The 65669-nt window shown below is 32.9% G+C and overlaps 2 protein-coding genes and 2 long non-coding RNA genes across 6 annotated transcripts in view; 2 read left to right on the top strand and 2 right to left on the bottom strand.

Annotated features, from left to right (window-relative positions):
• Positions 1-2803: 2803 nt before the first annotated feature.
• On the top strand, positions 2804-3481 carry LOC140446593 (uncharacterized). The gene has a single exon (XM_072539161.1). The coding sequence runs from the start codon at positions 2804-2806 to the stop codon at positions 3479-3481; it is 678 nt and encodes a 225-aa protein (XP_072395262.1).
• A 2575-nt stretch (positions 3482-6056) lies between these two features.
• Positions 6057-44564, top strand: LOC140445696 (coiled-coil domain-containing protein 102A). 3 transcript variants are annotated; one of them, XR_011951431.1, is made up of 8 exons: positions 6057-6317; positions 7584-8230; positions 11132-11357; positions 18416-18622; positions 31343-31617; positions 33333-33387; positions 37986-38089; positions 44313-44564. XR_011951431.1 is itself a non-coding variant. In XM_072537955.1 (7 exons), exons 1-7 carry the CDS (start codon positions 6201-6203, stop codon positions 44319-44321), a joined length of 1536 nt encoding a protein of 511 aa, XP_072394056.1. In that variant the 5' UTR covers positions 6057-6200; the 3' UTR covers positions 44322-44564. The 3 variants fall into 3 exon arrangements, 2 of the variants coding, with proteins under 2 accessions (XP_072394056.1, XP_072394055.1); XM_072537955.1 differs by lacking the exon at positions 37986-38089; XM_072537954.1 differs by lacking the exons at positions 33333-33387; positions 37986-38089.
• Positions 44565-46492: 1928 nt separating this feature from the next.
• Positions 46493-50687, bottom strand: LOC140445697 (uncharacterized). Its single transcript, XR_011951432.1, has 2 exons — positions 50547-50687; positions 46493-46828 (listed from the first exon to the last, which is right to left on the bottom strand). It is a non-coding gene; the product is annotated as an uncharacterized lncRNA (long non-coding RNA).
• Positions 50688-61012: 10325 nt separating this feature from the next.
• The window catches only part of LOC140445695 (uncharacterized), a 5924-nt gene continuing 1267 nt past the window's right edge, over positions 61013-65669 (bottom strand). Inside the window, exon 2 of the long non-coding RNA XR_011951430.1 lies at positions 61013-61361. This is a non-coding gene — a long non-coding RNA (uncharacterized lncRNA). The remainder of the gene's footprint in view (positions 61362-65669) is intronic.

The raw sequence follows: 65669 nt of genomic DNA, 5'->3' as shown, positions 1-65669 counted from the left end.
ACCGTAGGAGCAGATTATATTTTACTAAAGTTGCTCCCCCTGCCATTAGTGGAAGTATAGCTAGGGCTGCTCGCCAGTTTATATTCGCTGTTAATTTTTTTCAATTTAAAATAGAGTAAATGTGTTTTTGAGAAGATTAAGAATAATAGAAGTATGAAAGTATTGAGAAAGAACTAAGAACGGGGACAAGGCAGATAATGAAGATTGAAGATGAAAATGGTCATCTTACATCCAACAGAGAGGAAACCCTTAGGATAGTTGAAGACTTCTACAAATTGCTGTACACAAGCCAACACAAAGCAAATAGCTGAAAGATCAAGTACCCGAAATATTAGCACGGAAAAAGGACATTGTCAACCAAGGATCAGAACTACTACCGAAAATCACAATCGACGAAATAAAACTAGCCCTAAGAAAAGCTAAGAATCACAAATCTCCAGGCGAAGATTGTGTAGTTACTGATGCAATCAAAATCGGAGGCACTTTCTACGTAAGAAAATAAAAAACCTTTTTAACATGTGCCTTTTGGACAGTAATATACCCGAAAATGGCACAATGCTGAGGTAATTCTATTGTACAAAAAAGGAAATCCCATGAATTAGAAAATTACAGACCTTTAAGTCTTCTTTGTCACCTATGCAAACTCCTTACAAGAGTAGTAACGAATCACCTTGAGAAAAAACTTGATTTCTACCAGCTAATAGAGCAAGCGGGATTTCGTATTGGATTTGGAACAAGTGATCACCTACAGAGCATTAGAACGGTAATAGGAAAGACTATTGAATACAATCGACCACTCGTTCTGGCTTCTGTAGATTTCCATAAAGCCTTTGACACGGTAGAATTTGACAAAATCCTGGAAGCACTACAAGCATGTCGTATTGACTACCGATATACAAGGTTAATTTACAATACATACAAGAACGCAACTATGTCGGTAAAACTACATAAAAACACGAATCATATCCCAATCGGCAGAGTAGTCCGACAGGGTGATATCTTATCGCCTAAACTCTTTACCGCAGTACTAGAATATGCTTGTAAAAAACTTAACTGGAAAGAGAAAGGCCTGAACATTGACGGTAGAAGATTATTAAATTTGAAATTCGCACAACATAGTTTTGTTCTCGGACAACCTTAAGGAGATATGTACAATGCTACATGAACTTCAGTTGGTGTGTGCCAGTCTAGGTCTTAAAATAAACATCTCCAAAACAAAACTCATGACAAACCTAGTACCTAGAGGAAATATCAATATTGGAAACAACGAAGTAGAGCTGGTGGAAAACTACATATACCTTGGACACGAAATAAAGATCACAAGAGACAACCAAACATGCGGACTATAAAGAAGAATAAACCTAGCATGGGCAGCCTATGAAAAACTTAAAGACATATTTAAAAACGATATACCAATTTCTTTAAAACGTAAAACATTTGACATATGTGTTGCCTGTGATGACCTATGGTGCCGAAACTTTGATATTGACAGCTACAAGTTCTAAAACGCTGCAAATATATCAGAGGAAAATAAAAAGGTCAATGCTGAGTATATCGCTTCGTGACCGAGTTAGAAATGAAGACTTAAGACGAAGAACAGGAGTTACCGATGTAATTTCCCGAATTGCCACACTGAAATCACACTGATACGTCGCCTGAATCAGTGATGAAAGATGAACGAAGATATTGCTTGAGTGGAGGCTGAGGTTAGACAAAAGAAGTAGAGGAAGAACTCCTACTCGTTGGACTGACGATCTCAAGAAAATGTCAAGAAATTGGATGAAAGATAGAGCACAATGGACACAAATGAGGGAGGCCCATGTCCAACAGTGGACGCAAAGGGCTGGATGAGGATGAAAAGTTTTTTATTGAAAATCCCACAATGGACGATATAGTGGTTCATAGTGGGACGAGTGGTCCATAATGGGGTACTTGTTAAATAACATTTATTATAAATAAAGGATTACTTAAAATTATTATTAGTTTGCTTCCTTACATCCATACCCATGCATAGATACCCTTACTATAATATTCACAAACGCTTATTCAAGGTACAAAAAAACGTCCTACTATGGACCAGTTTAACCTACTCGATATCTGCCTTAAACTAAATTTTAGTATATTTTGTAAAAATTTAATTTATTATAACAGATATACAAAAGATATTTCAGTTTCCGTACAAACAAATGTTTACGGTTTGATAGAACAAAATTTGTTCTACTAAACCGTAAATATTTAATAACGTATTTTAATACTACTTTACTACACGACATACATAAGTAGAATAAATAAAGATAAACTTTACGTACAACATATCACATAAGATTATTACACAAAACTTAGTGCACAATGTTTTTATTTCAAACCGGTAAGACGTGAAAATTTGTAGAAACTGTTGGAAAACTAAAAAATACATGTAAATAGCTTTAATTATGTAATTATATCAATTAAACGTCAATGGTAATTACTCAGATGGTTATAAATTAAATTTTTTCATAATTAAGTTGCATCGTCATATGGGTAAAGGTAAAGGAGGGGTAGCGGGTAGGAACTCCTCTGGATAGTCCTTTCAGTGAAAATAAATCAATCCCTGCCGTCCTCAGATTTCAGGGCTTTCCTGTCCCGGGAAACTAGTACCTGCTTAAGGTCCCTTATCCAGGGTCACGGATGAAGTCCACAACGGCAGCCACGGCGGAGAAGAATACCTTCGGTACGGCGTGGATGGCGGAAGTAGCAATCCCCTGATTTTAGGGATTGTATAGAATCACTCGCCAACCCGTTCGGAAAGCGTGGTGTTTTAAATATGCTAAAACCTCCCAAGTTGAAGATGTCGAGTATCAATACGAAATTACCCCAGGTGAGTAGAGGTATAGACTCAGAATCTCACACTGAGCAATCAGTCAGCCTTATGGATTCTGGGGGAAGCAAATATTCGACTGAATCTAATAAGAAAAACTACCCATCATTGCTTCGTATAGCCACTTACAAGATAAGAACTATGAGGACCCAAGAATACCTTGACGAACTAGAACAAGAGCTCTCAAATATCAAATGGGATATAATTGGACTGTGCGAAACTCGCTTACCAGGAGAAACATGTACCATCTTAAAATCTGGTCACCAGCATTACCAGAAAAACTCCGTAGAAAATCATCACATAGGCAGTGTAGCGTTTCTGATAAACAAACGAGTTCCCTATAAAGTAACGAAGTTCTGTGCAGTATCAAACAGATTCATATATCTTGTCATCGCTTTGAACAGCAGATACAGCTTACAGATAATACATGGATATACACCGACAGTAAACTCAACAGACGAGGATCTGACAACAGTAAGGAACCAAGAAAAATCACACTTCGTAATCATCACAGGAGATTTTAATGCAAAAATTGGAACGAAGAAGAGGGCGACACACAATATATCGGTCGCTTTGGGCTGGACAACAGGAACGAAAGGGGTGAGACGTTGTACAACTACTTAAACAACCAAAATTTATTTTGTCTTAACACTTTCTTTAAAAAATCTAAACAACGTAAATGGACATGGATCAGCCCAGACAAGAAAATTTAGAACGAAATAGACTACGTACTCTCCAATAACAAAAACCTATGCATCGATGTGACAGTACTAAACAAATTATATACCGGGAGTGACCATAGATTGGTTAGAGCTGATATTAAAATACAGACGAGAGTAGAACGAAACAAACTTATTAAACGAAAACGATACCCAACCATCGATGTCCTGTTTCAAAAACAAACGGAATATCAAAAAGAGCTAAGCACAAGACTAAAATCAATAGAGACACTGAAACAAATGGATATAAACGGACTAACCAACAAAATAAAAGTAACTGTAAAAACATCGGTTAAGAAAATATGCTCAAACACGAAAACGGCCAAAACATCTAAACTCCAACCTAATACAATTAAACTACTCCAAGAAAGACGAAACAGAACAGATCGAAGTTCGGATATTTTCAAAGGTTTAAACAAAAACCTGAAAAAATAAATTAGGAAGGATCATAGAAACTATACTAACAATCTAATAAAAGATATAATACAAGATAACTGCAATATGAAAGTTCTGAAACCAAAAAACTCAAGAGGCATAAGAAAAATAATAGAAATAAAAAATGAGAAAAACGTCACCGTCCGAGACATAAAGGAAATAAGCGAGGCCATTGAAAAATTCTACACTAAATTATACTCGGCAAATACACAACCACAACAACGACGTACTGAACGAACAATAATTAACACCGGCTCAGAAAAAATACCGGACATAACCAACTATGAAATAAGAATGGTCCCAAATCAACTAAAAATGAGTAAATGTCCGGGAGAGGATAGAATTACAGTTGAAATGTTAAATAAAATAAATACAGTTGTATAAATAATCAAAAGGGGGAAATACAAAAAATTGTTGAAAATGAGACTGAAAATAAAATTTCTAATGAAGGGATTAAAAATAATGTTCAAGGTGAAAACGAAATATGGAAGAAACATCTACATTGACCAAGAGTGGAAAAAACTGGACATAAAATCAAATCAAAAACAGCAATGCCTTTCTCACTGATATAATATTAAGGAATGGAAAAACTATTATGATAACAAAAAAAGGGACAAAACGGGTAAATTACAAAAAATACAGGCGAGAAAAGAAAAACAAAAACAAAAATTGTGGAAATGGCCACAAACTGCATATCAAATACGGTATTCCTCAGAAAACATTTTGTTCAAAATTGCAGAACCTAAAAAATTGAATGCTAGAAGGTTTTATAATATAACTCCCGTATAATGTAAGGGAAAAAATTAATCCCCATGTAAAATACAAATTGTATACATATTTCTATATTTGTAATGAATACATAATAATTATAATACCCACAATATGTGTCTACAAGTTGTGTTCATTTACTAGATATGTGTTGTTTATTCATTAGATTCTGTTGTTCATTTACTGGTGTTTTGAAAGTTTTTTAATTTTTTGTACAATAACTTAAAATGAGTATAATGAAAACATATTTGGCAATTAGTACATAATAATTTCATTATTTCTGTGTTAGAAACTTCATGTTCATTTATTTGTGCTTTTACCCTACATGTTGCAATAGGTACCTAGGTATTTATGCAGTACCTAGGTAATGAATTCAAAAGATTGGTAATGCAAATATTGTTATGGTATTTGGGGCGTACGGATCGTTTCTGGATTATTACGATACTTGTACCACCTAAAGCGTGTCCATTGTATCACTCCTTAACGTCCGGATCATACTTAGCCAAGTCCCCGACGTATTAGAAAACTCAGCCGAGCTGCCGTTTTTTTACCTATGACTGGTTTACCTATGACTGAGGTGTTGGTCTAGAATCAGGTCTAGACTAAAGTAAGTATATTGCTAAAGAATTCTTTATAAAGCAATATACTGTGTCTAGGCCCTCACCCCACCTTTTTTTTTTCTTTAGGTACCGTCTCTAACGGAGGATAACTTGTGCAAATTCGTTTCTGTCCTGTGCTTTTCTTATTAGGATATGGAGGTCTAGTCCTGTCCAATTCTTGATGTTCTTGTCGTCTGCCAGAACTACGCTTTCCGTCTATTTTCCCTTCCATTATTAGTTGAAGGAAGTTATACCGCTCGTGTCTGAATATGTCCAGATAAAATGTTTTCTGTTTTCTAATAAATTCTACAAGATCACGATTTCTATTTATACGTCTAAAGACTTTTTATTTCTAACATGGGCAGTCCATGGAATTTTTAGAATGTGGCAGGTGGCAGAATATCCACATCTCAAAGTTTTCCAGGCGTCGTAATGAGCTAATTGCCAGCGTCTAGGCTTCTATTCCATGTGTCAATTAGATTTTGAAAAATAACATTTATGTCTAAAATCAATATTCACTACTTATATTTTATAGTTATTTAAAAGCAAGGTTCCAAATACCAAAGACTAAATCGGCAGATTTACCGATAAATCTATAGAAACGGCAGCACTGGTTCAAACGTTTAGCTCTCATTGCTTTGGTGCTCGTGCTCCCAAAATAACATTGTCAAGCGTCAGAACTGTCACTGTCATTAGTGTCAGAAATAATTGTGTCAATTTTGTGAACGCTTTTCATATACAAATACAAATATTTTTAAGCAATATTAATACCATCCAACAAATCGCATTTTAATATTAGTAGATGATGATTAAATATTAACAATGGCTCAAAACAACACTGGTGGAACTTCTTCCAGGCGACAGCATCCAAGAGATCATGATGCAGCTTCTATTACATCTTCTAGAATTGCAGATATCTCAGAGTGGGAAGCTAATGAGGTAATTTTTATATAATAAAGAAAATATGCCAATTATATCCTATATTTTGTTACCTGTAAAAGAAGTTTTTAATTCTTGTAATTCTTTAAACTTTGAATACCATTGGCTAATATGCAGTTAAATTAATATCAAATTATTTCACATCAAAAGTATATCTTAGAAAGATCATTTCTCTCTTAAATATTATGAAGAGAAATGTAAGAATGCATTTTCTGGGTTTTATTGAACTTTTTGTTTTAAACCTTATCCAGGATTTATGTTTAAAACCTTATTTATTAGGAATTGCTCTCAATGAACATCAACAGAATTTGCAAGAAGGGATGTTAAATTTTGATGGTAAATTTTATAGTCAAAAGGGTCGATTCTTGTTGAAGTAAAGTTGTATAAAGTATTTTACTTCCAGTAGCCAGATTTAGTATTTTTTTACTCCGATCTTTTTCATAAAAATAAATAAATATGGAATAACACAAAATAGAGGAATTTGTCAAATGATGTGAATTTTCAATGATAAACTACAATTAGATTTGCATTAAGATAGAAAGAAAATAGACAAAGTAAAATTAAATCAGATTTTCTGTTCCCAAAAAGAAAAAGATGCAAAACTACCCTGGAAAAATACCATAATATATTATTAACCAAAGAGTCTGATAGAAAACTACTAAAATCAATAGAGACAATAACAGAAAGTATTGATGTAATAGTTCCAAATAGAAACAAGTTATGAATATTATAAGATTTTGAATATTTCTTATACTACTAGGTAGTTAATTGTAGGTTTACAGTGCTTTTAAAAAAAGTATGATCTATAATTCTCAGATTGTTTCTATTCTAGTTAAAATAGTCATATCAAATGAGTACTTATTAGAATTTGTAGAAAATACACTCTATATTTAAATATTGGCATATGTATTAATTGCTCACATTACACTCCCTGACAGTTATATTTGTAACTCCAAAATAATTTCTATAAATTTTTCTTGACCTACTTAGTCGAATTTGTTTGTCACTTTTTATTTCTCTAGATATACCTGCTTGCCAAGGTTGTTGGGACATCCTTCCTGTATAAGCAACTTACTGAATTTTTAAACTTCTATTTACTTATAATTTTCACAGAATGCTTTTCTGCGCTTTGTTTATATTGTCCAAATCTATTTTATTCTTTAAATTTCCTGAAAAGTTTAAATTCCAGCAATTTTATAGTGTATATACAACATCTTTTTAACAAAATATGTTACTTTTATCTAATACTGAATTTTATTTTAACAGGCTCTGCGCCAAAGGGAGCTTGAAGAGGCAAAAGGTCGGGCTGCACAAATGGAAAAAACCATGAGATGGTGGTCAGATTGTACTGCAAACTGGAGAGAAAAGTGGAGTAAAGTAAGGAATGAACGCAATAAGGCAAGGGAAGAATGTAAACAAATGCGCTCAAAACTTGATACAGTGCTTAAAGAAACAAATAACTACAAAAGAGATAAAGAAGAATTAGAATTACAAAACGATCAGCTTAAAAAGGAAATAGAAAAAATTCACATATTGCTATTAAAGCATGCAGGTCAATTTGATTCACAAATCCTAGAAGCTCTAAGTGACGATCCTCTTAAAGATTTTGTGTTCAGTACAAACTCACCTGTGAAAGAAAGAGAAAATGGTGTAACATCTTCACAATCCAATCCTGAATGTGACAGTACTATCGAGCAAAATGTCGATAGTTCTACATTTGAAGAATATGTTTTACAAGGCGCTCTACCTCGATTTAAAGATGCTGATAAAAAGACTAGTTCTGTGGACGAAGATGTTGCTAATGGTTTGGAGAAACTTTCAAATGATTTTGAAGAAGAATATATTTTACAAAAATTGTCCATGCTGCAATTAAGGTTAGAAGAAGCTACAAAAACCTTACAAGCTGAAAGAGAGTAAGTAATCATATTATGTATATAAATTAGCAAGTATTATATATGTAAATATAGTACTTAAGAAAATAACGGGATAAATTATTGTTTGGATAGGGAATTGGAAGAATGCCTTTCAGTTTGTATAGGAGTCCTTTGTGCCATACTCTATCGAATGCCTTTTTTACATCTAAGAAGCTTGAAATATTTTTTTTTGTCAGTGGCAGTAAAGATTTTTTATTATTATTCTATGGGTCTGTTATATTATAGAATGTCTCACACGAAATCAAAACTGGAACATAGATATTTCTTCATCTAGGTTAATCTTTGAAGTGGTGGTCTTTTAAGTATTTTAAATGTTATTGGATATTCTTTCTCTTAGTGATTCCAAGGATGACTTTTCCATGACTCTCTGTGCTAATCTTAAATTTTTTACTGCCTTTTTTGTTAATATACTCGTTTTCATCGTTCTTGGCGTGTGCCTGAAATAAGCTACTACGGAATTTTTAATATTCGTCTCTCTCTGATACACAGATGCGTAATTCAATTGTGCGAGTCACGTTCGTCATGGTAAAGTGCGATGAGAAGGGAATGAAGAGACCACTCACGTCTCCCAGTATTGTAGCAATAACACCGATGCGTTTGGCCGATACGGTGTCGGTGATAAGTTCGGCCTCTTTACGAATACAGATAGCTGGCAGTGACGTGTTTTTTTTTAACATGTTACCCTGATCTGTGCAGGTTTGAAGTAGCTGATGAAATAGTTTTTATAAGTAAACAGTTTTTAATTAATTAATAGTTTGAGCTCTTACTGTGTGGAATTCCATTACATAAAATAATACTCTCAACACCTTAAAAATTCCAGTTTATTATAAATTAACTCTGTCTCTTCCGATACCCATTGCAATAATGACTTGTGGCATTGTTCTTGAATGAGCTGGCTAATAGGTTTATAATTGTAGCAATTACCATTGATATTTTATGTTGTTTTAGTCGATTTTAGTCAGTCATTGTTGGAATTTGTTCCGAACAGTTTTACTTATTATTTTTTGTTGTGAATAACTAATTGTTCTATTTAATAAAAAAAATGCCGGGAAAAACGATAACAGGAGGAATGCGACAATGTGTAGTTCTTATCTTAAAAAAGAAAAAGAAAACAACGGACCTTTGCTTTCGTTATCATCGGTACATGAACGAGTAGCGGACGCTTTGAAAATCAGTCTTTGCACAGTGACAAGAATAAAGAGTGAATACAAGACAGGGGCAGCTCTTACTACACCAGGAGAGTCACGTAATGTACAAAAAAAAAGACTAATGATGTCAGTGATACTATAAAAGGAGAGATTAGAAATGTACTGTATGGCATGAAAGCAAAAGGAGAGCACGTTACAATTAAAGTTCTAAATACACAATTAAGAAACAAGCATCTCTATGACGGTTCTGATACAAGTTTGTGGCGTCTTATGAAAAATTATGGGTTTTCATACAAACTAGAAAATAGTAGACGAGTGCTATGTGAGAAACCATGTATTGTCTCCAAACGACTGTATTTTTTGAGGCATTATATGAGAAATTTTTTAAGTCCAAGCCCACTTCAGTTCGTTTTTTTAGATGAAACATGGATATTCCTAAAAGGGGCATATAAACGTACTTGGCAAGATGATTGTGTGAAAAGCATCAGAAAAGGACACGAAAATACAGGTAAACGCTTTGTTGTTTTACATGCCGGAAGTAGGCAAGGATTTGTTAAAGATGCTGGATTACTGTTTTCTACGAAATCGAAGAATGCAGACTATCATGATTCTATGGATAAAGAGTCTTTTAAAAAGTGGGTCTCCGAAAAGCTGATACCAATGTTGGAGGAACCATCTCTAATTATTATGGATAATGCCTCATACCATAGCTCTTTAATAGAAAAGTTACTGAATGCCAGTTGGAAAAAATCGGACTTACAAGAATGGTTACGAGCGAAAAAAATAATTTTTGACGACGATTCGGGCAAAACAGAGCTATTGAGTCTTTGTCGCCAGAATAAACCACAAAATACCAGGTACGTTATAGACGAGCTACTCCAAGAACGTGGGTATCAGATTTTGAGATTGCCTCCATATCACTGTCAATATAATCCGATTGAGTTGGTCTGGGGCATTTCTAAACAATACTATGATCGTCATATTGGAGAACATGGACGTGGACATGAAACAGTGAAAAAAGTTTGGGGCGATGCATTAGCTGAGACAACACCTGCAGTGTGGGCGAGTTGTGTTAACCATACTGAAAAATTAATTCAGGACGACTGGGCAAAAATGGTCACATATGATGAAAATGAAAGTAGGATTATCGTCGATTTGGCGGAAGATTCCAATGATAAAGACAGTTCCAGTGAAGACGCTGACTGATTAGCTAATTAATCAAGGTCAGTACGTTGTAACAGTTCAGAATTCGCTACAGTGCTTAAAACTTAAAAAATCTGTATAATTTTTTAATTGAAGTGGGTTAAATAATTAACACTTTTTTGGGTATATTTCAAAATCCTTTTAAAATGTACTTTTCGTTATATCCTGTCCTATTGTACTGCAAGCTAGAAAAATACTTCTTCGCAATTTATACGTATATTCCGTTATTAGAAATTTAATGAAAAATAATTTATAATTTTCTTTTATAACTATTATTTCGTTTGACATGCTACATTTTGCTCCGCCACTGAAGGAGGTAAACGAATCGAGCTTAGACAAGGAAAGACAGATGAAACTTATTGCAAGTGTTTTTACACGCACACGCCAAGAACGATGAAAACGATTATATCTACTCTTCCTGTGTCATTACCAGTAATATGCATTGTTTATATAAATTTCTCTTTAGATGTACTAATATATCTTTTAAACTATTGACATCAATTATTTAACAGTTTTCTTTCTTCTTTAGTGAAAAATCACAGCTTCATCGCAGCATCGATCGACTCAATACCGAGCTCCAAGAAACAAAAGACAGATGTGATGAAATGAAAGAATCAAGACAAGATACAATGCGTGAAATTTTGTTACTTCAAGATCAACATCAAAAGGAGTTACAATTAATCAAGGCTGATTTACAGGATGAAGCTAATTCCAGGGAAGGAATGGATAAAAGACTAAATGACCTAAGAGCTGAGGTAAGCGAGTCTAATAATGTGTAGTTTATTATTATTTTTTTATTTTGAATATGACATATATTTTATATATAGAGTGCAACAAAAATTTTGGGAATGTGATGTAGTGTTTAGCACAGGTGGGTGGACTGTTTTTACCAGTGGCGGGCGGAAACAGGTAGATTTAACATAATCTTTCATGGAGGGGTGCTGTCACCACTACTCTGGAACATAGTTCTAGATACCCTGGTTGACCAACTCAGCAGCAACGGTTTCTACACAATAGCCTATGCAGACGATATTGCTGTCCTGCAAAGCGGTAAGTTTGAGAACACACTATGTGAGAGATCATTAGTTGCTCTCCGACTAATACAAATATGGTGCAAGGAACACTCACTATCTATAAATCCTAAGAAAACAGAGATGGTCCTCTTTACCAGGAAAAGAAGAATCACGGGCTTAATACCCCCAAGGATTCTAAACTACAGTCTAATTTTTTCTGTCTAGGTGAAGTACCTTGGTATTAACCTTGACAGGAAGTTAACATGGAACTCACACTTAGATGGTAGAGCTAAAAGAGCATATATTGCCTATGAGCAGTGTCGACGAATGGTCGGACGCACCTGGGGGCGTTGGGGGGCCTGGGTCTACACTGCTGTCATTAGGCCAATGCTAACTTACGGAGCTATTGCTTGGGTACTAAAAGTGCTACAGGTAACAGCGATTAACAAACTAAACCATATTCAGCGGATGGCTTGCATAAATATAACAGGTACCATGAAAACAACACCAACTGCTGCAATGGAGTTGATCATTGGCATCACGCCTCTAGATATATATGTCAAAGAGGTGGCGTTAGTGACAATGATGCGACTGTGCTCAGCTGGTGCAAACCTTGATGTAGGAATGGGCAATTGAGAACTCGTTTCTGGCGAGGTGCGCTACCACTGCTACAGGCAGGCTGCGACTCAATTGAACCAAAGTTTGTCTTTAAAAAACCCTACAAAATCGAAACAAGACAGGATAGGGAGACAAACGTGGCAAATACCTATTGCATATACACCGATGGCTCCAAATGAAAGAAGGCTCAGGATGCGGGATATACTCCAGATCACTGAACCTAAGAATAAACTGGGGTATGGGCAAAAATGCCAGCGTAGTTTAGACAGAACTGACTGGTATCTCCATAGCCGCAAAGGAGATAACCCAAAAAGGTATAGCAGGGAAAACTATAATGATCTGCACAGATAGCAGACAAGCGCTACTAACCTTGAATAGACCACGTGTCACATCAGGGTTAGTAATGGAGTGTCACGAGTCACTAACTCAAGCTTCGGATGGTAATAACATCATCCTGAGGTGGGTTAAAGGACACAATAGGAATAAAGACAACCGCACTGCTGACCAATTATCTAGGAAGGTGGCAGACCTAAGACTCTTAGGACCTGGGCATCTTTAGGTTACACTAAGTAACCTTGAAGAGTCAATATCAAAGAAGTACTTGGGAATGACCAGGAAAAACCTATGTTTGACACTTGGTTTTTTAACTGGTCATTGTCAACTAAGCAAACACCTCCACACACTGGGGCTAGCAGACACACCTCTATGTAGGAAGTGTGACCGAGAAGACGAAACTGTAGATCATGTCCTATGTGAATGCCCGGAGTTATCGTTAATACAAGAGTACGCGTTCGGCGAGTCCTAGCTCACACCTGCCCACATAGGAGAGATGTCTCCTGGTGACTTGTCCTCCTTCCTAGAAATGGCAGGATGGACAATGAGCTAAGGGTGACAACTCCCTGGGAGGATGCACAATGGGTCAATTGAGGCCTAAGTGCTGTGAAACTTAACTCGCCCTCCCTACTCTACAGATACAGATACAGAACATAATCTTTCATAAGTATATTCAATTAAAGTGAGAAATAAATTTGTTAATTTTTATTTTCATAGTTTTTAATCATTATGAAGTTTATAGTCAGTTGCACTCGATAAAATAATGAGTAAAATATTAGGAGGACTTTAATATATAATAAATTCCTAAATATTTACAATTAACATTAACACGAAGAAAGGGTTTCAATAATACAAACAAAAAATAAGTAAGTAGTTTATTTTAACTAATTAAATAATACAGATTGAACGAATTTAAAACGGAACATACAATTTAATATATGTCTGTTTGAACTGCATTTGAAATAGTGGACCAATATAAAACTTGGACAAAAATAAATCCATACCCGGTGATAGACATTGTATAAAATATCGTTCAACTATCTGTCTCCTTTAAAGGAAAGAGGAGCTTGCCTAATAGTCGGAGAGATAGAGCCGAAATTTTGAACTGATCAGAGTAATATGACATTTCTCTATTGGAATATATTCATTGTAACTGGGTTAAGACTTTGCCTTATAGGCGGACGCCCCTCGTGGTACAGGGGGTGGCTATACAGGGATGAAGTTGTAATTTTTTTCGGAAAAATTAACGATCGATAATGTGGCTGAAAATTTGCCCAGAGTAAGATCTTGGTATAACTAGACGAAATCTTAAAGGGCGGACGCGAGAGTGGATACATAAGGGGCGGCGGACAGGGGTGAAATTGCAATTTTTTGGGGAAAAATTAACGATAAGTAATATGTCCGTAATTTTCATGGCTTATTATTTAGCCCCTAAAAACTCTAAATCCAAAAGAGCGGACAGCTGGGTTGGTACAGAGAGCCATAAAACGGGGTCAAATGTACCACTTGCCTGCGCATTTTAGGTCTCGGTAACAATTTCCAAACTGATTTTATTATGATATTTTTATACCGATTGATTTGAAAATTTGTATGCTCACTTCTGTTACTATTCTGAAAAGCGTCAAGTAGAGTTTTCCTCAAAATTTTCCAAAAAAATTTCCGTAAATGAAAATTTTCGTAATTTTTTCTCACTCTCACTGATGTCATCACATTCATCATCTTCGTCACTTCAATAATATCACATTCATTATCTGCTTCATTTTCAATCACTACTTCTCGAACTGATTCTGGCATCTGAGGTCCACTAAACCATTTAAATTTATATGTTTCATCTTCAAACTCCCAACCATGTTCTTCATCAATCAATTCTGTTGGTACTTTTTTATGATTATTTGTCCAAATATTTGAAATATAATGGGCTCGCAGTAGATGTTGGTGTAATTCATCTTGACATGGTGGTAAGCTTGAAGCATCGAAATTTTTTAGTTTTTTTTTTTGACTCGTTCACATTATGCAACTTACACTGCCGGTTAAATAGTGAAAATCTGACATCGTTTACTTTTCTTTTTGGAATTGTTCTCGTCAGTCATGTTCCCTATAAGTGACATATGAAAGTTTCTAAGGTTTCAAAAACTTCATTACAATCGAAGTCAGTTTCACCAAGTTGGATAAAAGCATCTTGATTCTTATTACATTTAGCGCATGCGTCTAGAATTACTGATCTAAATGGAACGCGCATCATTATTATTTTAATATTTTAAAATAATAATGATGCAAAATTAATGTCCAAACAGAATTTGTAAAATTATAATTAACTAATGAAAAAAAAATTCAATCAATTTACAAGTTAAAAAAAATATAGAAAATATCTACAAAGTAAATTTCAAAACTTAAAAAATTGATAATTCAACTATTAAATTGATTTTTATTAATAATTATTTGTAAAATGTTAAAGGAATTCTACAAATTGAATTTTACTTATTGATAAATAGAAATAATATATTTTGTATTTGATTATTAATGTAATAATAAATCAAATTTTTCTTATCTGAACAACCATTATTTATGCAATATGAATTTAAAAACCTTTTTATTGTAATAAAAAATAAATAAAATTACTATTTGTTATACCAAAAATATTTAATAGTTAACATTATAAAATTACTTTAATTTAATAAAATATCAAATATCAAACATTTATTCAATTAAAAATTAATTCGTAAAATATTTAGATTTAAGAAAAAAATGTGATTTGTAAAGTAAATATGACTTTAGTTTGAAAAAAAAACATTATCATAATATCATTTTAAAACTACAAAATATTCTATAAAAGATTCAGACGATGACGTAGAGTTTTATCAAATGTTTTAGAAAAGTTTTTCTAAATTTTTTTTTCTTATTGGAAAAATCGTTTGAAAATTTTTGGAAAAAAATCATGGTATAACTTACAGAAAATCGAAAGGATTCTACAAATTAGATTTTACCTCAAAAAATTACGAAAATTTTCATTTACGGAAATTTTTTTGGAAAATTTTGAGGAAAACTCTACTTGACGCTTCTCAGAATAGTAACAGAAGTGAGCATACAAATTTTCAAATCAATCGGTATAAAAATATCATAATAAAATCAGTTTGAAAATTGTTACTGAGACCTAAAATGCGCAGGCAAGTGGTACATTTGACACCGTTTTATGGCTCTCTGTACCAACCCAGCTGTCCGCCCTTTTGGATTTAGCGTTTTTAGGGGCTAAATAATGAGCCATGAAAATGGCGGACATATTACTTATCGTTAATTTTTCCCCAAAAAATTGCAATTTCACCCCTGTCCGCCACCCCTTATGTATCCACTCTCGCGTCCGCCCTTTGGGATTTCGTCTAGTTATACCAAGATCTTACTCTGGGCAAATTTTCAGCCATATTATCGATCGTTAATTTTTCCGAAAAAAATGACAACTTCATCCCTGTATAGCCACCCCCTGTACCACGAGGGGCGTCCGCCTGTAAGGCAAAGTCTTAACCCAGTTACAATGAATATATTCCAATAGAGAAATGGCATATTACTGATCAGTTCAAAATTTCGGCTCTATCTCTTGGACTATAAGGAAGCGATAAGTGGTTTGACAGCATAATAACTGCTTGTGTAGTCTAGTTTTTTCAGTGATTCTAGGCAACCTATTTGGGTGGAGTTTTAACTTGTTCTTGAATGAATTCAGAATCCAGCAGCCCGCTGAAATATTGGATTTTTATAATATAATTATTTGACAACCTTTTGTTGGCCAACCACCTAAAGCGGAGTTGAGCCGAAATACATTGATTTCGTATGTTCCGTTTTAAATTCGTTCAATCTGTATATTTATTTGTCTGAACAAGAAAGCCTTAAATGATGATTCTAAGATCTCTATTCCTGAATTTGAATCACTATCTTCATCCTCAGAAAGGCTTTCTTGGGATGAACCAGTATTAAAAAAAATTGTATGTGGTCCAACGCAATCCCTAACAAATGTTCTTTTTTTATTTGAGTGTTTTGAAATTTTTGTATTTTGAAATTGTTGTATGTGTTTACGTATATTAGCCCACTCTTCAACACTTCTGAAAATTTTGGTTTTGCTATATTTTCAACATCATTTATATTAAATGGTGTGTAATGAATCGCTGCTCTACATTTGGCCGAAACCTGTATTTTTGCGATAGGGTTTAACTCTGGGTGATAAGGAGGCAAGCCAAGTACTTTATGTCCATCTTGTTCAAGCTCATAATCTAATACATAAACAGGTGGAAAACGTGGTTTATGGTTTATTAACTACAAGGGCCGAGTTTTTGAAGAGCTGAGTTCTAACCTACAATATGTTTGCCCATCATATACATTACCAAAAGGTGTTTTTTTAGAGGTATAGAACTTTGAAATAGAGTAAAACAAAGACGATTTTTATCAATTGACATGAAATTTACTTTATTCGAAAGACAATCTTTTGGCATTATAATTTAAATATGATTTCTGGTATAGGATCTTCATGACTTCTGATGTAGTCTAATCTGGCGATTAGACTACATCATACCAATTTTTGATCACTTTTTTTAATATTTGTCGCCGTATATCGGTCAAGAAAATGTGCTTGAAAATTGAGTTGTCCTAAACTATTTTGAATTAGGTCGTCCAGAACATAACTGAATGAAATGGGAGATATGTTACTTCCCATGGGAATACCAAATTTGAGAATGTAGAATTGGTCATCAAAAACAAAAAATGTAGATTTTTTTTTCTATATCAACCTATCATGATTATTTTCACCGCTATTTAACAAATACGTTGCAGGACGTCCCTATGTTCTATTGCCAGCGGGTTTCCATTCTGTGATATTTCTTGTGTTTCGAGCATTTTCCATTTTGTACAAGTAACCTAGTCAACGAATTCTACGAGATTTAACAAAATATTCAATATCGGCGTAATTGATTAGTTTGTCGAGGTCATAAGGATTCTGTAGATATTCTGCTTTCGATTAAGTTTAAACATTTTTCTTAGCACTTTTCTTTTCAAGACATCTAAGATCATCTTAGTATTTCTTCAGAAAAATACATGGTTTACAACCGTAGGCCTCGTTGTCCCCATTAGCTCCATCTAGGGATGTTTCAAAACATCATGAAATACGCTTGCCAAAAAGTGAATCCCAAAAACATTAACTATTTTACTTTCATACTGAATTCAATATAAATAATTAAAAATAAATACTCCAACTATTTTGCTAATGCAAATATTATTTTTGCGTAGCGAGCAGATTATGTAATAACCTGTTACCTAGATAACCTACATAAATACTACACCAAGTTTATTTTCTCATTTTCGGACATCCTCCATTATGCAAGTTTTTGGTACAACATATAATGGTTGCATGTTAATACAATGCATACAATGGTTAATATTAGCTCGCAATACTTCTTCTCACCACCAGACCAGAATATCAGCAATCTCATTATTCCCACCCCCTGCAATGTTACTTTGTTGTGGTCAGCCAGTTGCTTATGGGACTGTTTGCCATTACAAGCTGTCACTGACTCCTAAGTTGTAGACTTAAGAACCATCTGTGCAACTTGGCTATTTTGCTTACATTTCTCTTTCTTCTGTTCTTATGGTTTAAAATTTTTTTATATTGAAATCTTTGGCTAGGACCAATTAGGCCTTTGTTGGACAAACTGTTTTTCATTGAACCAATCACATTTGACCAACAAGAGTTGTTGTATGTAAACAAGTCAAGTCCAAACTCTTGTCTGGATGAACTAAATATGTAAAATTGTAACACTGAGTATAAAATTAATTTTATAGTTCAATCTGATTTGAATTTCTCGCTGTTTTAGTTGGAAAGATTGCAAGCTGAGAATGCAGCTGAATGGGGTAAAAGAGAAAGACTCGAAACTGAAAAGCTAGCCATTGAAAGAGATAACAAAAAGTTACGAAGTGAATTGAGAGATATGCAGGAAAGGATGGAAAGAAGAGGTCGGCCTGTCACAAATTCCGACGCCGAAATTAGACATCTCCAACAAGAACTAGCTGATAAAAATAAGGTATGCAAAAATTCGATCGTTTTTATCTTTTAATCAATCAAACGTAAATATTGTAAATATTTACATATTTACAGCTTGTATAATTGGCACAGTATATTGCTTAAAAAGAATCAGTAGGTTCACTCTCGCATTTTCACGGTTCCAATTTTGAATCCACTCCTAGGTATGTGCGCAATAGATTTGGCGAAAAATGCTACTGTTGCAAGATTTAAAATATTCCATCAGTTTCAAAGAATATTCCAAAATTATAATAAAATAATTATTATAAAAGTTCTTCGAAAATTGGAATATAAATTTCATAAATGGTAAAATTCTTCACATACCCACTATATACACTTCTAAAGTTTGAAAAATCATATTGCCTAATTGACTTAATCTATTCAAATAATTAATCATAAGTATCTATCCATTGATTGATTACATTTGGCAACATTGATTTTATCCCATGGTACAATGAATACACAAGGTATGATATATAATGTTCCAAAATCGGTTCGCTTTCGCGCATGACGTAGTCAAGAACGCTTATTCCCGCAACATTTGAATGTAGTTGTACTTATAGGAAAGACTTTTAATTTTACGTTTTTTATATAATTTGGCTAATTTAATTATAGTAATTATAAAGAGATGATAAAATTATGTTATTATAATATTTATCCTTTATAAAACATAGATATCCTTTATAAGACAAGTTTTAATTATCTTTTATTACACGTAGGTACAGGTTAATTAACTTATACTTCAGAGTTCGATATTTCAGATGTTTAAAAAGATACAGAAAAGTGGTAATGGAGGTACACAAAATTTGTACGTATATATACCTACTAAACTAAACACAAAATCAAAATAAATAATGACAAAGTCAACTTTATTTATATCGAATGAGCTAGCTGGCCATCGAATATGAGTGTAGTGAGGGCACACAATATTGCACAACATTTAAAATGACATCTTTTGTAATATTCACACATAAAATTATCTTGGTATTGTTTATAATAATGATAACATTGTATATTTTAATAATGATAACATGATTTAACAAAGAAAAATATGTTATTTTGGAAGATGCTAAATTGATTTCCTCCGAAACAGTTCTTATTGCAAATTGCATAGCAGGCTGAGGCTAGTTTCTTACTTAACAAATCGATATGAAAAAACCATTTAAGGTTTCATGACTAATAATTAATAAAAATAAAGATTTAGACTTACGTCGTTGACCTAGAAGTAGTAAGAAGCTGCTCAACATACTTTTTGTCTCTCTGTGTTCGCCTCCTTGTACGCGTTTCTTTTGGTTGGTTAAAAGGGTAGCCGATGTTGATTTAGGCAAATAAAGACTAGGTACTGCCTCAGGTTTCAGTTTTAGACCCTTTTTAGGAACGTAATTTAAAAGTTCCTGTTGTAGATTTCTTTGGTAATCTTCAGTTTTAAAATGTGTAGAACAAATTCTTGCAGTATTACAATTAAAATTATCCTATCTACAACAAGATATAATCCACAGTTTTCTGGTCACACTATCTTTAGGAAATGTATGAAACCTAATGATTTGATCTTCATTGTCACTATTGCAACAAGCAATTGCACAGCATACTTTGAAAAAGGTACAAAACCAGATATACAATGGCAAATAAAAACTTTCAGTTTTACAAAAAAATACTATACAGTATAAATAAATAGTAACTAAACACCATTTGTATAAAGACACATATGTAAGCATATATCAAAATTATTTTTCTATTATAAAATAGATGACTCAGTCAGTATTGAGTTACTTTAAAATATATTTATTATCTCATAACTTGCAATTTGCAATAGTCACCATTGATAACTAATATTATTGTTGAACTTTTGTTTTTATACAAGCTTTCTGTCTTGTCGGTGTAAAGTCGTCTGAAGTCGATATTTATTGTGTTTCGCGTTTGAACTAATTTGTGTCTTATTTTCATATTATTATATTGTTTGATATGTAAATTTTGCATATAATAATCGGTAGGTTATAGTAATGTGTATATTTTTTATTTTACTAAATTTCATTATAACTCATCTAAAATACCATATTGAATTGTAAAACAGATTTTTCTCTATTGTACTCTATTTTGTTTTTATTTCAGTAAAACTGCTTGGAAGTGAGTGACAGTAAATGAGAATAAGCAAATCTACTACTATTTACCTATTCACAGTATTTCCTCTGCAGAAAATTTTTAAATTTCAAGGGATTTGCAAACAAAAAGAGTACTTATATTATTAGTATATGTATGAAAACAAAAATAAATATTTCGCCTGAATCTCTAGGAGAAGTAAAGGTTTTACGCTACTGAAAATATATTTTTTATTCAATTATAACCAAAACAAAACATTTAAAAAAAAATTAGATCACTTTTTAACCATAATTTCAAAATTAATGTGTACGTTAAGCTTTAATAATGGGTTCGAGGTGGTTCAGGCGATCTTAACTACGTCACACTCCTGGGCCAGCTGTCAAATGTCATGCGCAATATCATACCTTGTGTATTCATTGTACCATGATTTTATCCCAAACACGTGTTTGTGTTTATGCTGTGAAACTACAGTTATTTCAGTAATTTATATATAAATTTCATTTATTTGTTGTTATATAGCTGGTTTTTAAGTTTATTTCGTATTTAATACATATTACTGTGATATTTCTCCAGTTTTCTAAGTGGTTTTATTATTTTAAACGACGGATTATGATGAATTCAGTCAAAACAAAAGTTTATTATTGCTGTGTAGATGTAGAAAAAATTCCAGGGACCATAACAACTTGAACTTGAGTTTCTTCAGGTTTCCCAAGGATGAAAATCGGTAAGAACTAAATTCTCTATTTAATATCATTGACTTCATAGGTGTTGTATTTTTAGGTTTGCAGAATGGAAGAAAATTGTTCAATGTGAAAAACTTGCCATGTACAGTGCTCAATATTGTTATGATCACTTTAGAATATGCAGTTTACATTTTGACTAACCGGCCTTTGCAGGAATGCTAAAAATCAGGTTGAAAAAAATGCAAAACCATCTATTCATCTTGTGAGATTAAACATTCCAGTTCAAGGTATGTTCTTTCTTTCAGGTCAATAATGAGAGAACTCATTTTTGTAATTTTGTAGGCACACCTGTGGAGAAGTTACAAACATTTGCAAGTACCCCGGAATCATTTACATATAGAATTGAAGGTATGCATATATTTTTAAAACTAATTGTTGGATATTTGTGGGAAATTGTAAATTTTTGTCATGAATGTGGTAGATAACTGTCTGAATCTAAACTCTAGAAATCATTCATCTATTGTGGCTAATAGAGCATTTGTCTGGGTAGATTTCATACAGCCCCTTCCTAAGCTTAATGCTTGAAATTGGAGTCTAACTTTTTAATTGTTTATGTGCTGGTTTTATGAAGATACTTCAAAAATCTAGATGGGTCTTACTAAGCTGCAATGGCTTGAAGAAGAGTAGATGGGTCTGCTCTACACCAAGTTCTGCAAAAGGATCTCATGATTCTATCTTTAATAGCTTTTCCAATTATATTTTCAATATGCTTATCTGGTAGGTTTTTAAATTGTTTTTTTTTTAACTAAATAGACTCACTTTTAATAACTGAAAGATTGTGAAGGTTGCACCCTTCATGAATATCTGACAATATGGATTAATGAGAGTGGAGTCCTAAATGGGATTTAGACTGTTATATAGAAGGACTAGGTCACTAGCATAAGAACGTAGGGTGGTATTAAATTATGTGAATGACAAGAATTTTAACTGAAAAAACTATTTTTATGATCAATTCAATGCTGCTGTTCAATGTTAATCTTTCTAGGAACATCAGCTGTAGAGGAATTACAGGCAGTAACAAGTACCTCTGGGGAATCTATGACATATAGTATTGAAGGTATGCAAATATTATTAAAATTAATTGTGACTCTGACAACAATTTTTATATGAAAGATGTACCTCATTTATTGAAGACAAAATGAAATAAGTTTTTCAAATAATATTTTGAAATTGGTCACATTTTGGTAAAATTTTGACAATGGTCCTAGTGAGAAAAACATTCGGAGGCATTTTATATCTAATATAAACAACAAAAACCTCGTTTGTCCCAGAAGCTTATAGATGCATACATTTTTTCATTTTCAAAAACTTCCAATAACAGTGTTAAAACAGTTAAGTTTATAGAAAAAACTGACAAAATTTTCAATTTAATGAATTCAAAATTCAGTAAAACCAAATCTTTCAATAGGCCTTTTATGGTTATATTGAAAATTAGTTTTTAGATACATTTAGAAGAGAGAGATAAGTCAATGGATTCCCTAAAACATTAGTTTCTTGATGTTGAATTATTTATTTATAATTTTCAGGTGCCGAAAATGTTGGAGAGTTTGTATCTAATATATCTTCAGATATATATCAAGAGGAATGTCACAAATCAAAAGGTAGTTCAAATATATAATGACATCCATTTCTTCATATTTGTGATGAATCTAATATTCAATTAGCGCCTCCAACTTCTTCTTATTAGAATATTTGATATCAGAAACCCTGGTAAATCACTTGTGATCTTGTTTTAATGAAAATTTACTTATTTCTGATTTAGTTAATTTTAATTTCTCAATATTAACAGCATTCAAATCAAGACTATTTTTTAGGCATCCAAACACCAAAAAAATTGTCATTTGGAACTCCCAGGAAAGCCCGCTTGAGAAAGACAATAAAACACCTCCAAAGGAAAATAAATAGCCCTCAAGCTCAAGACACAAGACAAGATCCTAATGTAACAATGGAGAGTATTTCTCGATTTCTCGAACATGTTACACCCAACTTAGCTAATTCTTAAAGATGCAGTTATCCTTGTCAAAGAAATCGCCAAAAGGATCAAGGTATTCCAATGATTTCAAGCAGTTTGCCTTAACAGTACACTTCTTGGGGCCTAAAGTCTATAAGTTTCTCTCGAAAATATTTCGATTGCCTTCGAAGAGTACATTGCAAAGGATTACTGTCAAATGGAATATAAGACCTGGGTTCAACCAATTTTTATTTGACGCTCTTAAAATAAAAGCTGAAATGCTACCCAACACTTTCAGAGATTGCATTTTATGCCTGGATGAAATGTCTCTAAAATCTCAATTATTTTATAATATAGCTCAGGATGAGATTGTTGGATTTCATGAAACTCCTTTGAAAAAGTCATTTAAACCTGCTCAAAATGTTTTGGTGTTGATGGCTAGAGGCATTAATCAAAACAGGAAACAGCCAATTGCTTATTTTTTTGTTTACGACTTAAAAAAACTATTCTTTTTGAAACTATTAGAAAATTTAAAGATGTTGGGATGAATGTTCTCTCGGTTGTATCAGACCGTGGCAGTAATTTTTCCAGCTTAATTAAAGAGCTTAATATATTAGTGGATAAACCCTATTTTATTTGTGACTCTGACAAAATTTTTTATATAATAGATGTACCTCATTTATTGAAATCAACTAGAAATAACTTTTTCAAGTATAATTTTAAATTTGACAGTGGTCTTACTCATAAAAAATATTAGGAGACATTTTATGTCCAAGTAAAACAACAAAAAATTCGTTTGGCCTCAAGGATTACAGATTGTCACATTTTTCCATCGAATTTTCAAAAAATGAAAGTAAAATATGCAGCCCAAGTTTTTAGTGCAACATTGGCAGCAGCAATCAATGCCTACATTTCTTTCCAAAAACTGCCAGCAGCAGCCATGAAGACTGCAGAATTTATAGAAAAACTGGACAAACTTTTTGACTTAATGAACTCTTTTAAATTCAGTAAAGTCAAATGTTTTAATAAGCCTTTTATGGGGACCTCTATACAAATAAAAGTTCTGAAGGAAATGTCAGAATTTTTCAATACTTTGACAATTCCTAAAGGCAGCAGAGATGTCACAAAAAGAATGAAATTTACATTTGGCTGGAGATTAACCATATCATCTTTGCTAGGGTTATGGGATGTATTCAAGTCCAGGCAAGTTAACCAAATTTTCACGAGGCGATTGAACCAGGATTGTCTTGAGAATTTATTTGGTAAAATCAGACAGCAAAGTGGAAATTGCCGGAATCCAATACCCATTCATTTTCAAACAGCGTTAAAAAAATGTTTGCTGTTAGTTATTTTAATAATTCTGAAGGTACAAATTGTCTTTATGAATTTGATACAATTTTGGCCAATATAACACCAGAAGTAATTGAAAGATGCCAAATACTCATACCTGAGCCGAATATTTTCAAATCTCTGAAAATAGAATCTAGAGGTTTTGTATATGTAGGTGGTTATTTCATGAAAAAATTTTAGAGAAACACAAATGTCCTTCATGTTTAAAATATGGTAAGGAACAAACAGATTTGAGTGATTCAACAATATATTGTTTTTTTAAGGCATACCCAAATGCAGAAAATGATACATTTGGTAATTTACAAATGCCCAATATGAATTTTATAACATACATCCATGTCCTAGAGAATGTGTTTTGTGAACATTTTCCAGAAATGGCTATAAATCAAGACATTGGAAAAATTTAAAAAATATACTTTTAAATATAGAATCTCCAAAACCTTGTCAGGAATTCCCGGTAGATTATCTAATAGCACTGTTGTGTCAGAGTAAGAATTTATTATACTATTAAATTTTTAAACCAAGACATTAGATCTTCGACTAAGACCAATAAAAGTAATATAAAACTGAAAATTTTAACTCATTCTTGAACATCAAAACATTAAGCAGGTACAAGAGAACTGAAATTGAACATAAAAATGAACGCTGAAGAAATGAGTCTAATCAAAGAAGAAATGAAATCATTTAAGAATGAGTGGACAATAGAAAAGGAAGAGATATTAAACCATAAGAGAGAGCGAGAGAGAGACAAAAAGTGCGCAACAGTGCTAGTTGGAAGAACAAACACATTCTGAAATGAACCTGCAAATTAAAACGAGTCACAAAACACAAAGTTCATTAAGTCAAAGTGAAATAGATTTGTACTAAGTAGTACTTGTAGAACTGCAGTACTGATAAGCTTGATATCATAAAGAATTTCTACGTCCTTGGAGATCAATATATCGCTGTTCCAGAAGTATAAACACATAATTGTAAAATTTTGAAAAACTGAAGATTTTTGAAGAATTTTGAAGACTTTATTGTATTGGAGGGGTCAAAACTGCATTTTCTATATATTTTTAAATCATCATAACTGTACTTACGGAATCACCGGTCATGGCGAAATTCGTAAGTACAATTACGACGATTTACAAATATGTTGAAAATGCAGTTTTGATCCCTCCAACACAATAAAGTCATTTTTCAAAATTTTACAGTTATGCCATTATATTTCCGGAACAGCGATATATGCTATCACTTTTCCATCGTTGTCTGGAAGTGGGATCTGATTTTATATTTCAAAATTATGATTTGACTGTTACTGTTCCTGTCTGAGTATCTTAGCTGGGTGTAACATATGTTCTACTATTTTATATTCTGCTAGAATTTGAGTATGACCTTATTTGCAGAAATTATATAACATGCCTTCCAAAACCCAGCTTTGGTTTGATTCTTCATGCTTTAGTCTTAAAAACAAAACTTAAGCTATGTCAAAAACATAATTTTCTTGAACCTTTTAAAACAGAATATTAAATAGCTGAGAAGATTTATATCGCATGTTAGGATTCGATCAATTAATTTTGTTCTCAGACTGAAGCCTTTTTTAAGTCAATAAATCAAAATTTGTCTTAAGGAAAATCTATTTTTATCCATAGTGCCCTATCATATCTTTTATGTATATGTATGTATACGTTCATTAATATTTAAGATACTGTGTAGTGCCCTTTTAGTAGTCGCCTTGTTTATTTTTTCTGTCTGAATATATTCGTTATATCCTCCCCTTTCATTTGCTATGTCGCATGTTAGGATTCAATCAGTTGTTTATTTTGTACTGAACCTGAGGCCTTCTGTAAGTCAAAAAATCAAAATTTGTCTTATGGTAAATCCATGGACGTATAAACACAGATGGACTTAGTTATTTACATAAAAATGTGAAGCCAGAATTATTTGACTAGGTCACATTCTCAGCACCTTCAAATGTTGTCCCATTTTTTTATTAAAATATCTCATTCACGTATCGCTGAAAATATTACTATATTTATTTTATACTCTACAGGTGCTATCAAACCAAAATAATAATTTATTACTTATATTAATATATTTAATTGTAATTAAAACATCAAATGTGCACATAGTGTGCATATCATTTAATAATAGCGTATAACAGATATCAACCAATTATTTTATATGTAGAAGCACTGAAACCTATTTATTAATGACAACGGTGTTTACATTTCTCTGTCTTATGGCTCTACGTCAAACTTCAAATGCTGTTTCATGTCATGTCCATGTTTGTTTACTTTTTACCCAAGATGAGGAAAAGTTGTTTTTCGATATTTTGACTGTATTTTAAGTGATATTTGTAAATAGTAAAATAAACAAATTATAATAATGGTGCTACAGTTTTGCATTTGCAAAAAAAACGAAATATTTACATCCCAATGTCTCGTTTAATTTCTAAGTACTGTTTGTTTACATTATTTAAGATGAGGAACTGAGGAAGCCTGTGTGTTTACATTTTAAAATATGTCTTTCATAGGCGTACCATTGGGTTTATTCATATTAATTAATGTATTGAACAAGATATTAGTTCATGAAATTAGTATAGACATTTTTAAATTTGTAAGTAGACATCATCTGATTAAAAAGATCTGTTTAGTAGCTTTTTAATTTAAAATTTCTCATGAATTAACAATAAATTAGTGAAATGAATAAAACTCATTTATTTTTCTATGTAGGTTTCCAAATAATATTGATTAATGATTAAACTTACTCTAAACTTCAACAGAGAAAACAGTATAAAAAAACCTTTCAAAAGCATCCTTTTTGGTTATTTAAACTTGTAAGGAAGCTGAAAAATATTTCAGATTTTTTAAATAAAACTATAAATATCTACAACAGACTAGTTAAAAACCTTATGAATATTTTGATTAATAAAACCATACAAAATGTCCCAAAATCAATCTATGAGCATTTTGGTGACCATATGTATGATGAAGATGCAATCGATGGTCACTCTATGCAACTTTTAAAATTGTTTCTTGAGAAATATTTTAAAATTGGAATTCATCATGAAACGAGGACTACTTTAGATGCTAACACCGTGCGCATAAGAAGCGTTCTTACTAAGACTGTTTTTCGCAATCAATAAAAATTTATTTCTATACCAACGTCTTCTATTATGTCTATTTACCATTTTTACTTTTATATTTCTGTTCGGTAAATAGCTTTCCAATAATTTATACATTTTCACGCCTACTTTTTAATAAGTAGGTATATTTGCAAATAATTTTATGTCAAATGCCAGCAAGAGCTTTGGAATGATCAATAAATAATTTTGTAGCAGAAACCCTTACTACGTGGAATCTATTGATATTGTATTAAAACAAATTTGTCACAATTTGAAAAAATATGTTTTAACACATTATCAATAAATATAGGTATGTACTTAAATTTGACAATTGTATATTTTTTAATTGTTTTTTTTTTATCGTAGGATTATTTGATACCTATTAAAAAATTAACTTGAGCTCAACTATATTTTATTGTATTAATTTTAAAGCAAATAAAATTGTATTTTATTTTTTCTATAAAAACGTGTTTTTATACATTATTACTACTTCCAATTATTAACGTCTGAATAATTATCCCCGCGAGAAAAATTCAAGCACGCTTATGCTCATTGAGGAAGTATCACAGTCTATCGATACCCGTTTTACTCCCCTTTACCCTCTTGTCAAGGAATATCAAAGCTTCAAAACAGTGTGTGTTTAAGGTATCTTATTGCTGGGTCCATCTATGTTTATACGTCCATGGGTAAATCTATTTTTATTCATAGTACCCTTTCATATCTCGTATGTCGTTATACGTGCAATAATATTGAAGATACTGTGTAGTGCCCTTTTAGTAGTCGCCTTGTTTATGTTTTCTATCTGAATATATTCGTGATATCCTCCCCTTTCATTTGCTATGTCGCATGTTAGGATTCAATCAGTTGTTTATTTTGTATTCAACCTGAGGCATTCTTTAAGTCAAAAAATCAAAATTTGTGTTATGGTAAATCTATTTTTATCCATAGTGCCCTATCATATCTCGTATGTCGCTATACGTTCATTAATATTGAAGATACTGTGTAGTGCCCTTTCATTTAACGCATCACACGCTCCAATGCCGAAATGTGTATTTTTTCTGTCTCAACAGCATTTGTACAGCTTTTACTTAATTATATTTAATTTTGGTAGATGTTGGTAGTTCATAGTTCTTTACTAGGTGGCGTAGTTACCTTACTGGACAAACAGTGTGACTTGTCATCCTAGCCTTTTATATAGATCGATTCTCCCAATTTTAAATGTATGTAAAAATATGAGTTTGACTAACTACGTTATTAACGTAGTGATCCTACAGTGGGATCTTTAGGCTATACCGGGTGGTGAATCGCCTAACGGGCCATAGGAAATTCAATGGGAAATTCTAAATTGTTGAATTCCTGCTTCCCTACTTATTTTACATCAAAAGTCATAAGAAACTATTTGTAGAGGACTGAAATATGTATTAAAAACAAATGTTAAAATTGTTCTACGAATTAAATGTATTCCAAAATTTTGTACAAATATAATACATTACATTACATACAAATTATGAGTATTAAACTGGTCTGCAATGGTCCGAGAACTTATTCTAGGATTTTCTACAACTGCTGCGTTTCTACAAACTCTACATTTATTTCATTTTGTTTTTCTAAATTTTTTGGTACTCCAGCAATATTGTTTGTACAGGTACAATTAGAAATCACGGTCTTATTAGTTACAAAATTTTGTAAAATCCTTTGAATTGTTGAATGACTTTGAATTGGTCTATTGGAATATCTTACGCTAAATAAAGAACTGGCAATTCGCGCACTATTGCCTGAATAAAACATTTTTATTATTGCTAGTTTCTCCTTAACTGAATACATTTTTTAATCAACTATATTGTTTTTTAAACAATAAATCACAAAATTAAAATTTTCTAAATTCAAATATTGTCAAATATCAGAAACATAAATATGACCTAACGCAACTTGTCATACACATTCTTGTACCTCGTGTGGCCTGAAAAATGTATTATATTTTTACAAAATTTTGGAATACATTTGATTCGTAGAACAATTTTAATATTTATTTTAATACATATTTCAGTCCCCTACAAATAGTTTCTTATGACTTTTGATGTAAAATAATTAGGGAAGCAGGAATTCAACAATTCAGAATTTCCTATGGCCCGTTTGACGATTCACCACCCTGTATAACATTTTTTCATTTCATTATTTTGTTATTAATAAGTTGTGATTGTGGAGTATTTATAATCCTATTTTTATTATAACTGGTATTGTAAAATTGAAATCCTCAAAATATAATTTATAATTCGAATGTATTATTATTTTTTCATCTATAGAAATTAGTTTCCTCATTAGCTCTTTCGGCATCAGCTCTTCGTTTTATGAAATTTGTCACCAGTATCAGTGAATACAGCGTGATTTTTTTAATGAATACAAAAAATTTAATCGAATTATCCAAACTGATGGATTCAACATAATACATTTTAAAGGACAATCAGTAATAATTATTTGGGAAACTATTGATAATTGTCGAAAACGCTAAATTTAGGAAAGTATTCATTATTCCGAAAATCTATTTAAATTTTAGGTCGCCGCAAGAGCAGTGTATTAAAAATTATATTGAGCAGTGTAACAAAAACTGGAATTTATCTGCGCGTGGAACTCATGGGCGTGAAAAAAAAAAGGAACATGAAGAACAAAGGACTGGCGGCAGAGTGAACTAACTGATTCTTTTTAAAGCAATATACTGTGTAATTTGTTTATTACTTCCTATAAAATAAGCTGGCCATAAAAAATGGTTAATATTTGGAAAGTCAAAACAAGCAAATATTTTTTACAATTATTAGGCTTTCTTGATTAAATACCTTGTAAATTACCGAGTAAAAAATAGTTAATGCTGATATTTTCTGATGAATGTGGCGCCTCTTTATTAAAAATATTGAGTAAGAGGGGTGATGCGAGAGGAAATGTGAGGGAGGGCGCAAGAGGCAATGAGAGGGTGGGTACGATCGGGAGTGAGAGTGAGGGTGCAAGGGGGAGTTAGAGCAGAAGGATAGAGCAAGGGAGTAACGAGATAGAGTGAGGGAGTAGAGGGATCTACTGAGCGACAGAGTGAGGGAGTAGAGGGGTAGAGTGGGGGAGTAGAGGGATAGAGTAAGGGAGTAAAGGGATAGAGTGAGGGTGTAGGGGATAGAAAGAGGGAATATAGAGAAATATGGACTAGATAGAGAGAGAGGAGAGAGAAACAAACACATAAAACATGTCTTTTTTTTTTTCGGCAATATTTTGTGGGTGACAAGATTTTTAAATGTTCGGTTTTTTAGAACAGCGCAAATGTCAGTTACATATAGGGGAGAAGAGCATAATGAAACTATCGAAGTAATATTTTGTCTAGAATTAAAAACTCATAGGTAGCCATTCAAATTTATTTGAAAGTCCAACACTTAGGGAATGTACTAATCAGTACAGCAAAAACTCTTAATGTATATAGTGTGTTTTATATAGGAAATAACAGAACTGAAACATTCCCAAAACAAACTGAAGAAAATGGTTCAAGACAAGATGACCGAACTGGCCCATGCTGTACGGAGAGCCGAGCAATATGAGACTGAGGTTAAGAAACTTAGAACTCGAGTTGAAGAACTGAAACGAGATTTAGCTGTGGCGGAAGATGAATTGGACACAGCCGGAAACAACATTAGAAAACTCCAAAGAAGTAACGACGAGCTGCAGGAACAAGTTGATAATTTTCAGTTGCAATTACAACATCTCCATACCAGGTCAGTATTAAAACAATATTTTAAAATAAGGTTGTGGGGGTATATTTCATTAAAATAGTTTATTTATTTGGAGAAAGATATTTACGAGTTACTAATCAGCAATATCTTTAGTTATTCAGGTAATACTATAATATTACTACTAATATTCTACTTGTTTTGCCCGAAGTAATACTAATATTTCAGATAAAACAGATATAATCGAAAGTAAAAGGTTTTTTATATAGTCATCCTATAATATAATTTATAAGTGTATGTGAAAAATTCAGTATGTTTATTTTTATTATATTAAAATAGTAGCATTAAATATCATCAGTACCCACCTGTCTACCTAAGCAACATACAAATACCACGATCCACAAACACGAAATCTTATATACTAAAACGCTAAGCCCTTTTCTTGTTCACCACTTTACTCAAAAACTATATTAGATAATTAAAATATTTTTTCGGAATATTATTAGTATTACGTATGAGATTGTCAAGATATACTTTTGGTACAAAAATTCACTTCCGGTTTTGAGATGACCGGAAGTTAAAATTTACTTTAAGTTTTAGACCCTCCAATGTATATATGGATCGAAAGGTCTCGTCGAGACGAATCTAAATATGTACTTCCGGTTGCGATCCGACACCGGAAGTGACCCGAAACGCGCATAAAACGTCAAGATAGAGCAAATCTGACACCGGATTCGTGATCAGCATGCAAAATTAACTGCTAAATGATAACATTGTAACAAAAAACATTGTTTTCGACGAAATATTTCGTGATATTTAATACACTTTTTACTTGCATTATTATTGATGAATGTTATGTATATTCTTGCTTATATTGTTTGTATTGATCTCTTAATTTTTCTTGCAAAATAAAAATTTAATTTAAAAAACTCGATGTTGAGTTGGTCCGCTAGTATTTATGAATTCATCTAGAGAGAAAAACACTAAACAAACAAAAGAAAGAATAAATAAGCAAAAAATGCAAACAAAGGCTACAGCGGGATAAGATGGTAAAATCTGCACTCAGCTGAATTCTTATTTGAGATTGGGCACTCGAAAGTACATATTTAGAAACCTCTTTAGCCAAATTTTTAGCTCCCTAGGTGGCCCCAGAGGTCCCCTATCCAAAAAATGTGTTTTTTTTTTCAAAAAACAATTTCTTGAGCGATCTTTTGCTTTAAAAAATCTGAAAAAAAAATATGAATATACATTTTAATGTCCAAAATCACTGATTTTTTCAAATTTTTTTGATCAAAATTAAGCCCAACAAAAAATATTTGAATTTTTCAAAAAAGATTTTAGGTACCTAATGATAGGTAATTTTTGGCAAACTCCTAAAAGTATTGGCAGACCAAGAAAAAGATGGTGCCATAATTTAAACAATTTAGGAGGCTAATATTGAAGAAGAAACAGGCTTTAAAGCCTACATACAAGAAGGAAGAAGAGGAAGAAGTAATAAAATTTACTAGATTATATTTGTCATCCATCTCATGCTAATAAATCATCAGAGAGTTGATGCTGGGCTATGCATATCAAAATAAAAAATAAAAATTTAAAATAATTATTAATTTTATAATATTGCTGGATAGGAACTGGAAACATTGTTATCGTAAAATATTTAGTAGTTTATAGAAATAATTCGCTTAAAAGTAGTTCCCTAATTTAATGTAGTAAACTTTATTGACTAATATTTTCTGAATTTCTGCTGCTTTTATTGGTAGTTTGGAAAAAGAAGACGGTGGTGAGGAAATGGCTCAATTTGATGAAAATGATTGTGTAAGTATGACAGTTTGTATATATTGAGTTTGTGTGTTGATGTTCATAAATATAATTTTTTAATTAAAACGGACTTTTGAACCATAATGTTTCTTTGACTAACTTCATGTTTTCTCCGATATGCGCGAACAAAATGTGTTGCGTTTGAGTCAAATGGTGTTTTACTCTACTTCACGCCTAGCCGAAGCTAAGAGACAACATGAAATTACCAATTAATAGCATTAATATTGTCGAGTTTATGTTTTTACAGTTGAACAAATACTATCACTTTCTAATGTTAATTATACAGTATTCTAATAGGAAAAGAGCAGTTTGTTAAAGATTTTCATTTATCTAACAACCCAGAAAGCACCTTTTTAATATGTTAAAAGCATTTGAGTCGGGTTGATGACTCAATGGGCTAGCAGTTATACACTTATAGTCACTTAATTTACTGAGAGTGTCCATCTGTATTCCATCTCATACAAGTATCTCTGGCAACGTATTCACCGACCTTTCTCAAAACAAGCCACTTCTAAAAACTACAATGCACTGATCTTGGCAAAATTCCTTCTAAGCTTTGTGATATCCATTAAGTAAGTTTTTTTTCATGACACTAAAAAACAAAGTTTTTTAGTGTCATGAAGTTTTTTAATTTGTCGACTAAGAATATGCCACACAAAGAACTCATCTAACAAGAGAACAAACGTCTAATAACTTTCAAGATTCACCTTTTTGTGCATCAGTCTTAGATGACCGTCAAGAAAATGTTCCCCTTTGTAAATCCCGGGAATGGTCCCATTAAATCAATTGAGTCAGTATGCCAAGGCTTTTCTACAGTGGATGGTTGAATCTGTGACAGTTTATACTGAAGGCATTTCCTGTTTGAACATTTTAGTCCAGTAGTATTTATGCGCTATGTGATAAACGGTTTTGGCAATTCCCAAATGGCCTGCTGCTATGAGGTTCTGACTCGATTTCTATTCGGATTAGATTTTTATTTGAGTTTTCTTCGGGATCGGTTCCTATTCGAGTTCGGAACCTATTCGGGTTCGGTACCTATTCGATGCTTATTCTGATTCGGTTCCTATTTGGTTTTACGCATCTTTGAAAAATCAGGGTACGCTAACAGTGGGGCTGATGTAATTTATCTTTGGACAGGCAATATTTCTACGACGTACCTGTCGTGGTACCGGTTACTGAGTCTGTATCAGTCGTTTCGTCCGCCGTTGATAACTGCGAAAGATAACTGTTGGCGATACTTGGTTGGATGAGGCAAAGGACGATAAATGCTCAATACCCAAAACCGGAAAAGAATAATCAATATTTAGTCTAGGTTAGAGGTGGTCGATCGATCACTACTACTCGATATGGACAAGGAACGGAAGCAACCTATCAATATTCAATCGCAGACGGGGAACGGAAAGGTCTTTGATCAATACTCAAAGACTAGGAGCACTTACCAGATCAGTACTCCGGATCGAACTCCGCTAGTTGTCAGTATAAAACGGCGTTTTATACCTTTGTCGGTGTTTAGGTGAGAGCGGGAATGCAGAGATATGGCCAGACGACGTTACAACTATGGTGACATTCTATCCGTCAAACATATACTCGCAGACTGCCTTATCTTAATAAGTACAGAAAAAGAATCGTTATCAATTCCAAATCATTGTCAATTACATCTATGAAACCTTTAACAAAAAATGTGGAAGAAGAAATGTAGTTAAGACTTAGATAACTATTAATTGTATCAACATTGCATTGTAATTGTATGCTGTCGAGATACGCAAATTAAAAAAAAAGAGCAGTTTGTTTTATTTTCCTCATATTCGAGTCAATGTTTCGGAATGTTATTATTTCATTATGGATTTCATAATAAGTCATGCCGAGCATTTTATAAAAAATATTTTTTATATGATTTAGTATTTCTCCTTTTCCTCTATTTGTAAGAATCGTTTTGGGATACACTGTATATATTAGGGTTTCGGTATTCGGATGGAGTGTGGAATCTTCTATGACTTCTGTCGATTACCTGACTATGAGAAACACTTTCATAGGTGATGAATTGTCCTCTTTAATCGCTTGCGCGATTTAAGTTTTGTATTAATTGCTATCAGTGCTGGACCCATTGATTTTAAGAGGCTCCTATAGTATCAATCATGCTTGACTCAATTACATATCAGTTTTGAGTTGATTTGCTACATCATTCAATTAAATAATGGACTGTTTACGACCTCCTTAATTTGTTCAACACAATAACTTGTTACTTAACCCGGCATCCGACAGGTGAAATTTTGTAACGCTGTTCAACACGTGGGGTGTGACAAAACCCCAAGTTGAAAATATAATTCCTATATATCTTAGATTTTCATAATAATATGTAATACTATAGCCTCAGGATACATTACGGTAATACGTTCCAGAAGAACATTTGATACTATTGAACATATTGAAAATTATATGAAATAACAGTTTTTTTTTTCGAGAAAAAAAATGTCTAGAATATCAAAGAAAAAAACAGAATCGAATTCTACAGATTAATTATTGAGTTATCAGTTCTTAAAGTTGGAGCAATTTTCGCAGTATGTCACACTGTGTTCTAAACACAAAAAAACTTCACATACCTGACACACGTATGTAGTTTTCATGTCCCTATTTCTGGGACATTTTGAACATCGTCCTGCTGATTAGGTTTCCACTTCTTTGCAGGCGCTTCGGAATTTTTACATAAAATCTTTCGGACACTGCTTCTCAACTCTCTAGATAATCTAGGGCTACTGATTCTTTCTCTTTGATGTTCTTCGATTAATTGGAAACCCAGTTTCTTCAAGAAAAGCCTTCTAGCAGTGTTAGGACTATCGTGTTGCCTGTGAATGATCTGGCTGTTGATTCCTGCAGTGTTCGTTAGAGAGATAAAAATTGTCAAAGGCCAGCGACGACTGTTGCGTGCTACATTGTACATTGCAGATAGCTCTATGTCAACTCTGCCTTTGGTCGAATTATAAAAGGAAATAATTTCAGACAGCTTATTATGAGTATATGTTGGTACATACGAATAGTGTATCCGTTCTGAAATCCAAATATACTGGAAAAAAATTCTCTTCCTTTCCCTTGCAGAAATTCTAAGGGCAAATCAGGCTTATTTTTCCTGATAGTACCTACTGCAGTTAAATTATGAGTCTCACTCAACTTCACCAAGAGATCACGACTAGTGTACCAGTTATCAAACGTTATATTGCGTTTGGTCCCAGACACGGGAGCAACCAATATTTCTACAATGTCTTTCGGGGAATTGCTAACTCGGAATGGACCTTCCGGCTGTTGTCCCACATACACCTCTATATTGAGTAGGTAGTTCGTACGTGCGTCAATTAATGCATGTACCTTGATTCCATATTTCGATGGCTTATTTGGCATATTTTGCCTGAAAGCACATCTCCCTCTGAACGATTCAAGCTTCTCGTCAATTGTCAAAAATTCATTGGGAGAATATGCAGATTTGCAATTTTCCACAAATCTGTTAACGAAAGCTCTGATGTGAGCCAGTTTATCTAACTTGACTCTTTTCTTCACCATTTTGTTTGTTATCGAATCTTAAGCATCGTCTAAAAACAAAACGTCAGTTCCTGTTCCGTCAGTGTTTTACAATACATATAAATGACTATGGTTATTTCTGAATGCACCAGACAGGTAAAGCAGCCCCAACACAGCCTTGATTTCTATCACAGATGTATTCCCATAATGTGGAGAGTTCTTCCAACTTTCAGATTTTTCTGCAATTCGTTGGTTAGTATGCTTAACCAAGTCAGCAATCATTTGTCCATCAATAAATTGCAGGTAGCACTTAATTGGTGTCTTGGCATGCTTTGAGTTATTTTTGATTTCCGGTAAATGTGTAATTAAGCTTTTTGCTCTTGTTCGAACATTTCGGTTATTGGGTTCTTTACTCCATAGCATTCCATTCTTTCCGAAATAATAACAATCTTGTCTGATACTATCTACAACGGCTTGCCAATTTCCATTCTCTTCTTCGGGTTCTTTTTCCATATCGGGATAATCGCTGTTGATACTTACATTGTCAATATTATCTTCTGTCTCTGAATCATCTTGATCAATAAATTCGTCTTCATTTTCACACTCTTCCCACATACGCATGAGATGAGCCAGCTCTTTTTCTTAGTCGCCCATTATTTCCTAATCTACGAGAGTGAAATTATGAATAACTAAATATAAATACTACGTATAAGATGGCTTACCTCTGAAAATTACGTCGAAGTTCGAAATAAAAACTGAAAAATAAATTGCGAGTTCCGACACGTGGGGTGTGACAAAGCCCAGATAACTTGAAAGCGACACCACTCACGGTATATCTAGTTGCCGACTGTCCTGACTGCATCAGATTGTATACAAATATGTATGTATTCGAAAGCTACTGAAGCGCTGTTGGCATTTGAAGTGAAATTTGAACTTATAATGGTTACTCTCTGAACTCTGGGGCTTCTCACACCCCACGTGTCGAATGCCGGGTTAAGTATAAACTTGAGGCTATAATTAAATAGTTTCTGTACGTATTGTTTTGTATGACTTTTATTATTATTTATAATATTTTTGGTGTCTAGTTGCATGGCTATAATCTTTCATATGCGAAGTAGAGGATGGTATTTTGGGAACTTATCAAGCTTAGGCTTTTGTCGTGCTGACTTTTTATGCATGAAATATACAGGTAAGTTGGTTATGTTATGTATCGTAGCGTCAAACGAATGCTATTATCACTTTTAAATATTAAAGCGAAAGTTACTTAGTGAGATATTTTTTTCAGAAATATCTGAACAAAGTGCCGAGCTTATGTATATACTTTATTTGAAACGTAGAACTAATGTAACTACAAATGTTTTTATTGATTTAGTTCATTTATTGTTATTAATCATTTTTTAGTTCATAAATGAAAGCTTGAAAAGTTATTTCTGCTAAACAGAATCAAGAAAAATTCGTAAATATATTCATAATGTCGGTTTACTTCTTCAGATCATATACTGTCGCTAGAATGGCCTTGTAAACTGTCATTAGGTTCAGGATAGTTCATTATTGTTTTAACTCTATGAAAAATAAGTACTAAGAATTTTCTTGCTCGCCATAGTCGCATTGGTCCTTCTCTGGTTACCAATGTGATCTGATCGGAATCAATAGAACGATATAACAGTTATTGCAGTATCTCTACTTCGTCAGCCGTTCGAGCTGGTTCCGATTCAAACCAAAAAGTCTAACTAATGTCTCCAAAATCTTTCCACTTCCAGCGGTTCGGGCACAGAGGTGCCACCTGCTTTGGTGGCGAAGAACTAATCAATTAAATAAATTGTTTTCAGACGTGAAATGTTTGACTAATTTGTGCTCAAATGCCATAATATATGGCTTTTATTTCATCAGAGGAATAGCAAGCTTTTGCTGAAAGCAACTAATTGCAAATTTTCGACAGGCCATAGGACAGAACGGGTTTCCATCTGCACACGTTAATTTTAATGTGCGAGAATTATTTCGAAAAGCATTTACATATTCTATGATTTTACTGACTTCACAAATATTTTACAGACTTAGTTAAAATAAGCTGAACGATGGGGTGTCGATAATATTGACTTTTATCATACTTCTGATATTGAGCAAGGTTTATAACTGTTGAACTTATAGCGTGATTAGCAAAGCCATATTTGGCATTTATGCAAAGCCATATTTGGCCGAGTTCCCCAATTTCTTCCCAAGTTACTTCTCGAGGAATTTTTTGCTTTTGTCTCTGCAGCAGGTTTTAAATGTAAGAATATGGTCCAATTCTACCCCAAGTATTTTGATTCTGTGCAGTTGTCTAGGAATTCCGCCCGTCGACATGTTATCTTTGACTTTCTCGTAGTATGTATATTTCGCAGATTGTAAGCGAGTACTTGGATTTTCTTAGGGTTTCGTGTTAGCGAATTATTGTTGTAATATTCTACTAGGTGTTCTACCGCCGCTGGCAATTTACTTTTTAGGTCTTCTAATTACCTCTATTGATCAGCCACTGCTCTATGAGCATAAATAAAACGTCTTATTTCAGGATGCTATGGCAAGTCGTTACTGTATATAAAAAAGAGAGGTGAAAGCTAGTTACGCTAGTTATTTTCCTTACGCCAGTTAGTTTCAAAGCCATTCGCGAAATGTTGTACAAGGTTCAGAATTTAATTGCAGCAAACCTTTTTAAACTCAATATTCAGCCTATTTTCTCATCAATAATGTCCGAGATGCTGTTGACTATAATTCGTTGTATAACTTCAAATACATATTATTATCTTGATTATTATTATCTATTTTGACGTCAAGTAAATGTATTTTCAGTTTGAATTATGGGCAAATCCCATTAAATACAATGAATAGCAGAAATGTAACAAGAAAATATTTTCAGAACCTTATTTTAAAAATATACACGTTCAGGAAAATGATCGGAAGTTTATGACTTTGGTTAGTAGTTTTCCAGGCTTCAAATTGCAACTTCTCTGGATTAACACCCTAACTTAGATATTTTAAAGCTTTTTACTCACGAATTTGTCGTGAAATTAACGCTTTGATTTGGTAGTAGCGCGTAATGTAATTTTATGTGTTAATATTGTAAAAATTGAATTTAACGAATGTAATAATCGTAAAAATATCTTTAAAAGTGATCTTAATGTTTAGTGTGAATGCTATAATACTGGGGACGCTTCCAAAATTAAGAATTAATATCTATAAACTAAAAGCTAATAAATTGTACAACAAGCATCAAAGCTACTTATTTTAAATCCAAGATATATGCATGTTTGTATTGAAAATACATAGCCCCTGCTTGTTGTACACTAAATTGCCCAATTAGAAAATATAATTCTAGAATTATAAAAAAATTCGTATTTTATTGCTTAACATGGTAAAATCTTTTTTTTTTACCGTCAACACGGTTCTTTTCAAAATAATGCTTTATTGAAAAAATCAATTTAAAGTATTTATAGTATTCCACTGTATTGGCATGAACTGATAAACATATACAAATTCTAATATCAGAGGTGAAGAAGGCAATTAAAAACTGAAAAAATGCCAGGCCTGATGAAATTCCAGTAGAAATATTAAAAATCCTGAATGAAGAAACTATTGAGTGTCTAACTAAATTATTTAATAATGGTTAAAATCTATTTTTTACGCTTACCCAAGAAAATTAATCGTAAATCTGGCGGTAAATACCGATTAATTAACCTCATGAGTCACACTTTAAAAATACTACTCAAAGTTATTCAACAGCGTTCATATAAAAAATGTCAAGAACAAATTAGACAACACACAGTTTGGATTTAGAGGTGCAATGGGATCAAGAGAGGCATTTTGCGCAATGACGGTACTAAACTACATTCGTTTTACAAATTCCCATCTGTCAACAAACGCACGTGAAAGCCAAACAGGGTCGTACTGAGGTATATTATATGATTTTTAAAAATATTTACTTTTGAAACTATTAGTGTAAGAATTTCTTGAAATTTAATCACTGTGAGCAAAATTTAATGTTTCATTGAAGGAATATGTGCTAAAATAAAATATTCATTAACTGAGAGATACATAACAAAGTAAACATTTTGAATAAAAAAGCAACACGCTACAATTTGAATTTAAACAGACTGGTAAGTTTGGATCTGTAACATGAGAATCTGTCTGACTTAAGGCAATAAATTATATTTAATAGCCTCTTGACGAATGAGAGGGTGAATATCAACACGTGCTCATGTTTACAGATGGGAATTTGCTAAATGAATATACTTTACTACAAAAATACAGGGAATATAATAAAAACGCATTCATATGTTATATAGGTTTTCAAAAAGCGTTTGACAGAGTTCAACATGGTAAACTCATACATGCATTGAAATACATACACCCAGATCACAATGATATCAATTTAATCAAAAATCTATGTTACAATCAAACAGCGGTCGTAACAGTGTGAAAGATAGTGAGACAAAACAAATAGAAATTGAAATAACAATTAAAAACAAGTACAAATAATTAACATTAACATCACCCAAGTAACTAGGTATAAATGAGACACGAGGTTCACATGAGATTCAAAGAAGAATAGGTCTTACGTGGGTAACATTTGGAAAGTTAAAGTACATGTTGAAGGGACATATGACACTTCTATACGTCCAATAAGGAAAGTTTTCAATCAATGTGTAGTTCCTATCCTAACCTATGGTTCTGCAACACTCACTACGACAAAAATAATTTACAAAAAATATATATAATGCAGAAAAAGATGGAAATAAGTCAAAAAGACCGGGCTCCAAATCAAGTGATCAGAAACAATATAAGGGTGGTAGACGCTGTTGAGCTTATTTTGCATCTAACATGGAATAAAGGCGAATATGTTGGTATAGAATTTTTTGTATAAAAATAATAAGTGCACGCCAATCAAGATTTACGACGTCAGAACCCCACAGCGTTGTCAAAACATCATAATAGTTGATAAGTGAAGAATAGAATAAATACACTAATCAATTGGTTTTTCAAATGAAGAAAATAATCATGTTTACAAAATTTCTTTTTTCCCTTTTCAATAATGTGGAAAACAAGATACGTTTAATCCATAATATTATAAAAGATCACATAAAAATGTATATTATTTATTAACTTTTATTATTATTGCATCTAAATTAGGGAGAATTCAGTGAGGCAGGACAGGGAAGCCTGTGTGATAAAAAGGAAATAGAAAATAGTATATAAAAGAAAAAGGGAGTGTTGGAAAATGAATTGACACAATTGTGAGAATGTAAAATGGACAGAAATCTAAACTGATTTATAAGATTTCAGGAATGGGTAGGATAAAAGCTAATAGTCGGTCTCGAGGTATAAACTACCATTTTTAAGTTATATTAACTTTAAAAATAAATAAAAATGTTTATACTTATCCTTCAATATTCGCATTATCCAGATACAAGGTAAAAGAATCAGACGGACCGACGACATAAAAAGAATTGCTGGAAACTGGATGAAAAGGAGACACGATAGAGAGGAGTCGCAAAACCTTAGGGAGGCCTACGTTTAGCAGCGGGAAAATTATGCTTTGTAGATAGATACAAATGGCATTTGTGCTTAAAAAACTTCATTTTTTAAATAATTTTTTATTCCTGTGATATTTTTATCGTCTTTGCAACAATGTTTTTGTTGCAAGAAGTAATCATATATTCTTTATCATCATCATCATCATTGGTGCTACAGCCCTAAAGAAGAGCCTCGAGCTTCCCAAGTCTATTACGCTAGTCAGTTCTATCCATTGCCAACTGTTGCCAGTTTGCTGCGCCTATTTGTCTACCATCCTCATCTACACCATCCCTCCATCTGAGTTTTGGTCTACCCCTACTTCTACTTCCCACAGGTTGTGATAAAAGGATTCTTCTAGGAGGGTTGTTCTGCTGTGATCTTGCCAGATGTCCTGCCCATCTTAGTCTTCCTATTTTTACAAAGGATACTACGTCTTTACCACCAAATATATTTTTATATCTGTGATATATCTCGTAGTTGTACCTCTTTCTCCAAACACCATTTTCACAGATGCCACCAAATATTCTTCTCAGGATCCTTCGTTCAAATATAAGCAGGAGACTTTTTTCATCTGACTTGGAAATTGTCCATGTCTCCGACCCATATGTCAACACTGGTTGTATAAGGGTTTTGTATATGGTTATTTTTGTTTTTTGGCTTAAGTTTCTGCTTCTCATATGTCTACTCAGTCCAAAATAGCATTTGTTTGCTAGGATTATTCTTCGCTTGATTTCTTCCGTCATAACGTTCTCCTTGGTGATCAGGGAGCCTAAGTATGTGAATTTGTCCACCACTTCAAAGGTAGAATTATCAACCGTGAATTGGTGGCCGATGTTTCTGGCACTATTGTTAGGTGTTGATGCCATTATCTTAGTTTTATCTTCATTTACTTGCAGGCCCATATTTTTTGAGGCGTTTGACAAGGTGGTGTACATTTCTTCTAGCTTGCGTGTTGTGCGGGCAACTAGATCAACATCATCTGCATATGCCAAAATTTGGGATGATTTATTAAAAATGTTTCCTCTGCTGTCTATTTGGGCATCCCTGGCCGCCTTTTCCAAAGCTATGTCGAAAAGGAGACACGCCAGCGCATCTCCCTGTCGCAGCCCAACATGCGTTTCAAATGTCTGTGATATTTCGACTTTGCAAACAACTTTACGCATTGTAGCCTTAACCAATCTTATCAGTTTATCGGGGATGTGGAATTCATCCATGGCTTCATACAATTTATTTCTTAGGACACTATCATAGGCCGATTTAACATCTACGAAAAGATGGTATGTGTCGATATTGAATTCATTGGTTTTTTCCAGTATTTGCTTAGCACAAAGATCTGGTCTGTTGTTGATCGACCAGGCCTGAAACCACTTTGATATTCGCCAAGAAGCTCCTCTGTATATTCACTCAGGCGACCATATAAAATACTCGAAAATATTTTGTATGCTGTATTAAGGAGGGTTATTCCCCTATAGTTTCTACATTCTAATTCATCGCCCTTTTTGTGTAGCGGGCAAACGATCCCAACACACCACTCTTCTGGGATTTGTTTTTCATTCCAAACTCTCAGTATGATTTTATATATAAATATTCTTTATACATGCTTGATATTTTTCGACTTACATCCACATCACTCACACCCAGCTTCTTGATAAAGCAGAGTCTTTATTTGTTGTTTTCTGTTTATTATAAGTTTATTGGTTAAATGATCAAATAGCAAATATGGCAGGAAATTTTGATTCATTCACGACGTACGATATTATATGAATATATTTTATATTCATATATAATATATTGAATATATTTATATATGAATTATATTTTATAATAAATAAATTTGTTTTTTCTGTAATATTTTTATTGCGTAGGTTACGTAACTGCAGTTCCTCGAGTTTGTTAGCTCATCGAGGGACAAATCTAGAGGAAGGTAGCGACGACGAGACTAATGAATTTATGTAGAAAATTATATTGTTTTTAAAAATCCAGTAACTACTTCACTTAATAGGAAGAAAACAATAAAACCACGTGTATATGTTAAGTTATTTATTATTTTTCTACTTGTACAAATCTGAAACCTAATTATCTTTGTATATTTGAAAATATATAATTTATTTCTTAAACGTTTTTTATTTCATAAATTATGATATTTTATAACTACATGGATCAAATGAACTAAAACTGTAAAGGTGAAGTCGTATAAAACATTTTAAATTTACAATTAAAAAATATAATGGTCATAATATCCTACATCATAAGTTGGACCAACAAATACACTTTCACAAAATTTTATTGCAATCGGTTCAGTGGTTTTTGAATATTTGCTTGGACAAACCCCCCTGCCTCCCCCATGATTGAATCGACATGAATCAACATAACGAATATCCATTTTTTTATTTTCCTTGCCCATCTACAAATAGTTCTGTTAGTGCTTTCGTATCACAATGGCTCCACGTAAATACGTGACTTTGACTATCGAACAAAAGACCAAAATTCTCAAGTTGATACAGCAAGGAACTAGCTACAGTTTTTTTTTCAAAACAGTTCGGTATTGGCAAATCTACCATTACGGGCATTACAAAAGAGCAAAGAAAAGATCGAAAAGTTGGTCAGCGAAACGGAAAGCGGTCCAGTGAAAAGTAAAACCATCAAACCCCTCGAATATCCGAAGGTAGAAAGTGTGTTGTTCATGTGGTTCCTACAACAGCGGAGAAAGCATGTTCTGGTGAGTGGTGAAGTGTTGTGTGAAAAAGCCCGTCATTTCCCTCGTGAAATGTCACCAAATCACCAAACCTTTTAGCCCATGTAAGGGTTGGTTGGACAACTTCAAACGACGTCATGGAGTTAGACATCTTAAAATTACTGGTGAGAAACTTTCGAGTAATGCCGACGGCATCGATCCCTTCCTAACTGCATTTGATGAACGAGTGATTAAAAACAATTTGACACCTGAGCAAATTTACAATGCAGATGAAAGTGGGTTAGGTTAGGTTACAATAGGCTATCGCCGTATTCCCGTTCTCCTCCGCCAATCCTTCCGGTCCAAGGCATGCTCCTCCTCCAAACCTCTCGATTCCATCGCTCTTCTAATTCCTTCATTCCATGAGCGTCGAGGTCTACCTCTTTTTCTTCCAGGGGGCTTCCATCTGTGAAGTTTTTGGGGCCAACGTTCGTCAGGCATTCTCAATAGGTGTCCAAACTATTTTAAACCTCTTCTGTCTATTCTGTCAATTACCGTTTCTGTAGCATTCATGTTATTTCTTATAGATTCGTTGGTCTTCCTTTCCAGCCTTAATGTTCTAGCACGTCTTCTCAAATAATCCGTTTTAACTGCCAACAATCTTATCTTCAGGTCTGCATTAATTGTCCATACTTCAGAGCCATAACAAAGAACTGATTCAACCATGGTTTGCCCTATTCTTTTTGTTCCTTTTGGAAATGATGTGATCCCACCATAAGGAGTTCAGGCATCCTACAATTTTACGTCTCTGATTAATTCGGTGTTCAATCTTCGGTTTTTCCTAAGCCATTCTTATCAATGAGTGCACCTAAATATTTAAATTGTTCCACTTGTTTGATTTCCACGTCCTCGTCTATCAACACTTCAAACCTTGCATCTGAAGTAATAACTAAATATTCTGTTTTCTTCATGCTGACTTGTAACCCACATTTTACATATTCTCTGTATAGACGCTTTATCATAAATTCTAAAAATAAAATAAAAAGCTATTGAACGCGTCCAAAATGGCAAGAATGCATTTGAATCACGCGCGACAAACAAAAGTAATTGCTAAACTGGAAAAACGGCAAAAACTTCTTTCTATAATTTCCATTTTGTTAAATTTTGTAAAGTAGATTTATTTTATTTTGGTTTTATTTGAAATCAACCGATTCTGTGCGGGTCCGCCACTGGTAACGTCAGTTTGACATAAAATATGCGTTTAAACGAGGTAAAAAAAAATTGGCTTTTAAATATGTAAAAGGCTGTAAACTATTCAATGACCGCAGCTGTACATCATTTTTCATGGTAAGGGATGACTTAACACAGAAGTTAAGGGGAAAAATATAGACGTTTATTAGTTTAAGATATACAAGTAATGTTATCACGACTAATCTTGGTACAATACAAAATTATGAGCTATCGGAGTATTGGATAAGTCAGATAATTAATAAGCTGCTTCTGTTGTTGTTGTTGTTGAAGTTGATCTGGTGCCACAATCTACGAGATATGGAGCTTCACAAAGATCTTTCTCATCATTAAAGTATGTTCCGGGAGCGCAGAGGAACTCAACTGCATGTCCGTTATCACATTCATAAAATGCTGCACAGTCCACTGAATCAGGAAGATATGTAGGAGTAGTAGAAATATCTGGACATGTTCCAACAGCTGCAAAGTAATAAATTGTTACATAAAACTAAAAATCTATATATATATATATATATATATATATATATATATATATATATATATATATATATATATATATATATAAACTAAGGTACACTCGAAGAGTGGTGGGTTTTTCGGTCAAAGTGGAGAAATAAAAGACAAAGAAGGTGGCTACTTCATCTATTTATTGAAGACGTTTCGCTTTCTGCTCAGAAAGCATCATCAGTTCATCTAAAAAGAACAATATGAAACCAAACATCCATAGAGAAGTTACAACAAAAGTGTGTTACCTTACAAAGACATGTAGCAGTCAATAATGTTAAAAATATGAAAAAACTTACGAAACTGGACATTCAGAGTTAACGTTGTATAAAATAATTAATTGAAACTAGGTATAGTTTGAAATTTAACAAAATTAGCACACCAAAAGAACATGTGATAAAAATACATGTATAAAAAAGTTATTATAAAAACTTAAGTAAAAAACATTAAGGTTTATTTTAAAGTGTAAAGAACTAAAAAGATCATACGAATGCACTTCCAACAAATTTATTTAATAAATTAGATTTTAATTTTAACTTTAGGTAACATTATAAGTTATTTAGATTAATAGTAATAAGATAAAATGAAGTTACCAGTCTTTAGCTTACTGAGTCTCGCCGATAAATGAATTTACAGGTTTAATACCCACGAAAACACGTGAAGAGAGGTGGCCTTGAGGTCAAAGTGACATAAACAGCAAGGCAACCTACCAACCTCTATATATAAGGCGGTATATTCAAAAATTGTGATAAATTTGGTTGACAGCTTGTCGTTAAAAAACCAAACAATGAAAGGAAAAGGTGGTTAAAATCACCACTCACCCCAACAGTGATTGATCTGTCAACACAGAACAAAGCATGCGAAGTCAATCCAAAATATCATATATTATAATATTATGACGTCACTAGTTAGCCAGCTAACAGGTGAAGATTAATACAACTTCCACAGTCCAAAGGTTCAAACATTTAGGACCGTAATGAAAAAGATTCTATGAATCAATTTCAGTTTAATTTTATCAAACAAGTTCATCAAAAAGAACAATTACTTAATTATGTAAAGGTGATATTGACAAATATTAATAAAATATAAATTGATAAATCTAAGTTAAGGAAGGAATAATTTATTTTATTTTATTTCTATTTAAATTTATTATATGAAAATGTAATAACAAAACCCCAATGTGGGACAAAATTTAAGTAAACAACATATCAAGCCTAATTCTGTAAAATTAATGCATGATAAATTTGACTCAAATTACTGATGTCGGTTCTCTTATTGAGGGTATTAGGATGTTTTAATATTGAACACATTTCTAAAAACTGTCTTTTTACGAGATTGCGTTCAATGCCAAGAATTTTAACTTCATTAAAGTTTACTTCGTGCTTAGTGTTGATAGCATGTTGGGCAAGAGCACAAGTATGCTTAGATAAATTAATATCACTGCGGTGAGTCGTAAGACGCCCTCTCAGTGATCTCCCTGTCTGACCGATGTAACATGAGTCACACTCAGCACAAGGTATATGATATATTACATTAACTTGTTCCAGAAGGGACAGAGGTGTTTTAGTTTTAGAAAACAAATTCCTGACAGTCTTAGCATTCTTAATAGCAATTTTAACCGGTACGTTGTTATGTTTGTACAGTTTAACGAGTTTCTCAGTAACTTGAGGAAAATAAGGTAAAGATGAGTAATGGGTAGTTGGATTCCCAAGTACAGTATTAGGCAGAACAGTGTTATTAATTGATTTATTTGATATTGTTCTGAGTTGGTCACCATTGGGTATGTCATTTAAAGAAGAACCATAACTTTGAGTATAAAGGTATTTATTAATAAGGGAGGATGGATAGGAATTCTCAATCAGAATATTTTTAAGTAATTGAAAGGATTCCCTTCGATTAATCGGATGTATCAGTCTATTTAGCCTGCAGCTTAAAGCTTTAATAAGGTTTAATTTATATTTAAAGGGATGACAAGAGTGGTAGTTGAGAAACCTATTAGAGGCCATTGGTTTCCTGTACCAACTTGTAGTAAGGGTGTTATCTCCCATTCTAATGACACGCATGTCTAAGAAGGGAATACTATTTGTGTTAGAGTCCTCAAGTTCAACAGTGAACTGTAAATGAGGATCAAACTCATTGAATAAAGACAAGGTGGCCTGAATCTTGTTATAAGTTATTATAAGTGTGTTACCTCAAAAAGATATGTAGCAGTCAATGATATTAAATATGTAAAGAAGCTTACGACAATGGACATTATAAGATTACGTTGTATAAACAATTAATTGGAACTAAATACAGTTTAAAAATTAACTCAAACTTAGCACAGCAAAAGACCATGTGGTAATTGTACATGTATATAAAAATATGTAAAAAACTTAAGTAAAAAACATTAATTTGCAGCGAACTAAAAAGATCATGAGATGTACTTCCATATTATTAGTTAAATTTAATTTTAACTTTAGGTAACATTATTAAATTGATTAAGATTGAATTATAGTGATATTTAAAAAAATAATGAGGTTAGGTACCACTCTTAAGCTTTTTAGTTGCTGTCGGTTAAACATGAACAACCAAGTAGGATCCACGCCAACCAACGAGAAAAGACAGTGGCCTTGAGGTCAAAATATGAAAGAACAGCAAGGCATATTTAAATAGTCTACGTTGTGGCTGAATAGCCAGCAGGTGAAGATTGATTCAACTTCCAATAGTCCAAGGTTCATAACATTTGGTACTGAGACTAATAGAGATTCTATGAATCAATTTTAATTATAAAATTTTATTAAACTATTTGATCAGAAACAATTATTTCACATATGTAAATGTAATATTGACAAAATAATCAATAAAATGTAAGTTGAATGTATCTAAGTTAAATAAAGAAAATATTTTATTTTATATTTATTTGAAATTATTTAATATGAAAATATGATAGAACATACACCTTAGGGGACAATTTTAAAGTAAACAACATAATAAGCCTAATTCTGCAATATTAATGCATGATAAATTTGGCTCAATTTACTAATGTCCGTTCTCTTATTAAGAGCGTTAGGGTGTTTAAGTATTGAACACATTTCCAAAAACTGCCTTTTAACGAGATTGCGTTCATTGCCAAGAATCTTAACTTCATTAAAGTCCACTTTGTGTTTAGTGTTAATAGCATACTGGGCAAGAGCACAAGTATGCTTAGATAAGTTAATATCACTGCGGTGTGTCATAAGACGCCCTCTCAGTGATCTCCCTGTCTGCCCGATGTAGCACGATGCACACTCAGCACAAGGTATATGATAGATGTCATTTACTTGTTCCAGAAGGGATAAGGGTGTTTTTGTTTTAGAAAACAAATTTACGGAGAATTAAGAGCAGAGGAAGGGAGTATTGTAAATATATGGAAGAAATATTTTGAGAAATGTAGAAAATGTAGAACCAATGCCGACATCGTTAGTCTTTTTAAAGAGTCTACGATATCAGCAGTTAGAAAAGCATCAAGATAACGATGCTTGGTACATTTAAAAAGAATGAAAGAAAAAATATTACTAAATATATTAATAAATACAGAGATAAGTGGAAAAAAGTAGGGGCCGATAAGAATGGAGAGCAGTTCTCAATATATGGCCCAAGAAGGCGTGCGTTGTTAGCGTTGTTAGGCGTGTCTAAAATTAATTTTACTTACGGCTACTAGTGGCTAAAGCTACACAGCTTAAAAGGAGCACAGTTTTCAATATCATGTTCTTTGTTGCAATAGTCAAGAGTTGATATAGACTACTCATCATAATATTATACCATGCATCTTTATATATATCATCTTTTTTTAAGTTCTGAAATTTTTAGATTTTCAAGTATCTCTAATCATATCTATATCTGGTTATATTGCATTGTAATAGTGATTGGTTACATATCGCAACAAAATACGGGTAAGTACATAAAGGGTATTAACTAACAAAATTGTGTACGTATATGGTGAACACAAATTAAAATCTTTATATTTTATGTCGTTTAATATACATTGTGTTAATCAAATAACCCATCAACAAAGACCTGCTCGGAAAATACCTTACAAGATATGGAGTCTAGAAATACCCTAGTCGAGGAAAAAAGCTGAAAAAAATCTTATACAGGCATTTAAAGGTTCTAAAAGGATATGAAGACGTATAGCTTATTTTGCTTTGTTTTTTCACCAAAGTGAAAAAAATATTTTTGCCTAAAGACGTTACTTCTACATTTTAGAGAAAAATGATTGAATAAATGTTGTAGATCATAAAAAGTTTGTTCAGTTTGAGAGTTTCCAAACTAAAATACATAAACAATTGACTGATATAATTTCAAAAACTCTTATCTTTGAAAAAACACTATTTTCAATTAAAAAAAAACGAACCTTCTATGACCAATAGGAACCAAAATAGCATTTTTTTCTTAAAATCATATTTCCGTTCGAACGGATTCTAAATGGAGATCTAAATTTTATGATCCTACTTATAGATGGCATATACATTGAAGGAGTAAAAAGTTATAACATGTAGTGGAGGGTTTAGGAAAGTTAAAATTTGGGTTCATTGTTGTGTAAAAGTTATTCCTCTGAAACAATCTTGACGTGTGTTTGGAATTTTTTCGCAAATATTTTACCAATAGTTTCTTCCCATCGAGTTTTAGATTCCCCTTAATGTTAAATCTGAGCTATAAAATTTTTTTGTAGTCTTCCTCGTGATTTGTGTTCGTCAACTTTTGCTTTTATTACAACTTTTTTATAGTGTTGGCTTTTAGTCAGTGATATACTCCTTTCTACATTGCGTTTGCCATTCAGTAGTTGTGATTACCACTTACTCTACTTATTTTAGCATTCTTTCTTAAAAAAATGTCGATATTATTTGTTACAGACCTAAGTGGTACTTTTCCAGCTTAATATGATAAATTTTTTTCAATTAAATTTTATCAAGATAGTTTATCATTTTAAAGTGTGTTTGCCAAAGTTTGTGAGATATACAAAATAATTCCTAGTATACTTCATTTAAATATTAAAATATATATATATATATATATATATATATACATATATAGATATATATATATATATATATATATATATATATATATATATATATATATATATATATATATATATATACAGTAATATCCCGAACTTACGCGATAGGTGGGACCGAACGATAATCGTGTAAGTCGAATTCGCATAAGTCGAGGTATAATTTCGTATATGTATGTATATAAATTGTATATATGTATATATAAATGTATATATGAATAAACAACGAAGACATCAGGAGAAGAACCGGAGTGACTGACATCATCGAGAAGATAGCCAGACTAAAATGGAGATGGGCAGGACACATAGCCAGAATGACAGATGGGCGATGGAAAAAGAGGTTATTGGAATGGAGGCCATGGGAAGACAAGAGAAGCGTCGGTCGACGACCTACAAGATGGACTGACGATTTAAGAAGACTCCATAAAAACTGGATGAAAGCGGCGCAAGATAGACGGGGTTGGAAACATGAGGAGGAGGCCTATGTTCAGCAGTGGACTCTTGAGATGATGTATATAAATTATTTTAATTGGGATCGGAAGATAAGAAAAAATAGCAATTTACACAAAATTTTTTTATTAAAATCCTAGAATATACAAATATAAAATTGGCAATTCAATTTATTTTGATGTAGAAGGTTTTATAAAATCTAACAAAGTAGTTTGACGACTCAAAGATTTTTTTTTCTCCCGCAAAATTTCTTCCTAACAGGCTAATAATTCTTTATCCCTTGTTTGGTAGAAGAAATGCGGTCTTTGTTGTGGTCTATATATTTTTTAAATTTCTAATCCCTTTTCAATTAAACTGAGGCCTTCAGTCAAGTTTACAATCGTCATTTGATCCTCAGATTGAACTGGATCCAAACACTCAAGCTCTTCAATGTCTTGTTCTTCCTCGTGCATTTCTATGAGGTCATTTATTGTCAGCTCCTGATTGTGGGAATTCAACAGTTCTTCAACGTCATCACTATCAACTTTATTTGCACTAAATTTATTTGCTGGGCGATATCAACAAGTTCTTTAATAACATTACTAACTTCATCATGCTCTGACATCAATTCCATTTCAGTGTCAGTGATGCAAAAAAAGACACAGTTTTTTTCAGACGCCATTCAACGTTTTTTTGTGAAACTTCATTCCAAGATTGCCCAATAATCTTCACTGCATCTAACACGTTGAATTGTTTCCAAAAGTCTTTAACAGAGAGCTTGTCGTTTTTTCTTATAAATTCATGAAGATGTGCAAATGATCGTCTGGTGTTTTAAGCCTTGAATGTTTAAATGACTCCCTGATCCATCGGCTGAAGTAAACTGGTTGTATTAGGTGGCAAAAATTCAACTTTCACACGTGGGTCAAAACAAATTGCAGAAGGATGACCTGGAGCGTTGTCGATAATTAGCATAACTTTAAATGGAATTTGTTTAGATTGATAATAACGTTCGACTTCAGGTATGAAATGATGACCAAATCAATCCTCAAAAAGGAAAGCTGTCACCTAAGCTTTACGATTAGACGTCCAAATTACAGGCAAGCCATATTTAGATTTATTTTTTAGTACTCTCGGATTTTCTGAGCGATAAACTAAAAGTGGTTTTAAGTTGAAATCACCAGCTGTATTTGACCCCACCATCACTGTCAATCGATTTTTGGCAGCCTTTAAACCTGGAAAGGTTTCCTTTTCACGTGCGATGAAAGTTCTCTTAGGCAACTTCTTCCAAAACAGGCCAGTCTCATCTACATTGAATATGGTTTGTTTGGTGTAGCCACATTCATCTATTATGGCTTTTAATTTCTGTGGATCACAAGACGCAGCCTCTTTATCAGCACTTGCCGCTTCTCCGCTTTCTGCTATGCTATGCCAATTACAGCGACTTTTGAATCGGCTGAACTAACCGTTACTAGCTTGAAACTGTTTATCCTTAGCAATTTCTCCAGCATCTTCTTTCAATATCTCAAAAATAAGCTTAGCTTGGGAGTACACTGTATTCTGATCAATAGGATAATTTTTCACATTTACCTCAATATCACACCATAATTTTAACAGTGTCTCCATTTCGGCGATAATACTATGATGTTTACGTATGATGGTGGAATTTAAAGATTGTGCACTTTTCACAGCTTCGGGAATTTTTTCCTTGTCCTTTATAATTGTTCTGACTGTTGATTCCGATAGATCAAACTTCTTTGATAGTCCACAGAATTTGATTTTTGATTTAAATATCTGTAATTACGTTAAGTTTACATTCCAAAGATAACGTTTTTATTTTTATTTGCTACAGAAGGTTCAGTTTACTTCGTTTTTATAACATTATTGCTCTTTCAACTTTTCAGTAGATATAAAATAAAAATCCCCCTATAAAAGTAACAAACACCCACTCCGTAGACAAAACTCTAGATAAGAAATACCTAATGACGAATCGACAAGATTTGAAAATCGTGTAACTCTGGATTCGCAGTATGATTTCAATCTATGGAATCAATTCATTATTTCAGAAGTTGACTACTTTTCAAAAAACTCTTAAAACACGTCAATTTCAATTTTAATTTTTGAATAGCCAACAATTGCTATATCTGGATTGAACATTACATCATCAGTTTAGACGTATACAACCAAGGTAACGGCACAGCTTATTTGAAAAGTCTCCTAATCGCTTTTGTAACGATGCAATTATTTGAATAGTTATTTTTACAGGATTAACCAAAACTGTTTGTTTATTAATACAATTAATTTATATTAAATGTTTAGTAAAAAACAATTAAATTATAAGAAATGTTGAAATTGGCGAACTTCAGCAATAATGCAATAAGAAAGGTGGGCAGTAAATTCTTTGTATACGTTTTCGATGACTTCAGAAGTTATTTGTGTAATTTTCGTTTTGATGTGCTCCTTCATCTCTTCTACATTATTTAATCTACTTTGATACACTTTGCTCTTCAAATATCTTCATAAAAAAGGTCTAACGGAGTCAAATCTGGAGATCCTTGTGGCTATTCTAAATATCCTATTGTATCTATACAATTACCTGTGAAAAATTTCGCTGGTCCAAATTTTACAATATTGGTCCAAACATTCACCTTCTCTGGATATTGTGATCTATATTTTTTCATCCAATGTGGATTTTCACTTACCCACCATTGATATGTCTGGCGGTTTACGTGACCGTTGGGCACAAAAGTAAAATAATGGTTTCGCAGAATTCGATAATCAATGTCATAGATACGGATTAAAAGCCAACGTTAAGAAAACTAAAGATATTTTAGCAAACAAAACTATATAAATCATGACGGCATAAAAGTCACTGAGAGAGATACTGTACTGGACAGGGTAGGGAAACTCATGTATCCCGGCAGTAATATCAGCTGGGATCCAACCGTAATTGAAAGCCGCATAAAACAAGCTCGAGCCACTTTTGTAAAAATGATGAACGTACTTTGCAGCCACGATCTTAGTATTGACTTTTACGTTCGAATGGCAAATTGCTGGAATGGAGTGAAAGCGTGGACACTAAGTGAGGCGATGCTTAAACGCTTGCAAGTCTTTTAGATGTGGTTATATAAACGACTACCATGAATAAGCTGGGTCGACAGAGTTAGAAATGAGGAGGTTCTTAGAACCCTGAACCAAACAACACAAGTGGTCAATATAATAAATAGACGCAAGCTGAAATACTTTGGTCACATTATGAAGAGGTGTTATTAGAGACATCCTGAAAAATATGGAACTAGAAGAAGAAGATCAATGTCATATTTTAATAGTTCTTGGACTAGATATACTTTGTACGGATGACATTTCTCTTCTTTTATCACTTAAACAATAGGTAATTGGTGGAATTATTATCTAATGCCACCTGTCTCAAACTGATATGGGGATTTTCTTGAAACGCCAGGACAACGTCCAGTTTCTTGGCTTCAGATATTGTTTTTCTACCACTTCTAGGGAGATCTTTAGCATCGGGGCACGTTTCTCGAAATTTGTTTCAATTTTGCTAATTGTTGATTGAAAAATCTGCAAAAAACAGGAAACTTTCTTGGGAAGAAGCTTTCACGTTGGGCAATGTTCTTGAATATTAAAAAGAAATGTTGAATTCTTAAGTGATATGTGAAGAGCTGTTAACAACATTAAAGAAGAATAATGCTCTTAGTACAGATGTCAAAGGATGGCCGAAATTGCATCAAAACAGGAACTAAATATTCGAGCTCTACTTTTTAATAGGAGTCAATTAGTACTATGTATCATTGTACTGTTTCTGCGACTATAATGTGGCACTTCCGGTTAATAACTTTTTAACGGGAAGTAATATAAAAACCGGAAGTTTGTATTGGTTCTCATCTAGCTAAGGTGCGTCAAATAATATCTCACTTGTACTATTTTGGCCACTTTAAAACAGTACTTCCGGTTACAACTCTGGAACCTTAAGTTCGAGGTCAAATGTCTCACCTTTAATACCATCTTTGGTCATAAGCTATCATTCAACACATCACTTGTCATTTTATCTATTCTAATAACGGAGGAGTTGTGTTTACAGAAGGAGTCACAATGGACCAAGGTCTAACATGCTTAGATACGTCGTTGAACGGTTCCTATTTAGAGACCTAAAACAAATAAGGATACTGGATGTTATGGAGGAAAAAGACAGAATAAAATTCTCTGAGTTAGAAGACAATCCAAACCAGACCCTGCTAGAGATATTAAGGCATGATATGTATTGTAGATGGAAGCACAGAAGACCCAAACAGCAAACATATAATGAAGTTCAGATAAGCGTAGCTCTATCAAAAGAAGACAATGCGCCCAAAAATTAATAAAACACTAACAAAAGGCTGAAGCCACAAAAATACTAACAAACCCCCAAAAACGAGCAAGAGGGGCCCACATCCTCGAGTGTCGAGTCACCGAATTCCCTCTGGAGTCCCCCCAGAGTGGGGACTCGAGGCTTTAGCAAGCAATACAGATCGATGATAAGTCACTAGAGATAGCGGGACTAGCATTGGGACGGGGTAGAGTGATTCCTGATTACAAGAGTTAATCCTCCCTGCTCCAATGAATTGTATCACCCTAATGTCATACTTAAGGGGTGTGCAAGTCTCTCAGGCTGTATTAAACTATTGCTTACTTGCCTGAGTTGTGTTTACGGATGAACATGAATAATTCAAGATTTTCACATTTTAATATTGTAAAATGGGTGAAAACAAAATGGCTTATTCATTAGGACCTTCGAAAGTTTTTTCACACAGTTAAAAGTTATGCTACTTTGTTTTACTTGATATTTAATGGCGTTTTTATATTTGGTGAAACTATCACAAAGATTTCTTGAAGTGTTAAAATATCTTAAACTGAGTTTTTTGAGACGATTACAAAAAGATAAGTGAAAAAGTGAATAAATAAAAAGTGAATGAAAACTGCACATTTTTTCCTTTGGTAATTTAAATACATGGAAGCTTTTAAACATACCCACATATATTTTAAATATGTTTTTTTCTACTGCTGATCTGACCAAGTAGTAACTTAATCCTTGCGTAATAAGTTTTTTTCCTGTTGTTATGTCCTAGGCCCTAGCCCTAGGGTACAAGATTTCATTTTTTTTTTTTGATTTGTAGTATCGCTAGCAATTTTCATTTTCTTGCTCCTCGAAATACTTGATATTTAGCAACACATTTAGATAATTTAAAATTGAATGATATGTGATGACTGAATTCTCGCGGTAAATAATATACAAATACAGGGTGTTTCAAAAAGGTATGTCATAAATTAAATCACGCATTCTGAGGACAAAAATTGATTGAATCCAACTTCCTTAGTACAAAAGTGTACATAAAAAAAGTTACAACCCTTTGAAGTTACAAAATAAAAATTGTTTTTTGCATTATCTCCTAAACTACTTGACATTTTGTAATAAAAATGAACATGTTACTTTGTTGTTCTGAAAGCATTTTTCATACAAAAGAAACAACAAAATCTAAGCGCACAGAAATTTTAACGGGGGTTTGCAGCCCTAAATCCCTTAAACTTTTGAGTACGTTCAAATCAAATGAATTTTGTGTCATCATTAGTTTAACACATTATTTTTAAAATTTTTTTGCCTCTTACCACTTTTTTAAAAAACAATTTTTATTGAGCTGCTGCCCTTTTCATTAACCTGTAAAAAATTACGTGCAACTAAATAAATGGCTTAAATGAATTAACAAGTACAAAAAATGTCTATAACCTCTATAAATATGATATTACAATAAATAATGTTCAAAATGGGCCCCATTTTCTTCAATACACATTCGGTATCATTTTTTTTTCTGACGAAATTGATTTGCAGCTTCAATTATTCTAACCCTCAATTGTTGTTTGTCCTCTATTGTTACAGAATACACTTTCTCTTTCATAAACCCACAAAAGCAAAAGTCCATGGGGTTAAGACCTGAACTTCTGAGTGGCCAAGAAATAGGTGCGTCACGACCCTTCCAATTCACCAACCAGGATACTGCCTGCAAAGGTATTCCCGGACTTCATTACTGTAATGCGGTGGAGCGTCATCTTGTAGAAACCACATATTTTGCCTTATTGCAATATTCACTTCTTCCAAATACTCTTGTAAATCGTTTGCCAAGAACTGCAAATAATTATCACCATTTAAATTGTTGGGAAGATATACTGGGCCTATTAGATTGTTATTGTTCTGAAGCTATTTTCTTGTGGCATTTTAAATTAATTACTACTTAAATGGGAATAAGCCACAATTAAAGGTTAAAAAATCGGAAATCCGAAGTGGAAATTGAAACGTCAATAAACGTATTTTAACCTTTAATTGTGGCTTATTCCCATTTAAATAGTTATTAGATTGTTATCCACAATTCCTGCCCAAACATTAACTTTGAAAGTTCTTTGGTGATGAGTCGTTTTTTTGGTGTGAGGATTTTCGGCGGTCCAAATGTGCTCGTTATGATGGTTTGTTATTCCATTTATACTAAAGGTAGCCTCGTCGGTAAACTAAATATTTCTAATAAAATTAACATTTCGAGTGTTTTCCGTTAACAACCAATCGCAAAATCCAATTCTTTTAGGATAATCTTCAACCAATAACTCTTGAACCGTTATTAAGTGATAGGGTTTAAGCAGCTGATCATTCAAACGCCTCCAAACCCTTACGCGAGGAACATTTAGTTGAGCAGCTATTACCCTTGTACTTGTTCCAGGGACTTTTTCAATGATTTCTAAAATGTCTTCATCAGTTGCATCCATTATTGGACGACATCTATTGCCAGCAACTTGCGGTTGGAATGTACCCGTTTCTCGTAAACGACGATCAATAGTAGGAAATAATCGTCTATCGGGTGTATTTAGATTGGGGTATTTTACTGCATAACGCCTTGCGGCTGCTGCACTATTTCCTTGACATTCACCTACGATATTCCCGATAGTTTATTGAAATCATAATTTAATCTGATCCAACTTACCCAAAGTTAAATACATATCATGAATGTGTTGCTTATGTGAGTCCATTTCAAATAGGTAAAAGAAATAAATTAGACTTACTCACAATCAATTTAATTTTTCTACCAAAAATGACCCGTTTCGCTTTTTAAAATTTGCAAAGCATCTTCAGGTCAAACGGTACAAAGTAAATTAAATGCTGAAATTATAAAAAGCCTATACTAGGATGCTGTCTTATAAAGATAAAGATCAAAAAAGTTATAGTAATTATGCCAATATTACATGTCTGTGTTTATTAATATGCATAAAATTGATTTAGCAGACAAAGTGAAAACCCACAAATTGGTAAGAGATAATCTATTAAATTGTAATAAATTAGAAATAAACAAAATACTACTACAAAATACATAGTTTAAACTATCCGGTATTGCTGATAATGGGTGATCTTCGGTCAACGTTGTAACTGTCTGTCAATTAACAAGGAAGTTTCTTGAGGGGAGAGATGTTAACAAATGAAATACGAGTAAGGTATATGTGATTGTTTGTTAAATGCAAGTGATGTTTTATATTATTTAAATTATTAAAGTTATTTATATTTATTCATATTCATTTATATTTTAGAAATGTGTGTTAATTTATTGAATTTTTTTTACAGAAAGAGGACAGTTATATGACAATGAATGAAATTAGTTGTACTATTATGTGGGTGTGCAATTTCTTTGACTTGTAATTATCAAATTTTTTGATAAAAGGCATTTAATTTCTGTTTTGGCAGAAAATTGTGATATCAAATGTTAAAATTATAAAACTAAAACACAATTAGGGACAAACGGAACACAATTAAAAGGACAAAACAGATATAAAACTTTCAAAAAGGGGGCTTATTGGCACTACATTACTTGGTAGGAGAGGAACTGGTAAAATTGAGTTTTTTTTGTTGTCTACTAGTATTTTAAGAGGTAAATTTGACAAACTAATGTAGGTTAAAATGTGACAGTTCTTCTTCTATTTCTTAGTGTTGTAACTGAAATTAACTAGTTTTTGAAGCAAACAGACCTTAGTAGTTAAACAATAAAATGAAAATGAAATTGTAAGCTTATATGTATAATATTGGCATACTTTTAACAATCACTAGATAAATTAAATTTAACTTTAAAATTTAAATGTGACAATAATCGAAATAATTTTATGGCCAACTAGGAAAAAACTAGTTTTTCGAAAAAGTGATAACAGGCAAAAAAGTTTTAAAAATAATGTGTTAAACTCATGAGACCACAAAATTCATTTGATTTAAACGTACTTAAAAGTTTTAGGGGGATTTAGGGCTGCACACCTTAAAATTTTTCTGTGCGCTTAGATTTTGTTGTTTCTTTTATATAAAAAATGCTTTCAGAACAAGAAAGTAACGTATCCATTTTTATTATAAAATGTCAAGTAGTTTAGGAGATAATGCAAACAAACAATTTTTATTTTGTAACTTAAAAGGGCTATAATTTTTTTTGTGTACACTTTTGTACTAAGGTAAGTTAGAGTCAATCAATTTATTTTTGTCCCCGGAATGCGTGATTTAATTTATGACATACCTTTTTGAAACACCCTGTATATTGTAGGACTATTTTATTTTTAAACTATTAGATGTTTATAAAGATGGATGGACAGGTAAAGAAAAAGTCAAACAGTAGTCAGATATTTCCATAATTTATTAGTTGTATAGCGTGTTTAAACCACTACCACTAATCTCATTTCATAATATCAAATTACGAACAATAAAATATTATTGTCAATTGTAAAATGAAGACGATTAATTTTCTGGTGGTACTGTTGTTGTTGCTAGTGTAGTTGATCTACTTCCACAATCCACTAGACTAGGAATTTCACAAAGACTGTTTTTTTCATTAAAGTATGTTCCAGGAGCACAAATCAACTCAATTGGATCTCCGTGATCACATTCATAAAATACTGCACAATCCACTGAATCTGGGAGATATACGGGGTTTTCACTGGTAGTATCTGGGCATGTTCCGTCAGCTGTAAAATTGTAAACAAATTTTTATATACAAAAAACTGACAATCGTTACTTATAAATTATTTTACTATACGGGAGATTATAGGATATACCAAAAAAAGTTATTTACAAAAATAGGAGGTAGCTATAAGCCTCATCTTTTAAAATTTGTTATAAATATACTGGCTAACAATCAAAACAAGATATGTTTTTCTACATCAAGGTTAACTTGAAGGTATGTTTCACAAATTAACAATTCAATTTTAAATCAAATTGTTTTGACATTGTCTTAAATTTAAATTATTTTACAATAGTCAATATCAAACTTTGAAAGGGAAGAACTGATACACAAGATCAATACATACTGGTACATTAGGTGAATGTAATATTTCAGATTTAGCCATACGCCTCACATCCCCTCTAAGGGGAAAATTCACTCACCCCACATATCCACCGTATCAAAAGGATTAAGCTCTGGTGGGAGTCTTTCCATGTTATCGAGCCCTAGGTGATTGGTAGGTCAATAAGGTCATAAGGTCAATACATACAGGTACATTAGGTAAATATAATAACTCTTTACCAACGGCAAGAGTCTATCATGAGCAATATCCAGATCGTCGAAAACTGAATAAGAGTGCATTTTAAAAGGTAGTGGATAAATTAATTTGCAATGGTTAAGTATTATATAGACTAAAAAAACAGAAACGGTAGCAACAGAAGAAACCGAATTCAATGTTTTACTGGACGTCACTGAGCATCCTTATATAAGTACACAAAATATTTTAAGAGAACAAGACATTAGTTAGAAATATTCAGAAAATTATTTCGAGACACCACATGCACACATACCACATCTAACGACACCAAGAATTGACTGAAAATGATTTTGAAAGAAGGGTAGCTTTGTGTGAATCAGCATAGCAAAAAAATAATTAAACAAATAATTGTTTTCGATTTTGTTTTATTCGGAGATTAAGCAATGTTTCACAAAAACAGAGGTGTCCGTCCGCATAACTTCCACTCTTACTCCACAACTAATCCATACCACATAATCGAATAATCAAACTAGGTGGTCCTTATCATTTGAGGTGGTATCTTATGCAATTATGTAAACTTTAAAATTTTTAAATTAGTCTTTCTTCTGAAAGTAAACAGTAAACGAAGGGGTTAATTTACTCTTTTTAGTAAATCATTTATCCGTTTTACTTCAAAAAGTGCTACTCAACATTTGTCAACAAGAATGGTATTTACATGACGGAGCTCCTTCTGATCATAACTGACTTACATAAGTTAAATTGAATGAGTAATTTCGTTAGCGATGTATAAGAAGACAAGGACCAATTCATTGGCCAGCTAGATCACCAGAATTAAGTAAAGTCGACTTCTTCTTCTGGGGCTATATTAAAGATCTATTACACTGCAAACATCCAATAACAATAAAATTGATAATATGAAGGTCAGAATTAGAAACAGATATAATGTTATGCATAAATGCTGGAAATCCGTCTTTAAGCCTGTGTTGACGTTATTTAAGCTCATTCCAAACACCTACTACAGTTAAAATAACGTTCTTTATTTGTTAAAATCCTTTATAAAGGTATATAAATTAAAAACCCAATCGGGCTATGTCATGAAGACAAAACGTTTTCGGAAACCATGTTCCATCATCAGTGTCTAGGTGTACATGTTTTGAACCACTAAATATCTGGGTAAAAACCCGTTAAAAGTTATAGGTTACAATTTAGTTTACATTATTTAGTCTTATATATTAGGATGTTAAAGTTACCAATGGATTAGATAACATGGCAACGTACGACTCCACATGAAGTTGCTGGTACTGAGACAAAGTGTCTACGAGGACTTGATAATAGCAACTGATTATCAATCATGGAAAGAAAACCGAACTGATCAAACGACGACGACTGTGCGAGAAAAAGTTCCATGATTTAAGAATCGCGACATGGAACATCCGATCCCTATACAGATCGGGAGCTCTCCAAAATCTTCTCGGTGAAATGAATAGATATGACATAGATATAACAGTTCTGCAGGAAATGAGATGGACCGGGAGTGGCGCCATTGACAAAAGACACCACATTATATTCTATAGTTGCGACGCTAAAGACCACGCACTAGGTACTGGCTTCATTGTAAATAAAAAGTTTAAACACCTCGTAAGAGACTTTCGTACTATGAACTCTAGAATGTGCATCCTGAGGCTAAGGGGAACATTTTTTAATTATAGCATCTTAAATGTGCATGTCCCTACAGAGGAAAAGGAAGACAATGCCAAAGAAAAATTCTATGAAGAACTAAAAGCGGCGTACCATTCGTGTCCAAAGAATGATATCAAAATTATTTATGGTGATCTCAACACAAAAATAGGAAAAGAGCAAGAATACTTACCAACTATAGGTAAGCACAGCCTTCATGAGGTATCCAATGATAATGGCATCAAACTAATAAATCTTGCAACTTCCCTTAACATGGTCATTGCCAGCACATGCTTCCAGCGAAAAAATATTGATAAGGGAACGTGGAGATCTCCAGATGGGGTTACAGTAAACATGATCGATCATGTTATTATTGACTCTAGACATCACTCAGACGTAACAAACGTATGCAGTAGACGAGGGGCAAATGCAAACTCGGATGACTACCTAGTGAAAAGTAGAATAAGAGCCAGAATCTCAAACAATAAAAAAGAAAAGGGATCCAAAATTGAAAAATATGAAATAAAAAACTTAGCAGATAACAGCAAATAGGCAAAATACAAAGAATATATAAAAGGAAGGCTAGAAAACAGACAAAAGCACGCGGATATAAACAGAGAATGGGAAGCGTGTAAAAACATCATACAACACGCGGCCAAAGAAACCCTGGGTCTACAAAAAAGCTCAAATCAACTGAAGGACAGTGGTTCGATGAAGAGTGTCGTAAAATAACAGAGAGGAAAAATAATGCATATCAACGACTACAACAATGACATAGAATACGAAAGGCAGAGGAGAAATATAAAATGCTAAAGAGGGAAGAGAAGAAAATACATCTCAGAAAGAAAAGAGAACACATAGAAAAAGAACTCCAAGAAATGGATAAACTAAATAAACCATCAGAAAACAGAAATTTCTACCAAAAACTAAACAAAAGTAGAAAAGAATTTAAATCAAGAACAATGATGTGCGGACACAAAGAAGAAGATATAGTAACTCAACAGAGTGAAATACTACAAAGATGGACAGAATTCTTCAAAGAAAAAAACACGAGGATCCACTATATGATGGAATTATACTGGATCAAACGGATACCAGAGAAACAATCCCCCTTCAGTAGCTGAAATGCAAGAAGCAGTTACCAGACTGAAAAACAACAAGTCACTTGGATTAGACAACATTAGCGCAGAATTAACAAAGGAAAGCGGAGACTCCCTATTGAATGCGATACACGAACTAATAGTGAACATATGGAATAATAAACAACTGCCGCAAGACTGGAATACCGGAGTAATTATCCCACTACATAAAAAGGGAGATCAGCTTCAATGTAAAAACTATCGGGTAATAACGCTACTAACTGTGGCATATAAAATACTGTCAAATATTGTGTATGACCGATTGAGACCATATGCGGAACAAATAGTTGGGGGATATCAATGTGGATTCTGCAGGCAGAAGTCCACAATAGATCAAATCTTGAAAAATACTAGTGAATTTAATATAGACACACATTATCTTTTCATTGATTTTGAGAGTGCCTATGATAGCATCCATCGAGAATTTCTGATCCATGCACTAAAAGAGTTTAATATTCCAACTCAACTCATTGATATAGTAAAAGAAACACTTAAAGTACAAAGCCAAATTCGAATTTAAAGCGCACTAACAGATACAATCTATGTGAGAACGGGCCTACGAGAGGGAGATGCTCTATCCTGTATTCTATTCAACATCGTATTAGAGAAAATAATTAGAGAGTCAAAAGTCAACACCAGAGGAACAATAATAACAAAAAGTGTACAAATATTGGTATTTGCAGATGATGTTGATATCATAGCTATAATAGAAGCGAATGAGAGATGATAGAAACATTTAATGCGATAGAAAGAGCGGCACAAGACAGTGGCCTTAACATTAACGAAATAAAAACCAAATACATGAAGCCCAGCAAATCTACAGGCCAAAGAAACCTACAGAATCTGACAATAGGAGACTATAACATCGAAAGCGTAAACAATTTTATATATCTAGATTCACTAGTTACCGCAGATAACAATGTCAGTGAAGAAGTTAAGAGAAGAATACATATCGCTAATAAAACATATAATGGACTAA

Source organism: Diabrotica undecimpunctata, chromosome 7, assembly GCF_040954645.1.
Source record: "Diabrotica undecimpunctata isolate CICGRU chromosome 7, icDiaUnde3, whole genome shotgun sequence".
NCBI classification, from domain to species: domain Eukaryota; kingdom Metazoa; phylum Arthropoda; class Insecta; order Coleoptera; family Chrysomelidae; genus Diabrotica; species Diabrotica undecimpunctata.
This window is presented reverse-complemented; position numbering and strand designations above follow the sequence as displayed.

Excerpts from the sequence above, each read along its gene's own strand:
- LOC140446593 (XM_072539161.1), top strand. The coding sequence starts at position 2,804 with ATGCTAAAACCTCCCAAGTTGAAGATGTCGAGTATCAATACGAAATTA.
- LOC140445696 (XM_072537954.1), top strand. The coding sequence starts at position 6,201 with ATGGCTCAAAACAACACTGGTGGAACTTCTTCCAGGCGACAGCATCCA. Across the intron at positions 11,358-18,415 it reads TAAATGACCTAAGAGCTGAG|TTGGAAAGATTGCAAGCTGA; the intron begins GTAAGCGAGTCT and ends TCGCTGTTTTAG. Across the intron at positions 31,618-44,312 it reads TTACAACATCTCCATACCAG|GTTACGTAACTGCAGTTCCT; the intron begins GTCAGTATTAAA and ends TTTATTGCGTAG.